At 37.9% G+C, this 71,815-nt stretch overlaps 5 protein-coding genes and 2 pseudogenes across 7 annotated transcripts in view; 5 read left to right on the forward strand and 2 right to left on the reverse strand.

Moving 5' to 3' along the window:
- Nucleotides 1-764, forward strand: part of LOC148872307 (pentatricopeptide repeat-containing protein At4g39530-like) — a 6,264-nt gene extending 5,500 nt beyond the window's left edge. For both annotated transcript variants that reach the window (XM_088972632.1, XM_088972634.1), the window contains one exon: nt 1-764. This exon is cut by the window's left edge and continues 161 nt beyond it. The gene's annotated coding sequence lies outside the window, so the exon portion shown is untranslated.
- Nucleotides 765-5,391: 4,627 nt separating this feature from the next.
- On the reverse strand, nt 5,392-9,271 carry LOC148872308 (uncharacterized). Its single transcript, XM_088972635.1, has 2 exons — nt 6,023-9,271; nt 5,392-5,696 (listed from the first exon to the last, which is right to left on the reverse strand). Exons 1-2 carry the CDS (start codon nt 6,609-6,611, stop codon nt 5,659-5,661), a joined length of 627 nt encoding a protein of 208 aa, XP_088828761.1. The 5' UTR covers nt 6,612-9,271; the 3' UTR covers nt 5,392-5,658.
- A 352-nt stretch (nt 9,272-9,623) lies between these two features.
- Nucleotides 9,624-11,042, forward strand: LOC148872309 (uncharacterized). Its single transcript, XM_088972636.1, has one exon. The coding sequence runs from the start codon at nt 10,482-10,484 to the stop codon at nt 10,809-10,811; it is 330 nt and encodes a 109-aa protein (XP_088828762.1). The 5' UTR covers nt 9,624-10,481; the 3' UTR covers nt 10,812-11,042.
- A 7,176-nt stretch (nt 11,043-18,218) lies between these two features.
- LOC148872310 (UDP-glucose 4-epimerase GEPI48) lies at nt 18,219-40,810 on the forward strand. Of its 2 annotated transcripts, XM_088969045.1 has the most exons (10): nt 18,219-18,553; nt 18,666-18,913; nt 20,595-20,644; nt 30,208-30,343; nt 30,723-30,824; nt 31,895-32,122; nt 32,384-32,462; nt 39,222-39,304; nt 39,715-39,806; nt 40,410-40,810. In XM_088969045.1, exons 2-10 carry the CDS (start codon nt 18,731-18,733, stop codon nt 40,501-40,503), a joined length of 1,047 nt encoding a protein of 348 aa, XP_088825171.1. In that variant the 5' UTR covers nt 18,219-18,553; nt 18,666-18,730; the 3' UTR covers nt 40,504-40,810. The 2 variants fall into 2 exon arrangements, with proteins under 2 accessions (XP_088825171.1, XP_088825170.1); XM_088969044.1 differs by lacking the exon at nt 18,219-18,553 and having other exon boundaries at nt 18,571-18,913.
- A 2,606-nt stretch (nt 40,811-43,416) lies between these two features.
- On the reverse strand, nt 43,417-56,540 carry LOC148872311 (Mitochondrial glycoprotein family protein). Its single transcript, XM_088969046.1, has 3 exons — nt 56,302-56,540; nt 55,799-56,130; nt 43,417-43,793 (listed from the first exon to the last, which is right to left on the reverse strand). The coding sequence occupies exons 1-3, from the start codon at nt 56,413-56,415 to the stop codon at nt 43,628-43,630; spliced, it is 612 nt and encodes a 203-aa protein (XP_088825172.1). The 5' UTR covers nt 56,416-56,540; the 3' UTR covers nt 43,417-43,627.
- Nucleotides 50,289-51,972, forward strand: LOC148872312 (uncharacterized; annotated as a pseudogene).
- Nucleotides 56,541-65,760: 9,220 nt separating the features above from the next.
- On the forward strand, nt 65,761-66,232 carry LOC148872313 (late embryogenesis abundant protein 31 pseudogene; annotated as a pseudogene).
- The last annotated feature ends 5,583 nt before the right edge of the window (nt 66,233-71,815 follow it).

Raw genomic sequence — 71,815 nt, forward strand, 5'->3', positions numbered from 1 at the left:
GTAGAAGTAGTGAAGCACAAAGAGAAATAAGACATGAATCTTTCGGCATTAATCTCTCTCTCTCTCTTTCCTTCCAACGAGTTCAGGAGGTTGGCTCCCTCGAAGAGCCCTGAGTTAGGCAGGTTCCTAACAAGTTGGCATCAGAGCAAGCATGACCAACACAAGAACCATGTTTGTAGACATCCGAGTGAATTAGATGGAGGTAGAGATCCATCGAATGTCACCAGATCTTAAAGAAATGAAGGAAAGTTTCACTGCTCTCCTCAATCGACTGGAGCAATTGGCAGCGAACAACGACAGAGGAAGCCAAGAAGAGCGCAACAATGAAAACAACCGCAGAATAGGGCCGGCGGCAACGGGAGTAGCCAAAACCGACTTCCCCATCTTCTTAGGTGGCAACCCAACTCCCTGGATTCTCAGAGCTGAGCGGTACTTTGATTACCATGAAACACCTCGACAAGATAGGGTGGCTCTGGCTTCTGCGCATCTTGAAGGGGAAGCTATCCTCTGGTTTCAATTGTTGGATTGAAGTCTTTGTATGTACGAGTATTCGGCTGATAAGAGTTCTTATTATCCTATACTTAAGTTTTAGTTGTCATGTACTGGGCCTATGTTAATGGGCCTAATCCTGTTTAATGTTTTAAGTTGTCTGGGTGTCCCATCACTAATCAGGGGCATTCCAGTAACTTCCTGTATCATTGTACTATATCATAATATAAATAATAGTACTGTCGACTGAGCAGTTCAGTTCGACATTCACTGTATTTCAGAGGTTCTCTTCTCTTCTTTGCTCCTTCGAGTACAATTCCTAAGATTACATCAATGGTACCGACGGGGGCACCCTCGTCAAACTTGGGCAGACTTCACCGACGCCATGACTATCCGTTTTGGATCGTCTAGGTTCGAAGATCACGATGAGAGTTTGGCAAAGCTGCGGCAGGTGGAATCGGTTAAAGACTACTAGATGGAGTTCGAGAAGCTGGCCATGAGAGTCCAAGGGTGGATGGAGAAGTTGGTTGGAAGCTTCATTGGCAGCCTAAAAGAAGAACTGCGATTGGAAGTGAAGGCGATGCAGCCCACTTTGGTCATAAATGCGGCAGCACTAGCAAGACTCTATGAAGATAAGTTCGCTCGAGCAAGAAAGGTGTAGCGGCCATGGGGTTCAGCAACCAGGACGGCAGCACCAGACAAGGAGGAAGGAATACTAGGCCCAGGCCCATCAATTCCCTTCAAACGGCTGACCTGGGCAGAGATGCAAGCCCATAGAGACAAAGGACTCAGCTACAACTACGAAGAGAAATTCGGGCTGGGCCATCGGTGCAAGAAACAACAAAAAGTATTTCTCCTTCAAATGGATGCCAAAGAGGAAGACGACCTCACCGGTTGCGGGGAATCTGACCCAAGGTGGGAAATACAACCCAATGGGACACCTGAAATATCTCTACAATCCCTTACAGGACTTGCGTCCCCTCAAACAATGAGAGTTGTCGGGCTAATCCAAGGACGCCGAGTGTTAATCCTCATAGACAGTGGCAGTTCCCTTAACTTCATAACTCAAGTCTTGGTGGATAAAATGGGACTCCCGGTTCAACCAACAATGGCTTTTATGATTCATGTGGCCAACGGTAATAGCCTATCTTGCAATAGCATATGCATGGGCTTACCACTAAAGGTTCAGGGTCACCAGTTTTTGGTGGACCTATATCCTCTTCATCTCAATGGAGCGGATGTGGTGCTAGGCATTCAATGATTAAGACAGGTAGGCCCCGTGATCTGTGACTGGGTCCGTCTCACCATGGACTTCACATCAGGGAACCCTACAATCCATCTACAAGGGCAAACATGCAAGGGTCCAAGGCCCATCTGTCTTGCAACATTAACAAAGCAAATGGGAGATCCGGATTAGCTCATATTCATGCACATGGACTCAAATTGGACCAGCCCATCTTTAGCTAACAGCAGCCCAAATGGGTCTGGAGACTTCCAAAGTCGCCTACAACAACTCCTTCAGCAATATGGTAGCATGTTCAAAGAACCCAAGAACTTCCACCACGTCGGGAGCATGACCATTGCATCCCTCTCATGCCAAGAGCCGCCCCAACCAATGTAAGTCCTTACCGATACCCTTTCAAAAATTTGAAATCGAGAAGCAAGTTCAAGATATGCTTAAGCAAGGAATAATACAACCCAGCCACAACCCGTTCGCTTCACCGGTATTATTAGTCAAAAAGAAGGATAGGAGGTGGCGATTTTGTATTGATTACAGGGCCCTTATCACCATTAAGGACGGATTTCCAATACCAGTCATTGATGAGCTGCTTGATGAACTCAGTCAAGCCACCATATTATCAAAATTAGATTTACGAGCTAGGTATCATCAAATAAGGGTACATAGGGAGAGATGTAAATCAGTCCTCTAAAATCAAGATTAAACTTAGTGATTAGCAGAATAGAACAAATCTGAATAACTGTATAAGAGAGGAAGATGGCGAAGAGAAGAGGTAAGAGAAGAAGAAGTCGAGTTAATCACCCTTCTCCTCTAACCCTATTTTATTAATCTCTAAAAAATTGATGATGACAAGTATACCCTTAAGTGGGTGGCCAGCTTGGCAGTTACATAAAGAAAATAAAATAAGAACAAATAATAGGCCCATTAAGTGAGGCCCATCAACATAAAATAAAGGATATCACACGAAAGGCTGTTAGGGCCCATTCGGCCCAGTCTCTTTACACTCCCCCTCAAGCTAAGCATAGATGTCAATCATGCCCAGCTTGCTTATATAGTGTGTCAATTTCCCCCTGGGAACTCCCTTGGTCAAGATATCAGCCAATTGCTCTTCTGATGTGATAAATGGTAAACAAACTTCTCCTGAAGAGACTCTTTCCCTTATGAAATGCCTATCAACCTCAATGTGCTTAGTTCTGTCATGTTGAACAGGATTATGTACAATGTTGATAGCAACTTGGTTGTCACAATAGAGCGTCATTGGTTTCTCATAATCCACCCCCAATTCCTCTAGAAGGGATCGTAGCCATAGTAATTCTGATACACCATGAGCCATTGCCCTATATTCTGCTTTAGCTGAGGATCTAGCAATTACTGATTGTTTCCTACTCCTCCAAGACACAATATTCCCAGCAACCGGAGTACAATAACCTGAGGTGGATCTCCTGTCATCAATACATCCTGCCCAATCTGCATCAGTAAAGGCTTCCAGCTTCATGTGACCATGCTTAGCAAATAGAATACCTTTCCCTGGAGTACCTTTCAAGTAGCACAAAACCCTTTTTGCAGCAACTAGATGAGTATCTCTGGGAGAATGCATAAACTGACTGATAACACTAACTGCATAGGAAATATCTGGCCGAGTCATGCAAAGGTATAGCAGCTTCCCAAGCAGTCTCTGAAACACTCCCTTACCAGACAAAAGTTCACCATCTGTGGCAGAAAGCTTATGATTAGGATCAATGGGAATGGAGATGGGTTTAGCTTCAAGTTTACCGGTTTCAGCAAAAAGATCAAGGACATATTTGCGCTGAGATATGAATATACCATCCTTAGATCGAGCAACTTCAATGCCCAGGAAATACCGAAGATCTCCCAAATCTTTGATTTCAAATTCAGATTTGAGAAATGCTTTTAGTTTACTGGCCTCTTCAATGTCATTACCCGTGACCACAATATCATCAACATAAACAATCAAGAAGGTCACCAGAGAGTCATTTCTCTTCAAGAACAGTGTATGATCAGATTGCATTTGAATGTAGCCAAAAGAGACAAGAGCAGCCCGAAATTTCTCAAACCAAGCCCGAGGAGATTGTTTGAAATCATAAATAGATTTGTGTAGTTTACACACCTTGCCTTTCATTTCTTTCCCATACACTCCTGGAGGTAGAGACATATAGACCTCTTCATGCAGTTTTCCATTCAAGAAGGCATTTTTAACATCGAATTGGTGTAAGGGCCAGTCAAAAGTAGCTGCTAGAGAAAGTAAAACCCTGACTGAAGTCATCTTAGCTACAGGAGCAAATGTCTCAAGATAGTCAATACTATACATTTGGGTGTAACCCTTAGCAACGAACTGAGCCTTAAACCTCTCAACAAAGCCATCAGAGTGATATTTAATAGTAAACACCCATTTACAACCCACTGGTTCCTTCCCTTCCGATAAGTCCACAATATCCTAGGTATGATTCTTATGCAATGCATCAAGTTCGGTCATCATAGCTTCCCTCCGTTCAGCTTGAGATAAAGCTTTCGGTACAGACCTGGGTATCACATGGGAAGAAACAGAGGCAAGAAAAGAGTAGTAGGAAGGGGAGAGAAGGTTGTAAGATAAGTGTCGATACAATGGGTTGTACACTTCCACTTGCCCTTGCGAAGAGCAATAGGAAGGTCAAGGTCTGGAACAGTCTGAGATGGGTCAGTAGAGGGCTGACTGTTTCCTCAGGAATGATGGGAGTGGCAAGATGCTCTTCTGAAGGAGTGGAAACAACCTGCACATGTCTGAATATCTGCCTTTGGTACCCACCTTTGGAGAGCAGGAGCAGAAGCAAGAGGGGGAGCAAAGACATCAGGGGTAGGTCCAGTGGAAGAGGTGGACACCTCATGATCGGACTCACAAGGGATGGGAAGAGGAATAGCTGGAGACATAGCAAAGTACTCATCAGATTTCTCCTCCTCAGGAGGAATACTAAAGAAGGGAGTCAACTCTGCAAAGATGACATCTCGAGATACAAAGCGGGTTCCACGAACTGGATCAAAACAACAATAACCCTCCTGTGTGGAAGCATATCCCAGAAACACGCACTTATGAGCCTTAGGTTCAAACTTGTGCCTTTGGTGACTATGAATATGCACATAGCAAGTACACCCAAACACACGGAGAAGAAGAGAAAAGAGATCCTCATCCGGGAAGAGAAGACTAAAAGGGGTTTTAAAGCCATGACCCGGGAGGGCATACGGTTGATCAGAAATGTAGCAGTAAGAACAACATCTCCCCAAAACTTTATAGGAACACGGGATGCAAATAAGAGGGATCTGGCAACCTCAACCACATGCCTGTTCTTTCTTTTTGCCACTCTGTTTTGTTGTGGAGTGTAGGAACAAGAACTTTGATGAATAATCCAAAAGTTTCAAGATAGGTGGAGAGGGTTATCTCAAAATACTCCTTAGCGTTGGCAGAGCGGAATATTTTGATACGGGTATTAAACTGGGTGAGGATGAGTTCATGAAAATTTTTCACAATAGCTGGTACTTCATCCCTGGATTTCATGAGATAAATCCAAGTGTAACGTGAATAATCATCAATAGAAAGGATAAAGTACCTGTAACCCCCCATGATTGGCATGTGATATGGCCCCCACACATCAGAGTGAACAATATGGAAAGGAGAAAATGATCTTGTATTGCTAATTGAATAGGAATCTCTACAATGCTTTGCCAGCTCACATGATTTACAATGAAGACTCGATAAAGACACTCCTTTAAACATATCTAGGAATAGATGACTCAAAGCAGAAAAGGACAAGTGACCAAACCGAAAATGGCATAATAAAATTTTGTTAACAGACTCTGACACGACTGACTCTAAGGCAACTCCATGAGGTGGTCCCAAAGCTTGATCTGGTGTGTCCAGCAAGTATATTCCGTTCGCCTCATGGCCACTCCCAATCATCCTCCAAGACTGCAGGTCCTGAAAAACACAATGAATGGGAAAGAAAGTTATGTTGCAATTCATTGACTTTGTTAAGCTACTTACAGATAAGAGGTTTGTGTTAAGCTTAGGGACATGAAGAACAGAAGATAAGAACAGGGTGTCAGAGGTCTTTATATCACCTTTACCAGAGATGGGGACAAGGGACCCATCAGCAAGGTATATTTTCTCCTTCCCAGAGAGGAGGTGATATGAGCAAAACAGGTTAGATGGGCTGGTCATATAGTCTGATGCACCGGAATCAATAATCCAAGGGATTTTATGATTACCTAAAGCTGAAGCATGATTCGCAGAAGCACAAGTACCTGAGTGAGCAAAAGCCGATGATGTACTGTTGGAAGGGTGAGTTGAAGAAACCGTAGCTTCCAGGTGATTTAGGAGCCTCCCATACTCCTCAAAATCCAGCTTTATTGCAGCCAACTGCTCAATAGTTGATTTTTCGTCGCCTTCCTTACTTCCCCCTTCAGGCACTGTAGCAGCATTAGCAGTCTTGGATTTTCCCACCTGACTGCCCTTCTTAGGGTTATTATTGTTCTTAAACCTATCAGGAAGAAGTTCAAGATGAAGCTTCCAACAGGTGTCCTTTGTATGCCGTGGTTTCTTGCAATATTCACACATCTGCTCTCTTTTCTCAATAGGGCCCTTCGGTTTCATTCTTGCATGTGCAAAATGTTCTGTAGATGGATTCTGCAACTGCACCTGCCGCCTACTCTCCTCACTATTTATCATAGCGTATGCCTGTGAAAGAGTAACCTCATCCCTGGCCAAAATGTTTTGTCTGATAATATCAAACTCAGGGTTGAGTCCAGTGAGAAACTCAAACACCCTATTTCTCTCCACTAGCTTTCTATACATTTCAGCATCCTTTTTACTCTCCCACACCACTGTCTCCATAACATCAATTTCCTGCCATAGGGATTTTAGTATAGAGTAGTAGATTGCCACACTCTTCTCCCCCTGTCTTAGCCGAAGACATCTAGAGATAGTGCTGGCTTATATGGGGTTGCATAGAGTTGACTAACCATCCTATAACAGTATAGTTCTCTTGCATCCATCTTTCAAATTTAGGGTCTGTCTCTTCGGGTTTCACCTTGTTGCCTGTGAGATACCTGAGTTTTCCTCTACTACAAACATAGATTTTTATAGACTGTGCCCGAGCAAGATAGTTCATCCCATCTAGTTTAATTGTGGTAACACCAGTCAAAACGGAATCTACTGAAGCAGGTCCAGAAACTGGCACCTACTTGAACTCACTTCCGTATGCCTCCATTAATCAAACGGAAATCAAAGAACAGAAAATTTTGACTATATAAACTTACTTGAAGTTAAAGCAGAACTTGGGTGCTTGAAAAATTAGGGTTTTGCTCCATCCAACAGATGGGAGGAAGAGAGAAGACACTGCCGCGCCCAGCAGACTAACCCAAACTCTTCCAAACCTGAACCACCCTCCTTTAGCAGTCACAAGACACCTTCCAAGCACAAAGCGCCACACCCAAGCTTCACCTTTCCTAGTAACCTCGAAAATCTCTAGTCGGCTAGGGTTTTGGGCAGCAGCAAAACAGCATCACTTCTTGGCAAAATCTGGCCAGAACTAAACTCTCCAAACCCTTCTACCAACTAGGCAAGTGATTCTCTATAGTATAGAGAACCTATCTCTCCATACACTCTTGATTTTAGAGTGTACAGGAACTACAAGTTGATAAAAGTCAAGGAATGAAAGCCACAAGGATCTATTGCTACCCCAAGCACTATGCTTAAATTTGATCCTCTCATACTTATCCATGGTTCAAAATGTCCAGAAATTTCCTAATATTTCCACAACATATTTCTATTTCCAGGGGTACCAACACAGAATAAAACTGGGATCAACATATTCCTCATTGAAAAGTACTGCACTATGTGATTACAAGAGATGGTAGCATAACATAAGTTGGTAATAATATTGTAGATATGTGGAGTAAAGGTACTATTCCCCACCAAATGGTCATGATTACCACTTTGAAGCAATCTTGAAAATTGATTTCTTTTCAAACATGAAGTGAAATCTTAGTTTTTGTTTGTGTAGTAGATTATTTGGTTGATCTATTAGAAACATTTGCATTTTCTATGAGTTTAAATTTTCTTGAACTCAATCATGTAGTTTACAAGACAACTTTGCAATGTATTGTTTTGTCTATTAACCTTAGTTTCTTAAATTTATTTAATAGTTGGGAACAAGAAAGTAATTTAAAAAGCTATACATGTGCTTCTTTTTGTTATTTCATGAAATATCATTCTATATTTTCACATATTTCACAATGTTTCCACCATATCAATGAATTTTACATTATTAAACCTTGCACTCATCCATGCTACTACTTTTTGAGGCCTTCTGTCACTTATAGACAGGCCATCAATAAATTCCTACTCTCTTCACTAGATCCCCTATCATTGCTTCCTAACAAGTGGCCTAAGCATTTGATTCAGCCCACCTTCCTTCAGTTTACATACTGAGTTTGCAAGTTCTACTCTAACAGAGGTAAAGATTGAGTTCAAAACCATTAGACCTTGAGTCCCTACAATAGGATCAAACTTGCCTAGCTGAAACGAAATTGAGTTTATTGGCCCTTCCAGATCCAAACACAATGTATTTATATCCTATGATGTTTACAAATTGAAACTAATATAGAGATGCACCCACATGGAGTAATGCACAAGATGGCACAACTTAATCAAATTTCATTTTCACTTTTCCTTTTCTGTTTGGGGGAGGGGATTGAAATAATGGATAAAGGCATTCTATCAAAATTAACAACATTTTCCTTAGGCTCAGTTTGGAAAGAGTACAAATACAAAAATGTACAGTACAAATACATAAAAAATAATACAAAACACAAGATTTTGCACTCTACATATTTGTATTTGTACTCTTTCCAAACTGAGCCTTAGTGTCAAAATTAAAGACTTTACCACCTTAGAAAGCTCTCAGATGCAGAAATTTCTCTTATACTTAAAACATAAGGAGACTTTTTTAAAAAATTAATTAATTAATGGTGACAGTGAAATTTTTCAGCTTGAAATTAGGTTCAACTACTTTCTAATGGCATACCAAATCGACCATTATAAAATTATGAGAATGATATGCATGTAGGGTTTTCTTCGGTTAATACGTTCTGTTGTCCCCTTAGGAACATAAAAAAAAGAAATCTCTCTCTCTATCAACACTAAGAGCTAATTAATACAAAGTACTGTTCTATTGATTGTATTCATTGATTACTTACAAAATGATAATTCTATGCATCTATACAACTACCTGACTTATGTAATTACAAACTAATTATGAAAAAAAGTGATGCAACTGTTTTTCTCCATCATCCGAAAGAACAAGAAAAGTATGCAGGAGTTTAAAAGAGTAATGTATGATGTATGGAATTTAATAAATATTATGAATGGCTAGTATAATCCTATTTCCAGAGTGTGGAAGAAGTTTTGATAGCATAGCTGCATAAAACAAGCCCAAAAAGGAACAAGAACCAAGTAGAAGAAAAATCCATCCCCAGCATACATTTTCTTTTGAACCAAAGGACTGAGATGAAGCTGAAACCCTGAAATGCCATTCTCCTTCACCATTGCTTTTTGATTCTCCATCTCCCCTTTTGGGTGATAAAGAGGTCATGATGCCACGAGGAGGACTTAGTACGGCAATATGGCCAAACTACAACAAGAAATATGAAAAAAAAAAAAAAAAGAGAAACAAGTAAAGGTAAATAAGAAAGAAGATTCTAAGGGAAACAGAAGCGCAGAGCAGAAGATTAATCCCGCATTGCTATTCTTTGCAATGGGATTATAGAAGCAGTAGCAGTTAGCTCCATCTCAAATTGGGGCAAAACATAAGCTAAGAAGCAAAGAAAAGGATAAAAAAAAAAAAAAGAAGCAAGAATCTCGCAATGACTTTTAAACTTTACGGGCATTCAAATGATTGAAACCCAGGTTTTCACCCAAAAAACTTGAAAAAAGGAAGAGAAACGAAAAGATAAACAAGGAAGAAAGAAACTTAAGCGCAAGATAAGAAACAAAATAAAATAAAGAGCAAATCCACCTCAGAATTCAGATTTGAACTGCATACCTACAACAATTCAAATTTATGAACAGCTACACCTATAACACCCATACCCGCCCGTGAATTGGCATCAATTCCGAGCTGGCACCTACCCCAACTGTACGGTGGAACTACGATTTCAGAGGTGAATTGAACGGTAAAAACCCCAAAATGATATTTCCTTCCTTATTTCTCAAAGCAGAAACTCGAGTAATCATTCAAGCAATGCCATGATTGCTTAATGTAAAGAACTCCTAAAAGTTCTTCTTCATCATCATCATCATCTTCTTCTTCTCTGTTTGTATTCTTTCTTCTTCGTGCTCTGTATTTTCCGTGCCTATATGTGCATGAAATGGCGCTGGACTCCGTTTTCCGGAGCCTGGTCTGTGATCTAGGCAGGCCGAAGGACGAGCTGAGATACGGAACCGGACCATTAGCGGTTCGCTCGATGAGTCGAGCTAAGGTTGGACCGAGCAGAAAAAGGTTCCATCTTCCATGTCACCTAACACGTGTGGAAGTGTAAAATTCATGTCCGAGATGGGGTTCTCGAGACTCATTTCTCCTCTCTCTCTTCCTTCCCCAAATCCCCGCTAAACCCTAGTGCGGCGGCATTTCATTCCGACACTCCGGCGAAAGAGATAACCTCCTACTCTATTACCTGAGCTGTAAGACACAGAAGTTGCGAAATGGCCACCGAACAAAAAGGCGAGGCGGAGGAGCAACAAACGACAAAGCTGCCACCGACGGATTGGAAGGGGAAGGTGGAAGAGCAGTATCGAAAGATCAGAGAGCACGCAGAGACGTACCCGTACGTATGGGCTTCGTATATTGTCGTATACGGTGGTCTCGCTGTTTGGACGACCTACAGATGGAGAAAGCTCCGCAAGACTGAGGACAGAGTTCGAACCCTTCAAGGGAGACTTCGAAAGCTCGTTGAAGCCGAAGAATCAGCAAATGCGTCTACTTCTGCGTCTGTGTCCGTCGAGAAGGAAACGCTCGGTAAAGCGCAGAAATAGTTGGAGGGTTTCTGCTCGAAGTCTGCTTTTATACTGCTTTTGATTATTTATTTTGATGTTTTTTTTTTGGCGGAATAGGTAGGAAAGATACGCAGTTTTTTTTCTTTCTTTCTTTCCAAGATTTTTTTAATGATTTTGTAAGATTCAGCTGGATTTTTTTCCATGGTTCTGCAACTTTTATTTATTTTATTTTTTTATAATTAATAATCAAAATATCAGATTTAGTGTAAAGGGTCATGGAAAACTTTGAGAGGCTGAAAAGAGGTGTAGCATAACATGTTTTTCTCTTGAAATAGTTAGAATTGAAATTGCAACTCATAATGGTAAGTTTAGAATTTGTTCCTTTTCTGATGTATTGAGCTAGTTTTAGAGGTTGACACCTACAATTCAATGGACTATTCTTCAATGAACTAGATGTTTTCGTATTCAATTAAGTGCACCAAGAAGGTAGTGATGTTAAACTTTCAATCGGTCCATGTTTGGTTCTTTAACTAGATATTTTAACTTTGGGTGATGAAGATTAATGACGTATTGCTCTAGATCTAATCCTCTAAAGAGTCTTTTTCATGTTTTTTTTTTTTTTTGTTTTCTTTTTTTTTTTTCAAATGGCCACACTGGCATATTGAGACTTATCACATTAGTTGAGAAGTTCTCATGTTGACAGGTCTACATTACTTTAGTTGCTTGTCAAGCTTAACATAGATAAATCTTTCAAACACCTCCCTCTCAAATGTACAAGAATCCCATTTGACAATTTCAAAGAAATAAATCTTTTCTCTGTTTAATTTACTTATTACCTTTGTGAAGCCTTGGTTTAAAATGTTATGTTATCTTGACTCTTACAGAAGTTCTGGTGATTGAGGAATCAAATACGCCTCTTTCTTCAGTTACATTTTTTAGTTATAAATGACTTGGTGAATGTGGATTTTGAGTATTCCTTTTCACATGTAGCATCTCAACTCTCAAGCTAGTATTTTGAACATGTTGGAGATGTCAAGATGTGCCTGAACACATTTGACAAATGAGAATGTGCCTGGCTTTATATGAAATGTACATAAAGACATGTTATGATACCCAGACATGGATATTAACACTAACACAGATATGAGAAATGGGGATACACCTCTCTATTTCCTAAAGTCCCGGACATGGATACGAGGTTATGGTATTCCATATGATATGGATCATGGTTGAAAGAATTGGGGATTTGCCTCTCCATTTCCTAAAATCTTGGACATGCTTTTGTATCTAGTTGTTCTGGCAAGACTTATGTCTTGCCAAATTAATTACACATGCAGATTTCCATCTTATGATTTGTCCAAACATATCAATTTATATAGCTTAAAAGTGTTAATACTATAGAGTATATCCAGTAGTGTTCAGGCAATATCTGATGTTGTATTAGGTACTTATCCCGTCTAACACTGGTATGCTAGGCATGTATAGGTAACCATGTATCATATTGTACACAGTTTAGTTGTGATCCACCATATTTATTCTTTTTTCTGCATTTGGTAGAATACAAGGTGCAGAAGCACATACATATACAAATGCCTGCTTACATAAATATATGTATGTGTCTGCATGTGCATATCGATAGCCTTATCTGGGTTTCTAGATTGGGGACTTGTCATGCCTAAAACCATGTCCATGTCAAAATTTAACACTAATGTCCATATGTATAGACCATATGTTTCAAGAAATTTCCTGAATGAGGGCTTGCTCAGGGTAGGTTTCCTGGAAGAAGCTTACCCACCAAGTATTTGATGTTCGTACAAAACCACATTTATATTACATTCTTGGGAACTAGTTAGGGAAATCTGCTTTAATGAAAACTTCAGTAAATTCCACATTTGATTCTGGCTGTTTCCACGGTAGGAGTGTTTTTGTTAAGCGACAGCTCTATACCCTTAGAAGTTTATTATCTATGGTGGATGGTGAGAAGCCTATTATTTTGTGCACTGGTAGAGATCCTCTCAAGTATTCTCTCTTTTTCTATTTAGTTCATACACATTCTCTTCTTCATTTTTTTTTTAATCTGTACCTTGTTTTCTATCATAATTTAAACGGCACCTTATCTCCTTAGAAAGTTGAATTGCCTAATTGAACAGGCAAAGATATTCTTTTTGCCTATGCTTGGTTAAAATTGAACACTACCAAGTGCAAACCCAACCACCATAATTAAAACCACACCTAAAAGCTCAATGTTTGAACCCAAAATAGCTCCTCAAAAAATCTTCCACTGTCACATGTCCCAAGCTTGACCTGCATATTCCCAAGCTGTGAAACAAACAATCTATTACCACCTCCACCACACTAGCATTCTCTGAAACCAGTCAATAAGTCTTTAATCATTTCCAAGAGATTAGTAAAGAGACGAGAGAGGATTTGTTGGAATGTATAGGCTGTGTTCTTGTGGGATTAGAAATCCTGAGAGAAGGCTCCGAATTGCATATAAAACTGAAACAATTATAGCAGCAATGCTCTTATTTAGAGTTTTCTGCCAGTCTGCCATGGTGATCGTCCCACAGAATGTAAAGTCTAATAACATCAAATGCTTAAAAGAAGAGGTGCCAAAATAACTGTTCCTCTAAAAGATTGGTTGTTCTATGGCCACAGTTGGCGGAACAGGTAAGGTGTTTATTACTCCAAGGAAGAGAATAATGATAATGATAAAGGTCTTGTGAGCCAGGAGGAGAGGTGCTTGGCTATTGAATCAAATATCTGCTCCTGATGAAAGGCTGAAACATGCACTTCTCTTTCAGCGTCAGTGGTGTTCTTCCATTTATGCACCTTGCAACAAACTGAACCGCAATGGCAACCTCTTTCTCGCTGTGCTTCTTTGAGATCCACACCAGGCAAACCAACCTATGATCAACGGTTCCTTCGGTAATCTCAATTCTACAAGTTCCATCACCTCTTCAATGAATATCTGTTAATCATTTGTCATTTTGATCAAGCATCAGCCTTTTGAATACTAGGACTAAAAATATGGCAAAAAGCAATAGGAACTCAAACCCACTGATGCTTATTAGTTATTATTGAAGAATTGACCTTATAAAACAACTTGGCTTCACCTATTATTTAGATCAACGGAGCATTAGTTCTCTTTTTTGTATTTTTAGCATTTCCTTTATAAAAAGTAATTCTCTTTTTTGTATTTTTTAGCATTTCCTTATTTAACTTATAACATCACAAGTCAACTTGTTTGATTGAGGAGTGCAATTCTAGTTGATTTTTAGAATGTTGGTTTTTATCTATATTTTTTATCCTGTGATCAAATGGATTAGTCAAACTAGCCGTCAATCAGGAATCTAGGTCCATTTACCACTAAATTGCTTGCATGTGTAAAACCATTGGCTTAAGCCAACAACATGGGGTCGGGAGAAAGATATTAATTCTCTCTTTTTTTTCTTCATTTTGGCATTCCACTTCTATCATTGATAAAAATAATTATTGTTTATCACATTTATTTTTAATTTGACAAATATATAATATTAGAGTTGTGTCTAATTTATCTAAAATAATTATATATTTTTTATAACTTTTTGTATTTCTATCTACTTTTTTAATAATATTTTTTACATTTACTTTTTATTTAATATTATTTAATTATGACGTTATATGTTGACTTATTTAACCTAGATAGTTGAATCATTGGCCCACCGTTGAGTTTAAATTTTATATTTCATTTCCATAATTAATCAAATAATTTTTAATTTTTATATTTTTTGTTTACTATGATAAATGTACAATATTAGAGATGTGCCTAATGTTTTTTTTTTTATTATTTTTTATGGGTTAACCCATGACCTAAAAAGTTGGACTCATGACCTGCCATGTAAACATGAAGATAATTTCAATATTTCATTGTTTCGATTGCTTTTAAATTTTATAATTTATTTGCATCGTTAATAAATAAATAAATAAATAAATAAATATATATATATATATATATATATATATAAATTATTTGTAAAAATTTTATTATTTAATTATGACATCATTGGATTATCCATTGGACTTGAAGGGTTGAAACTACTAACCCACCACCCATCTAGGAAAATGGTTTCACTTTAGGGTTGGTTTAAAAGCTTATATTCCATTTTCATTATAAACACAAATACTTCTTATTTATCATATTTGTTTTTGTTTGATATGAAAAACATATAATATTAGAGATGTGTTGAAATTTTTTTTGTAGACTTGTAGTAATTTCTTTTATATCTATTTTTTAGTTTTTATTTATTAACTCATGATAGCATAGGTTGACACATTTGACCCAAACAGTTGAACCGCTTTAGATTTTTAAAAACAAAATGGTTTTATTTCTAAGTTGGTTTTGAAAATATAGTTTTTTGTGTTATGATTTAATTAGTTGAATTTAAAAACGAGAAGCAAAAAGAGAACTTTTCCCATTTTAGGTTAGAATAAGGAGAAAAGTTCAATTGGATGCATTTGGTTAGCGTGTCAAATCTTCCTTTTAGAATGAATATATTGTCCAGCTTTTTTAATCTTCCTCTTTGTTCTGTTGTGTGCAATTGTCCAGCTTATCTGGACTTCAGCATTTAAGGTATTCTTTTTTTCGCTTTTTTATCCTCCTTTATTTTGGAAATGATAATTGATGAAAGTATTTTGTTGAGAGGAAAGTTCAAGGGCAAGGTTCAAAGTAAAATGATACATCTGATACTTATGAACGGGCATAATAACTCTTTTATCTTCTTTTCAAAATTAGGCATACTTATCCCTGAAAATGCCAAAACATCCCTTATCTTTGAGTATTGGAGAACTCCCAATGTGATATGATATGCTCTTATCAAAATTTTGAACCTTGTTTAAGGATAAGCCTTAGATAATTTAATCTCCTGCTGAAATTACCAATTGCATAATATCATAGCTTTGGTAGATGCATGATGCATCTCACCAAACTCCTTTACCCCCACTTTTTAAAATGAACGTTTTAAAAAGTCCAATTAATTATATGTCAAATATGGTTTAAATATGTGATTTGATGAAAGGGAACGTAATAGATTAAAAAATAATGTTTAAATTACATCTTGTTTCAAGAGATACCAAATTCAAGAGGAAAGATAAGGAAAGACATTTTAAATTTTTAATCAATAAGAAAATCCAGAAATTCAAAAATTCAAGAACTCATTCCCACTCTTATAATAATGTATGTATATATGTAAATATTAGTAATTAAGCACGTGCATTACACGTGAAAAAATTTTCTTCATATTAATTACTTGAACTTTATGCATATGGTAGTAAATGTGCACGTACATTTAAATTAACTTACATGTTTGTAGTAAATGTGCACGTACATTCCATGTGAAAATTTTAAATTATAATAACAAATTATTATTATTATAATTAAATGTTATATTAAATTTATGTCATAAATAAAAATAATTTTTATTTTAACAATAATTTTTATTTAATATGATGAATATATAAACATTAGAAATATTCCCAAATGTTTTTGAAAAATTTCTGTACTTTTTCATTTTTTGTGTTTCATATTTTTTTAAATATTTTTTATTCAATTATGACTTCATGAGTCTTTTGAAAAGTTGGATCATTGACCCACCATCTAAATAAGAAAATAGCTTCGCTTTTAAATCAATTTTAAATTATATATTTCATCTACATTATATAAATAATTTTTACTTATCACACTTAATTTTTGTTTGACATAATTACTATATATATATATATTCTTGTGATTATTTATATTTTTTTAATGATTTATTATTTAACTATCATATCATTGATTAATCCGTTTCACCCAAACCACTAACCCACCACTCAAAAAGGAAAATATTTTGATTTCTAGGTTGACATTAAATTTTGTATTATATTTTCAATATTGATAAAATTATTTCTGATGTGTAAAAATTATTTTTGTTCAATATAATGAATTTATAATATTAGAGATGTACACAATATTTTATTTTTATAAACATATAGCATTAGATATGTGTCCAAAATTTTCTCTATTTTTTATTTTTGTGATTCTTTGTATTTTCTATTTTTAAAATTTTATTATTTGACTATGACATCATTTCATTTCTAGTTTGACTTTAAATTTGGCATTCCATTTTCATGGTTAATAAAAGTACTTCTTGCATTACATACTTATTATTGTTTAGTATAATGAATATACAATATTAGAGATATCCCAATTCTTTTTTTTGTATTATATATTTTATTTATTTTAAATTTTTTATTATTTAATTATGGTATTGTTTATTAACCCATTTGAGCTCAAATGGTTGAATTGCTTATCCACCATTCAGAGGGAATAAAATGGTTTTGTTTTTAAAGTACTTTTCAAAATATTTATTTTTATATTATTAAAATTAATGTTATGGATTTAATTAATAGAATTTACTGATGAGAAAAATATATCTTAAATATAAGATTTAATGAAAGATTATATATGAGACTTAATGAGAAAGAATAAGAAAATAGTTTTATTTCCAATTGGTTTTAATTTTATATTCCATTTTCATCATTAATAAAAACATTTCTTATTTATCATACTCATTATTGTTTAATATGTCAAACATACGATGTTAAAAATGTTTCCATTTTTTTAAATTTCTATATTTTTTGCATTTTATCTATTTTAAATTTGAATTTTATTATTTAATTGTGACAACATGAATTGACTCATCTAGCCCATGGTTTAATTTCTTACTATCGCCTAGATGAAAACACTATTTTTTTCTAGGTAGATTTTCAAAATATAAGTTTTTATCTTATTGAAATTATTAATTTATTATGCATGGATTTAATTAATAGAATTTAATGATGAGAAGAAAAAAATGTTTTAGATTATATGATTTAATGAGGGTGAATGCAAGTTAATACCTTAAATGTTAAATTTAATGAGAGGGAATTGAATGCATTTAATATCTTAAAGTTAATTTTTAACTCATTTGATATCAATAACCAATTACCCTATTTGCCCTCATTTTATATCAGTAAATTTAAATATGAAGGAATAAATTTTGTCCTCAAAAAATTTCAAAAATATTCTAGAGGCTATTGGTGGATTTTAAAGTAGTATAGATGTATATATAGAGATGTAACTTGGGTGGGTTCAGGTTATGTTTTTGTATAATTTGAATGGCCCGGACCGAAGGCCCAAGCCCAAATAAATGTAGAAATTATAATGAACTTAGGCCAACCTGAGCTGCATCATATTATTATATTATATCTATCCTAAAGAATATATTAAATAACATATTTATTAAAAAAATATATAATTTATTAGAGATTCAAAAATTGGTAATTGGCATAGGCAAAGTGGGTGCAACTGGAGTTGGTCCGAGTTAGTATTCAACCCGGTCTAAGATGATTGGCCTTTTAAGAAAACACCCCAACTTTTCTCTTTCGTTTTTATTAAAAGCTCTGTCTGGGAGTGGTGGTAATTGGCCAAAAGAAAGGAGCTTTTTTCAACAAAAATCTGATGCAAGAAACGTCCCCCAAAACGTTTAAAAAGTGCTTAAGAAACACTTTTCCAAAAAGAGAAAAAAGCAGCTTTTTCATAACCTACACCGCTACACAAATACAACCGTCAACCGTGACATCCAGAAGAAAAGGTCTGATACAACACGTGGCGACTGAAAATTTCTACTCACTAACACCAAACAACCACGGATCAGGATTCCCTGCTTCTGATGCTTGATTCGTCCAGCAAACAAGTCCCCAAAAGCGGCAGCCCCAAAGAGGTTAAATTCGTGAAGGCCCCACTGTTCTAGATTATTTTGATGTTTCCGTCTTTGTTTTTTGTTTCGCTTCTTGGCTCTTTCGGTCTCATAATCTCTACTCGGCGTTACTCAGGTCTCATCAGTCTCTTTTGTCTCTCGCTCTCGCTCTCGCTCAACCTCTCGGTATCTCACGCGGCCATGGCGAAGAACATTCTAGTCACCGGCGGTGCCGGCTATATCGGAAGCCACACTGCACTTCAGCTACTGATGGGAGGATTCAAAGCTGTCGTCGTCGATAACCTCGACAACTCCTCTGATGTCGCCATTAAGAGAGTTACTGAACTCGCTGGCGAGTTTGGCAAGAATTTGGAGTTTCATCAGGTTCGATATGGATGGAATTCATTCATAAAATGAAGATGTTTCCTCTCTATCCTTGTTGATTTGTTCTACTGGTAGTGGAGTTTTTTTTTTTTTTTCTGAAATTTAAATAGGTTCTATCTTCTATGTGGTGGATTAATTTGAAATGCGTGTGCATAACTCGTTTATTGTTTAGGCGTGTGATCTTGTATTTCTGTATTGCATTCTGGATATCGTGTTTGCTAAATTACTGTAGCTAACGGTCTTCGTCTTGGTGTACTCAGAAAATATATTAATTGAAACGAGTGGGCTCGGTCTTCAGGGAATAGGAGAGTAGAGTGTGCAGATTTTTTAGCTTAAATTGGTATTGAATTTGGTGTTTTATCTGTATCTGCAGTTCGGTGGTTTATAGTTATAACGCTCTGGAAAGTTTGAGATTAACTTGTGAGCTTATTAGGCATTCGATGTGTCTATATAGTTTACATTCAATAGATAGGTAAATTGAACCGAAAACTTCGAGAGTAATCTCTCACTTAAATATATAATGCTAGATTCCAATAAGCAAATAGTTCAGGGTTGAATTTACTTGTAGGACCAGATTTTGCTTGGTTTTCTATTCTATGAATTTAACAGGAAAGTCCGCATCATTTTTACTGTCATTTTTTTGTTCTTGGAGTTACATCTGACTTGTCCTTATTACCAGTCCCCCACATGCTCTCCTTTTCTATTTAGAAATAGGAAAATGATTTCTGCCCCCTTACACTTTGTAATTTTATAAATGCAGCACTTGTGCATAATGGAAGGATAAAATACAATTGAATGATCGTATGATCAATGCAGCTAGAGCACTTATGTTTTTTACCTGTATGAGGGCTGGGCTTCTATCAGGCATAGAGACCTAAAATTATTTCTCTTAAGGCTCTATTTTGTTTCAGCATAATTTGGATGGAAAATTTTTCAGGTTGAAATATCTGTGTTATACTATTCCCCCTTTATGATGAAAACTTTGTTTTCCTTTCTATTTACATAGAAACAAATTAGAATGGGTGGAAAACAAAGCTTTTTTCTGTAAAGGGAGCAAAAGTAATGGCTAAAGTATTTCAGTCTGAAAAATATTTTCGTCCATTTTACAAAGAAACAAACACAGCCAAAGGTACAATTAAGAAATGCCCATGGAAGGTAAAAAATTTATGCTGTGTTGACTCTTGACAGATCCATGCCATTGAGCTCTGTTGTATGGAGAAGAGCTGTAAGGCCAGAGTGTTGATCAAACATGGCTAGCCTTACAACTGTATAGATTATTATTATTATTTTTTTTTTTATCAACACACTGCTCCATACAACATAGCTGACCTTACAACATGTTGTTTCCTGACAGAACCGTGTCATTCAGCTCTGGACCATTTTACCATTTGTTGACTCAAAATTTTCATGAAGTTCTGGATCTGTGTACAATATGTTCCGGTTTATACAGTCCAAAGTTTGATGGTGTACCTCTCATAACATGTTTGAGTTTTTGAATCATTTTCCTTTTAATTAGTGTTTCCAAGTTTTGACGTTGCCCATACTCTTTACATGGTAGAACTTTGTTTTGATGTCTAGTTTGGAAGTTTTACTAATTTCCAAAAACTACTTTCATTTATTCCTTTGTATTTAGGTTCATTATGTACAAACCTGAGATTCTAATATCTGTTCCTGTATGCAGATTGACCTTCGGGACAAACCAGCACTAGAAAAAATTTTTGCTTCAACAGAGTAAGTTATTATTTATTACTGATAAGATCCTTTATGTTTTACTCCTAATAATTTCTTTCGTAACATGTCTCCCTAAAATTGGATGGGTACCCACAGTTTTATGCTCTAATAGCATTATGATTTTAGTTCTGTTGAGTTACAATTTACGAGCTTCCATGAACTCCTTAGTTCACCCCTTTCACATAACAGTGCATTCACTTTATATATGCTGGATACAGAGCAGTGTCTATCAATGCTTCACTTTGTTCAGGTGTGCACCTCACTGTGTACCTCAAGCTTCGGTATCCTATTTGCGATTTAGTTCCTTTTTTCTCTTTTAAAAACTGTTCTCAGTTGACAAAGATGAAGGTAGTGGCATTCTATGCAAATGTAGGATGCTATTGTCAAAACTTCTGGGTTTTCCTCTGGCTGCCATCTACAGATCCAAAGCTATTTAGGATGCAATTGTTGAGAGGTTCCGGTGGAAACTGGTAGGCTGGAAAAAGAGGATATCTATGGAAGGGTAGGATTATCTAATACATAATGTTCTATAAAACCTCCAGCTGTATTATATTTTACTATTACTCAACCCTATGTTGGTGGTGGATACTTTGGTGAAGCTGAGGAGAGATTTTCTATGGGAAGGATTTAAGGAGGAGAAGTTTCATCTGGTTGCAAGGAATGAGGTATGCAAACCCTAAAGACAGTTTGGACAGTCATTTGGCCACTAATGAACAGTGTTTTGCTTGCTAAGTGGTTGTGGAGATATGGAACTAAGAAGTAGAGTTATGGAGGAAAATTACATGCAACAAATATGGGAGAGCTCCACTAATTGGGAGTCTAGGTTTACTCACAATTTGGCAAGGTGTTACAAGATTATGCAGGAGCTTTCAAGCCAGATTTAATTCAAACCTGGGGACTGGGGATTTCATCTATTTCTTGAATGACATGTTGTGATGATAGGCCTCTAAAATAATATTCCCTTGTTCAAAACACTGGCTTTTGAAAGTCTAAGGGTTTGGGGAAGGTGGATTGATGGGAGCAAAAGTCGGTGATGACGGTGGTGGAGGCCAAGGCTGTAAGCACAAGAAGAGGGAAGGAGGGAGGGAATGAACCCCCTATAGTTTTTGTAGCCAATGTGGTATAAGTTATTAGGTAAAACTGAGGGTCGTACAAGTATATGCAGTTTACTCTTTTATTAATTCAAATATCTTGAATGACCATCTCCAACTACTTAGTGTGGCACTCTTGATTTAACTGCTTAATGTTCCATAGTTTCAGTCAACTCTTATCATGCATGGTTTGTGATTGTAAGGTTGAAGATTTGAACACTAGGCTGAGATCATGTCAGATGTATATGGGAGATATGCAGCAATAATCTGGTATGTATAATGGCACGTTTCAAGATGGTGCTGAGGATGCTGAGAGGATTTGTTCTTCTAATCCAGATGGTATTTATTATCAGTCTGGAAGTCGTATCTGGTGATGCAAAATTTCTTAGAGCCAGTTCTGAAAATCAAGCAAAATGTGGCTGTCAGAAAGGAGAATAAAATCGAAGACATTGGTCATGGTGGGCAGTCCAGTTTAGAGGATTGTTCTGAAGTACCAGTTCATAGACCCGGGGTTGTTGACTTGGATTGTAGAAGGAATGCTGGTCAAGGGGATTCTGTACTGGATTTTTGTGTTGAAGAATGAGTTTGTGATGGGCAAGAGTATCATTGCAATAGACAATTTAAGTGGCAGAAAATTCAGAGATTGATCATATTACTAAAGGCGTTTCTTATCTAAGAGGTGATCTTTGTGGGTTTAGTCCTTGTAAGAAGTTTAAACAGACTGAGATTCGAAGAAGATCTCTAAGAGTGGAAGCAAAGCAGTTTCTATTTCAAAGTTACAGGGTGAAAGGGAAGGAAGCTTTAAAAATCAGAGAAATTAATATGGCCATGGTGTTGCTGGTAGGGGAAGAAGCATTGGTGTGGTTTCAGACTTTCATTGAAGTTGCTGTTCAGGTGAGTAGGAAGTCTGAATACAAAGATTCAATTGAGGTTAATGGCAGGAGGTATATAGCAGAAAGAAGGGAGAATCCTAAAGGAAGGTACGTGGTGCTTATGGAATTCTTTGGGGAAGGAAAAAAGCAGATGGTCTGCTTCCCTGAAGGTAAGAAGTGGAATGGCTGGGGAGAAGTCTCAGGGATTTTGAAGGACTTCATTACATGGGAAGAAGCTAGAGAAGAAAGTAGAAGGGAGCTAGTAGAAGAAACACAGGGGGTTTATGGAGACTCTACAGTGAGGGAGCAGAAGGAACTGCCAGAAGAAGTAACAGAAATGCAGCTCATGGCTCAAGGAGCAAAGGACTGTAGAATGGTTTGCAACATGCACAAGAATGACTGGGAGAAGAAATTTAGAAATTTATTGTTACCTTAACAGCCCCACCGAAGGACTTGAAGAGAATTGCTGAAGAGTTACTAAAGAAGCTGAAGTTAAACAGTACTAGTATTTTAACCCCCATTGAGAAGTGTGAGGCCCTTCTAGAGTTAGTAGAAGAGAAAATGGAACTCCAGGCTATGTGTTGTCAATTGCAGTCTGATGAGTTACCGCTCACCTCGGAAGCCCCTTTGAGGGTGGCTTAACCTCCTAAAACAGAAGATGAAGGGAGAGAAGAGAGGGGAAGGTAGGAAGAAGAATGTCTCAGAGAGAGAGAGAGAGAGAGAGGTAAAGAGATATTCATTCACACTGTTTATTACATGATCAGGGCCTTATATAGCTGGCCTACATGTGTGCAATCATGGAGAGAATATCTTCTGGTGGCAGTGTAACTAACTCTGGAGGCTCTGCTGCGTGTCACACTACCCTTTCTGTCTTCTAGTGAAATGCTGATTGGTGGTGGTCTGCCCCACTCCCATAGTTGGGTTCGGAGGGAGTGTTTGGGTTCCAACAATTCCTCCCCCCTTAGTATTGACCTTGGCCTCAAGGTCTAGATTCGGAAACCTCTCGTTCAGCCTTAGATAAGGTTCCCAAGTGGCATCATCTGGAGGAAGTCCAGCCCATTCTACCTTGGCTTCTAGCACAACCTGACCACCTTGTCGAACCCAACGGAAATCCACAATTCTGATAGGCTCTGTGTCAATGTCCCCTTCTTCAATGAATTTGGGTAAGTTGGATGAGACAGGAGTATGATTTCCCACCGCCTTCTTAAGAAGTGAGATGTGAAACACCGGATGAAGCTTTGAAGTTGCAGGGAGGTCCAATCGGTAAGCAACAAGGCCCACTCTCTCCAGAACCTTATAAGGCCCATAATACCTAGGCGCTAGCTTGTGCCAGGCCTGTCTTACCACTGAGATCTGGCGGTAAGGTTGGAGCTTAAGGTAAACAAAAGCACCCACCTGAAATTCTAATGGGCGGTGGTGAGAGTCATAGCGAGCCTTCATTCACTATTGGGCTTTTGTCAAGTTGGACTTAAGCAATTAATCTCGTCTCTTGCAAGTAGACGGGTCTCTACTTCTGCCACCTTGGATGACCCATATTCAAAAGGTAATATGGGAGGGGGTTCTCTGCCATATAGAGCTTTGAAGGGTGTCATTCCAGCAGTTGACTGATAAGTCGAATTGTACACTATCGAGGCTTCTCCCCTAAAAAGCATCTAAGGTAGGTTCCAAGCATCGATTAAGAACTTCAATCTGTCCATCAGTTTGCGGGTGATAACTTGTGGAGGGGTGCAGTTGGGTTCCTTGCAACCGAAAATATTCCTTCCAGAATGAACTCAGGAAGGCAGGGTCACGGTCTGAGACAATGGATCTTGGGGTTCCATGCAGCTTGGCGACGTCTCGTATGAAGATGTTAGCCACCATGGCTGCGGTGTAAGGGTGAGGTAATGCAGAGAAATGGCTGTACTTGGTGAGACAGTCAAGCACTACCATGATAACCTCCTTTCTTGCAGAACGAGGAAGACCCGTGACGAAGTCCATGGAGAGGTCTTCCCACCCTTGCTCTGGAATCTTGAGGGGTTGTAGAAGGCCAGCGGGAGACTGTGAGGAGTATTTCTGCTATTGGCAGGTTTGGCATTCGGGTACATAGTGCAATACATCCTTACGCATTCCTACCCAATGATAGTGGCTGCTGAGCCTCTTTAGGGTCCGTAGCACCCCTGAGTGTCCCCCCAACGCGGAGTCATGAAACAACCTTAGCAACTTTATGGGCTAAATTCTAGGCAACAACAAACCGGCCCCTAAAGAAAAGATCAGGCCCCACAATTTGGTAACCTGCAACTTGGGAAGGATCACGACTCCACTTATCTCTAATGTCCTGCAGCTGCGGATCAGACCTGGCTTCTTGCCGTATAGCTTCAAACAAGGGAAAACTGGGTTGAGAGCAAGTCAGATGGGCTAACTCTTCCACTCATGACAAGGCATCAACTACTCTGTTTGCGGGCCATTGTTGCTGCTCTGGGGTGTGCACCCTTTGCTCTGCTATGTACTTCAAACTTCGTTGGTCTATCCTTATAACAAATTGGCGTCCCAATAGGTATGCATGCCACTTTTGCACTGCCATCATTTCTTTAACATAAGTGGATTGACTTTGGTGAGCTGCTGAGAGAGCCTTGCTGAAATAAGCAATGGGCTGCCCTTTCTGCATTAAGACGGCCCCTACTCCTACACCCGATGCATCACATTCTATTTCAAATGGCTGAGAGAAGTTTGGAAGAGAGAGGACTGGAGGGCTAGAAACTGCTATCTTCAAGTCTTCAAAAGCCCGCTGGGCATCATCAGCTCAACCGAAGGAATCCTTCTTTAATAGACGCGTTAGAGGGGCGGCCATAAGCCCATACCCCTTAATGAAGCGCCTATAATATCTGGTAAGCCCAAGAAAGCCTCTTAGAGCCTTTATAGTAGTGGGCTTGGGTCACTTTTGGATGGCGTCTACCTTTTCTGGGTCTGCCATGACCCGCCTTGTTGCAACCACATGGCCTAAGTATTGAACTTGTCCTTGTCCAAAGGAACACTTTGTCATTTTGGCATGTAACTGGTGCCCCCTTAGAGTTGTGAGGGTGAGTTTCAGATGTTCCATATGTGTGTCCCAATCCCTGCTGTATACCAGAATGTCATCGATAAACACCAGAATAAATCGCCTTAGGAATGGCCTGAAAGGTGGAGGGGGCGTTGGTGAGTCCAAAAGGCATAATTAAAAACTCATAATGGCCATCGTGGGTCCTAAAGGCCGTCTTGTGGATGTCAGCCTGGTGGACCCGAATCTGATGATACTCGGACTGAAGGTCTAATTTGGAGAACACTCGTGCCTCTCCTAACTCGTCCAACAGTTCATCAATGAGGGGTATAGGAAACTTGTCTTTTACTGTAATCTGATTCAAGGCCCGGTAATCTACGCAAAAGCGCCAACTACCATCCTTCTTCACTAAGAGTACAGGGAATGAAAAAGGACTAGTGCTGGTTTGTATATGCCCTTTTTCCAATAGCTCTCTCACAGCCTTCTCAATTTTCAGCTTCTGGAAGTAAGGGTATCTATATGGCCTCACATTGGCCGGTTTAGAACCTGGTAAGAGAGGTATCTGATGATCATGAGCCCGGGGTGGAGGTAATTGGTTCGATTCCTTGAATACGTCACCAAACTGATCGAGTATCGATTGTAAGGCCTTGTTTTGGGCTCCTGTGGGGTGGACATAGCCCTGGTTGTCCAGAATTGGGACTGTGGGCCGAATGCCTAAGTGCATAAATATGGGTTGTCCAACATCCTTGGAGGCCCGTATCATGGAGGCTAAAGTGTCTCCTTGGGGACTAGGGGGCCGCACCCCTTGTAAATGACAAGTCTGGCCATCCTGGTGAAAATCCATTGTCATTTTGTTCCAATCACAAAGTGCAGGACCTAGGCCATGCAACCAATGAACGCCCAAAATAATATCAGCCCCCGAGAAATCCAATGGGTGGAGATCCACTACGAAATTATGGCCCTGTATGAGGATTTTTTCCTTCTTACATACACCATTACATGACATCTGACTCCCATTAGCCACATGGATCGAAAAGAGAGGAGTGGGTTGTATAGTCATACCTAGTTGCTTTGCCAAATGGCAAGTGATGAAATTCAGGGTAGAGCCACTGTCAATCAAAATCATCACGGTCCGACCATCCAATCTTCCCTTTACTCGCATGGACTGATGAGAGTTGAGGGCCATGAGAGCATGTAAGGAGATCTCGGCCCCGTCAGGTTCTGGTCCGTCTGGAATCAGTTCATAGTCATTTAAGTGCTCTAGTTCTGTCTCCTCCGGCTCTTCCTCTGTTTGTAGGAGAAACACCCGCTGGACCTGGCATTTATGGCCCGGTCCAAACTTGTCATCACAGTTATAACAAAGGCCTTTCTCGCGTCAGGCCTGCATCTCAGTCCATGAGAGACGTTTGAAGGGCATAGTGGGCATGGGCAAGATGGGCTTCTGATGATCCCCAACCTGTTTCATGGGCTGTTGATCGACCCGTGGAGGAGTGCTCACATTCAGGTAGGTTGGCTTGCTGGCTTTGCGTAGGTTGTCGATTTTTTCTTCTTGTAGGCGAGCGAATCCCACCGCAGCCATGACTGTCGCCGGGCGGAGAGCCCTCACCTCCAGGCGGATATCCTCTCTGAGGCCTCCCACAAAACATCCCACTAAGGTCTTCTCCGGCCAGCCATGTACCCTGGTCGCCATTCGCTTGAACTCGAGCTGGTACTCTGCTACCGTTCCAGTTTGCTTCAACCGAGTGATAAGCTCATCGTAGTCCACGAACGCCGTCGGTCCAAAACGGATGCACAGAGCTTCAGTGAACTCTGCCCAAGTTACCTGGGGATGATTTTGGCGATACCACTGGAGCCATAGAATCACGTCTCCTTCTAGATGAATGGAAGCGATGGAGACACGCTGGTGTGCGGGTGTTTCGTGGTATTCGAAAAGTCTTTCTGCTCTGAAGATCCAAGGAATGGGATCTCCACCGAAATAGTTGGGAAAGTTGATCTTAGTGACTTTTCCGGTGGGGTAATACCCTGTTTTTTGGCTGCTGGAAGCAGAGGCTTCCGCTCCTGCTGGGTGACTGGTCTTGCCGGATTGTTGCTGAGAGGCGAAGCTTGAGACGACCACTTTGAGTTCCCTGAGTTCGTTCAACACCTGGTGGAATCCAACCTCAAGTTGGTCGACCCTATCATCCATGGTAGAAGAATGTGTCTGTGGCATCATGAAGCCTGTGATCTGGATAGCCTGGCTCTGATACCAATTGATGAGTTACCGCTCACCTTGGAAGCCCCTTCGAGGGTGGCTTAACCTCCTGAAACAGAAGATGAAGGGAGAGAAGAGAGGGGAAGGTAGGAAGAAGAATGACTCAGAGAGAGAGAGGTAAAGAGAGATTCATTCACACTGTTTATTACATGATCAGGGCCTTATATAGCTGGCCTACATGTGTGCAATCATGGAGAGAATATCTTCTGGTGGCAGTGTAACTAACTCTGGAAGGTTCTGAGTGTAACTAACTCTGGAGGCTTTGTTGCGTGTCACACTACCCTTTCTGTCTTCTAGTGAAATGCTGATTGGTGGTGGTCTACTCCACTCCCATAGTTGGGTTCGGAGGGAGTGTTTGGGTTCCAACAGAGTCAGCCTCTGTGACTTTTTCAAAATGGACTCCTCATTCCAACTCTAAGGATCTCTATAAGAAAAATGCCAGAATCTTCTGAGAGAAAGAAAGGAGCAAACGACAAATTATGGAGTGTGTAATGACTAGGGTTATACACTGGCTACAAATGTTGGAACTATTCAAAATTTTCACATTTGATGATATTTGGAGGAATTGGCCTTTAGTGGCTTCTAGCTCAGTGCAGAAAGTTAAGGCAAGGCTTGGACACCTCCCATTGAAGGATTTCTGAAACTAAACTTAGATGGGAGTAGTCAAGGTAACCTAGGCCCAGCTGGAATAGGAGGGGTCATCAGAGACAAGGAAATTTAAGAGCACTCTTCTCAAAACCGGTGGGGAATGGAGACTCCTTAAAGGAAGAATTGTACGCAGCCCTACAAGGCGTAAAGATTGCAAGAGAGTTAGGATTGGAAAATTTGGTGATAGAAGGGGACTCCAAGGTGGTGGTGGGTTGGCTAAAAAACCCAGGTTCAGTGTTTTGAGCTTACAGAAATGAAATGAAGAAATTCAAATGGATAACTCAGCAGATTAACTATACAATGGGTGGGGAGGGAGGCAAATGCTTTTGTTGATTCTCTAGCTAAACAGGGAGTAACTAGGGATCAGTTGTACTGGGGTCACTTGTAACCTGATGTTTCTGTTTTAATGAGTGAGGCTGCACCTCACGCCTCATATCGGGATGCTTGTAAGAGACTCTTTATCATTTGTTTCTAATGAAATCAATTGAACTTTTATCTATAAAAAAAAGTTTTTATAGGAGAAAGCCATTGAATAATACTCCTTGACTAATTAAAATAGCTGAGAAAATTACCAAAGGTTAGAAAGATTAGATCATTTCTTCCTCTGTTATACCTTGAAATGGTACTGCTAATAGAGATACTTTGTTTAGCGAAGTATGTTAAAGGCTGGAGATGGTTGTCGAAATGGACAAGATATAGCAATGCATACTTCGTTTTCTCCTGCTAAAGATTTAAAGGTGGTCTCTCAGGAGTTCACTAGAAAGCTTCTCTCGTAAGTTGAAATGAAGAACTTGGCCTGTTGAGTGTTGACTTTGGTGATATACCAGTTTGAAATATAAAAAGATGTGTATGGTAAGGTGAGGGAGGCCATGGGAATTGAGGTGGATTCTGGAATTGATTTGGTATTAATTTATCAAGTGCATAAGGTAGACAGGAAAGTGCATCTTAATAGTATGATTGATATAGAAGTTGAGGTGGGAAAGAAATTAGGGCTAGTCTCCTTAGGAGGTGAGGAACGCACTAGAGAAGTGTCAATGGAATTAGAAGAGAGAATAGAAAGTGTTAAAACTGCTATAACAGCATAAACCAAGTAGGTTAGAGAGAGTCTTTTTAAGGAGATGGAAAGGAGAAAGGGTGGAGTTTGATGAAGTGTAAAGGGATGGTTTGAAGTTTTAATGCCATTAAATTGTAGAAAACGAATGTTGGGTGGTGTTTTGATTTGTCTCGGAGAAAAGTTATGGTTGTGATGGAGTTTGAGGGCTAATTTGTGCTTTTGGTTGAGGAGTAGGTCTGTGGGTGGTTATCTTTTGTTGGTATTAGTATATTGGCAGGGGAGAATTAGGGATTTCTTCTTTACCTTTTTATAATTTTTGTAGGTTCTTATTGTGTGGTTATTTGTTCATGTTACCTTTTCCATTTCTTCTTAATTCATTTTCTTTTTATTATAAGGAAATGGTGTACATGACGAGGAATTTATATTTCTGAAAGTTTGAGAACTTTCTTATCATATAGTTGGGACAAGGCTTGGATGATGATGATGAATACTTTCTTATAATGATTAAGCAATCAACTTCATGCTCTATCTGAAATTAGATTTGCTTCCTTTTTGTGTTATATGCTCTCTTGATAAACTTTGTACTATGTTAACTACTCTAAATTTTAGTTTTTCCATTCCTATATGTTTGCAGTTTTGATGCCGTTATTCATTTTGCTGGATTGAAAGCCGTTGGTGAAAGTGTGCAGAAACCTCTTCTTTATTATAATAACAACCTTATTGGCACAATAAATCTCTTAGAAGTCATGGCTGCCCATGGGTGTAGAAAGGTACACTCTTTCTCTCTCTCTCTCTCTCTCTCTCTCTTAACTATGAGAGATTTGAGAAGTTTAGCTAGGACTTATCCTAACTATAAAATCAATATTCAATCCTTAATAAATAATGCCTGGTTTTTAGAAGAAAGAAAATAGAATAAAAAAAGGTAAAGTGGGACTATCTCAGCTGTGAATTTTCTGAGCAGAATCCAAAGACACCATTTCTGCACCTGGCATCTCCTAGCCATAGGTTATGGCAGTCTGATATCTGAGAAAAATGATTTCTGTGAAATTGGATTTTAAGGAAATAATTGTCATGATATTGAGTTTAAATCTTGCTACACATGTAATGTACATTTGTCTTTGTACTGATATTCAATTTCATGAAATACAGCTTGTTTTTTCTTCATCAGCTACTGTTTATGGATGGCCAAAAGAGGTGCCATGTACAGAAGAGTTTCCCCTATGTGCAGTGAACCCATATGGACGAACCAAGGTATTTTTTGCAACAACTCATTTCCCAATTGTCTTTTTATCCATTCAATTGTGTCCAGTGCTTTCAGTGGCATTTTGATGTAGTCAAGCCCGCAAGCTATAAAGCCTACATATACAGGCCCAAATGCAAAGGTCCTTGCTAACTTGGTTTGTGAATCAGGCCACTGATTTCATAATAGCTGACCTTAGCCTCTTAAAAGTAATCTGGAAAACGAATATTATAAGGAATCATTTTATAGATGTTTTGCCTTCAAGCTAGGGTTTTGCCCCAAAACATTATCTACCCATACTCATTTTTGGAATTAATAAGTGCTTGCCAAATTCTTCCCCACAAAGGACTCCAATATTCAATCCTGGGTTTGGTTCAATATCATTTCCGAGGTGTTTTTGGGTAGTGCCATTGTATCCATTATTTTTCCTTATTTCTCTAGTTTTATCCTTTATTGTTCTCTGCTATTTGTTTTTCCGTCTTGGTGAAACCACCATTAAAGCTTATTTAGATTGAAAGTTTAGCAACATGAGGAGTGAATTCCTTGAAATTCATGTCCGTGTTGGGACCTTGCCTGAGGTTCTGTGCCAGCATCACATTCAAATCCTAAACCTTGAGTCTGGAAGGCACAAGCTTGAAGAATCAGATGCTGATGATGTGTGAAATGATCAATATCAAATGGCTTTAAATGAACAGGAATTCAGAAAAGTTAAAATTTGATAAATTTTCATTTTTCTGAAACTCAACCAGGATTGATGTTTGTTCAACTTATATTCCCAAGGAACACACAAATTTGGCATTATTGAAATAGATGAACAAAGAAAAATATAATTTTATTGTCTTTATGCATAAGAGAAAGGGTTTGCAGTTTGTTGGCGGGATTTATTGTTTCACTATTTGGGCAAATTTATTGTCTTAACTGATATCACTTATTGTTGTTTCGTATACTTGGACAGTGCCTTCCCTATGCAGCTATTCTTTTCTATCTTTTCCTTACAAACGTTTTCTGTACCTTGTGTTTGAACTTTGAACTTGATATCTTCCACTTATTATAACAAATCTGATGATTTTGATTCTTGCAGCTGTTCATTGAGGAGATTTGCCGTGACATCTACCGGTCTGACTCTGAGTGGAGCATTATATTGCTCAGATATTTCAATCCAGTTGGAGCTCATTCTAGTGGCTATATTGGTGAGGATCCACGTGGAATTCCAAACAATCTTATGCCTTTTGTACAGCAAGTTGCTGTAGGCAGGCGACCAGCACTAACAGTATTTGGAAATGACTACAAAACCAAGGATGGCACTGGGGTATGCTTTTTGTATTCAACATTTTCTTTTTTGGTTTATATATTCTTGTTTAATTGAATTTTACCAAAAAATAGTCTTCAAATGTGTAAGAACTGTTTCCTATGATCATCTCTTGCTACTTTGAAATTTATTTCTGTTCCCTGGCAGCCATGTTTAGAAACCAAGATAGCAATCAATAATTACTTTTAAATTTGTTTCTTTTTATTAGTTTTTTACTTTCAGTAGAAAGTATGTCATGTTGATATTCTTGTTTCCTTCCAGGTTCGTGATTATATTCATGTTGTTGACTTGGCTGATGGGCACATTGCTGCATTGCGCAAGTTATTTGACTCTAAATTAGGTGTGCTAATAATGACCTTTGTGCTTTCTTGATATTTCTTTTATATGGATGAATAATTCCTTATTGTTACATTAGTTAAACTCGCTTCATGGCCTCCATTTTACTGTAGTAAGAATTGAAACAAAATATGGTATAAATGTAATTATGTATTGTAAATTAGGCTTAAGAGGTAGTTTCATGAATAATTGCCATGGATGTGAGCCCTTCAAGGAATTCTGGAATGCAATACTTTTTTGTTTTATCAGTAACAAGAAGCTTTATTAAATAATAAAATTTGTGGAACTTAAAGTACAAGAAAGGGGAGGTAAACTATATTAACTCCTCCACATCAAGGAACAAAGAAGAAAGCTAAAAATTAGCCCAAAACATAGATTCCTTAAGAGCCCCTTGCTTGGCTAACCCATCAGCCATTGAGTTAGCGCTTCTCTTCACCCAAGTGTCCTTCACCTCAATATCCCTACTCAGCCATTTAAATTTTTTTCTTTTCATATTTGTAGCTCCACAAACCATTGTTGTCTTCCTTCAGCCACCTAATCACCACTTTCGAGTCCCCTTCAATGACCAAGCATCAAATGTTTAATTCTCTTGCTCTTTGGATTCCTTCCAGAACTGTTAGAATCTCAGCCCTAAGAGAGTCACCCTCTCCAATTGGGCCTGAGAAAATAGCATTAATAATCCCAACCTCATTCCTGAACACTCCCCCAATCCCAGAAGGCCCAGGATTCTTTAAGCTACTACAATCAAAAATCAGTTTTATGAAGGGGGGGGGGGGCAAGAAGGTCTAGAGGTCCTCTTACATTGGAGAGAGGTAGCTATTTCTTTCCACTTTGTCAATATGTCAGCCATAGAAAAATCTGCGAATAGCTCCATGGATTTCAACCAGTGAGCTACCCTTAAGTGTACCAATTCAATTAAGTTTTCCATGGTTCATTCCTTGTCTGAAAAAAGTTGTGAGTTTCTCTCTTCCCATATGGACCAACATGCTGCCGCCCTAATGCTTCTCCACATGACCTTCCCTCTTTTCTTAGGCGATCTTGAGAACGAATGAGAGAACGAGCTTTGCACACTTATGGGGGAATTCCAAGTACATCCAAAAAGGGAAAAAACCCACTCCCAAACAGTTTTAGTAACTGGACAAGTAATGATAAGGTGGTAACCCATTTCCCCATCATCTTTGCAAATAATACACCTATTGGGAAGTAAACAGTAATTGGGTCTCTTTCTTTGAAACAAGTCATTTATGTTTATTCTTAACATGAAAGTTTACCAACAAAAACTACCAACCCGAGGAGGAATAGGTTTGCTCCAAATCTCTTTAACTGGGAAGGACAACCCAAAGGGAGTAGGAGGTTGGACCAAAGTCTCAAAAAGCAACGCACAAGTAAAGGAACCAAAGGAGATGGGGATCCAAATTCTAGAGTCATCCTTACTCGGGTCTAGGAAAACATTTTCAATGATGTCTAGCAAAGACAAAATACAACCCATGTTTGTATCCCTGATTGTTCTTCTCAACCCTAGATTCCACCTTAAGCCGGTATTAGATTCAGAAGGAACTAAGAAAGAAGAAATTGGTTCATTTTTCAAATTTGACAAAGCATACGAGGGAAATTGGTCCATCAGGGATGAATCCCCAACCCAAGGCTGCTCCCAAAATTTTATAAGATTACCTGAGTTCAAATCATACCTTATCCAAGGGGAGAAAACCAAAAGCACATCATGAGTGGCTTTCCAAGGGGAAGCAGCTATAGCCCTTGCCAAGATTCTTGGATCCCGACCATTGTGTTCCAGCTGATGTATGCTAGCCACAATCTTCGTCCATAATTTGTCCCTTTACATTGGAAACCTCCACAACTATTTCCCCAACAATGCCATATTTCTTTTCCTAATATTCCCAATCCCAAGCCATCCTAGCTTCTTCTAGTTACCACCTCCCAATTCACCCTGTTATCTTTCTTCTCCTCTCCTGGTTCCCACAAGAAATCCCTCATTAACTTTTCCACCCTATTTGAGACCTTTGTGGGAATCTTAAACACCAACAAAAAGTAATCAGGAAGGTTAGCTAGGGTAGACCTAATCAAAGTGGTTCTCTCCCCTAATGAGAGAGAACTTTTCCTCCAAGAAGCAAGCCTTTTCTCAAATCTTCCAATACTGGGTTCCAAAAGCTGTCCTTCATGGGATTATCTCCTAAGGGGAGGCCCAAGTAAGTCAAAGGCCAATCCGAAATTGCACACCCTAACAAACCTGCATATTCACTTACTTCCCTCTCCTCCAAATTCACTCCTACCGTACAACTCTTTTCAAAGTTCACTTTGAGATTAGACATCTGCTCAAATAGTTGTATTGCCAATTTCAAATTCCCTATCCAATTTATGTCCCCACCTTTACAGAACAAAATTGTTTCATCTGCAAACTGTAAGTGTGCAAGTGGTACTTGCTCCCTTCCTACTCTCCATCCTTTTACTAAGTTCCTCAAGTCAGCTCTATGAATCAGTCTCCCTAAAACATCTGCAACTAGAGTGAATAGGAAGGGGGAAAGTGAATCTCCTTGTCTTATTCCTCTCAAGGAAGGAAAGAAATCCCTCACAGTTCCATTCACCAAGATAGAATAGTGGCATCTCCTAACACAACCCCAAATCCATTTACACTATCTGTTTCCAAAGCCAAAACTTCTCATCACCTCCATCAAGAAGGACCAATCAATTAGGTCGTAAGCCTTCTCTAAGTCTAATTTGCAAACCACACCCTTCTTCTTAGATTTCCTAAAACTTTCTAGACTCTCATTTGCAATCAAAATTTGATCAGTGATCTACTTCCCCTTCACAAAAGCTCATTGGTTGGGTGCAATAATGGTGGGAAGAACTTTCTTTATCCTTAGAGACAAGACTTTTGCAATTATCTTGTACAGACTATTCACCAAACTGATAGGTCTAAAATCCTTTAGTTGTGAAGCCACTTTCTTCTTTGGGATCAAAGCAATAAAAGTGGAGTTTAGACCCCAATTAATTATTCCCCTTCTGTGAAACTCCTCAAAGATCCGCACAATATCATGCTTCACAATATCCCAGCAATCCTAACAAAATGCCATTGTGAACCCATTTGGGCCTGGAGCTTTTGTCCTATCCATCAAAAACATTGTTTCCTTTATCTCCTCTAGATCAAAATTCTTCTCTAACCCCTCCCTGTCCACTCCACTTAGAGTGGGCCAATCCAGTCCCACTAGCCAAACCCTCTCATTTATCGGCCTTCTAAAAATAGCTTTAAAATGATTTACAAAGGCCTCTGCAATTTTTGACTGGTGGGAAATGACTGTGCCTTCAACTTTCAATTTTGAAATGAAATTATTCCTTCTCCTACCATTTGCCATAGAATGGAAAAACCTCGTGTTTCTATCTCCCTCTTTTAACCATTTACATCAGATTTCTGTCTTCAACTTATTTCCTCCTGAAACAAGAGATCTTCCATCTGCCTCCTCACGCTCCATCTCAGCTCCCTGTCTTCCTCTCCAAAAGATCCCCTTTCTTCCTTCAAATCCAATTCCTCTATCTACTCCATCAAAATCTGCTTTCTCTCCTCCAATCTTCCAAACTCCAGACGGTTCCACTTCTTTATCTGGGATTTTAGGAATTGAAGCTTCTTGTGGAATTTCATACCTTCCTACTTTATTGACGGATTACATTGCTCCCACCATTCTCTGATTTTCTCAATGAAGCCCGGATGGGCCAGCCACATATTCTCAAAACTAAAGGGGGTAGGTCCTTGTCCTCTTATTTCCTCCTTACATATCATTATGGGCCAATGGTCTGAAGTGAGTCTAGGTAGTGCCCTAGAAGTCAAATTCCCCCAATGCTCTTCCCAATCTGTTGAGAACAAAAATCTATCTAGCTTAGAGCATATCAGCCTTGACTGTAGGTTGGACCAGGTGAAATTATGACTTAGGAGTGGGGTTTCTTTAAGCTCAAAAGTGTCCACAAGCTGGTTGAAATTCCTCATACTTGTAGTCACTCTTTGTCTCGGCTGGTTTCCTCTTTGAACCTCACTAAGTTAAAGTCCCCTCCCACACACCAAGGTCCTTTCAAGAGGCCCCTAATATCACTCAACTCTTCCCACAATTTCTTCCTTTGCCTATAGTCGTTGGGGCCATATACATTTGTTAAAACCCATTCAAAACCATCTTCCACCTGCCTGAACTTCACAGAGATTGAATGATCTCTTGTTAATTTCTCCAACCCTATCATCCCATCTTCTTTCCATAAAGTGACAATCCCATCTAAGGCTCCCCATGATGGAGCAGTCGCCCATCTTATCCCCCTTGACCTCCAGATACCTCTTGCCCATCTACTGTCGAAATCAGATCTCTTGGATTCCTGAATTAACACCACATCCGGGTCGAACTTCTTAATCACCTCTTTGATAGTTGCTCTCTTCCTCACACTACCCAACCCCCACACATTCCAACTTAGGATTTTCATTTCAACTTTAGGAGTCAACCCTAACACCACCAGAGATTTATTTAATCCCTTTCCTTCTCTCCCCTCTCACCCCAAACTTCTTATCCCCCTCAATATCTCTTTTTAACCTCTCAACTTCACTCAGTTGGAATGCAATACTGCCTTAGCATTTCCTGCATAACAATTTTGTCAAGATAAATTAATTTTTTTTTTTGGAAAAAGGTAAAGTAATTTTATTCAGAGAGAAAGCAGATTACAACAAGACTCAGGCCAACTAGATCTTCCTGGGCCCAAAACAGATTACAAGAACATCCATGATTTAGTACAAAGTAGGAGAGAAACATTCTGACTTTTAAACTCCTCATTCACCGACACCCAGGAGCAAATATTCCCCACCACTTTCTGTACAATCTCATCTGGACTTTTTGATTGATTATAGAAAATTCTATTGTTTCTTTCCATCCAAATGGACCAAAGAACAGCCTGCGGACTAGTATTCCAAACAAGCCTGCCTTTCTTGCTAAGAGCCTCCAATCTCCAACTCAAAAACAGCTCCTTCACAGACTTAGGCATAGCCTAACACACCTCTAGTTTCTTGAAGAAACTAGATAAATTTGTTCTGAAGTATGTATATAGTTTGAGGGTCTTAAGCTTAAAAAAAGAAAAAAACTTCCAGGTAGAAAAAAACCTTGCATGACTAAGATAAGTCCAGAAACAGATGGGAAGAGCAAAGTCAAAATCCTAGACTGCGTATTTTTTTGCACATGATGCAACCTACAACATCTACCAATTAATTCCATGCAAATCTTCTTTTACCTAAGACCTTGGTTCCTTTGTACTGCTACTAGGGGTTCAACTTGGGCGGGCTCAGGTTGGGCTTTTGCCAAATTTTAAATGGGCCCAGCCCAATGGCCCAAAGCCAAAGCAGTGTAAAATGCTAACTTGGCCCAAGACTGCCTTTGGGATGGATTAACCTAGCCTTGTGATGAGAGAAGTATTGAAAGATACAATTACACTTAACTGTCTTTGTAGAAAGAATTCATATTAAACTTAGCCCAACTATGACCTAAAAAATTACAAATTATCTTGTCATTTTATTTGTGATAACTGAAACCTTTTAAAATTGAGGTTCCAACAGAGATAATGGCTGGATGCTGGAGTGTCCCAATTCCCCAAGGCTAGGAGTCTACATAGCCCTGCAAATATGTTTCTTCCAATTTAAACCCTTTAAACCAAACTACAACCCACTCAGTATCCCTTGTTCATACTTAGTTGACCACTGGAAATCATCTCACTAGATCCCTACATTACTGAAATCATTTTCTTCCTTTTTTCAGTTTTATCTGCTAGTTATCTTGTCTATTATCACCATAAATGGTTAGTTGAGGCATATCTTTATCATCCCTTTGTGGTTTTTTTTTTTTTTTTTGGATCAATCATCCCCTTATACTTTGTGCATAGGTATAGTATATATAAAATCTTGATCATTTTGCACTTCATGTTAAGTTTTTAAAGCAAATAGCCCTACTAAGTTATTATTATTTAGGATTATTAGAATATATATAGATACAAACAACTATTGCATTTTGCCTTGGGTCTTCCATACATATCCAACTATTCTTTTTGCCACCTGAAGCTTACGGGTGGTTTGGAACGAAAAACGACAACTTCCAAAACAGAAAAGATTGGATTTATTAAAGAAGATTTTGTGGTGGATTGTAAATCTCTGTAAATGTATCAATTAAAAGAGACTAGAGTACCTAGTTAGAAATCTAACTACTTCACAGCAGCTCTTACATGTCAAGTGCTAAACCTCTCATGTATCTTCTTTTTTTTTTCCGGATCAATAACTGTGAAATTTCATTAAAATGAAGCAATAAGGAATTAGTAACATTAATAACTACAACCAAAGAGAGATAAACTCTCCTATTTCTCCCCAAATAACACCACTAATTTTACAATTGTGCCCAAAATAATTCCCTCTTATCTCATGTATCTTCTAAAAATACTAGAAAATGGGAAGCAAGATATAATGCTGCTTCTTTTGCCACAAAATAATTCCCAAAACATGCAATACTTGTGGGTTTATCAATTACTTAGAAATCCTATCACATACAAAAGTTGCCATTTAATTTTATATTCCGTCTTGTTATTTAAGATCATTATTTCCTGAAGTTAATTAATCTTATATTTGAAGCTATACTTTCATTAAATTGTGATTCAAGTTGAATCAATATCTTGTATGAGCTTCCTATTAGTTGGTGGCTTGTATCAACAATGATTCTGATCAATTTTTTATTTGCATCTGCAGGCTGTGAAGTGTACAACTTAGGAACTGAAAAAGGAACCTCAGTCCTGGAAATGGTTGCTGCATTTGAGAAGGCTTCTGGAAAGGTAACTTCAAAAAGAAAGAAACTCCAAGTTTTTAATTACTCTGCTAGTTCTTGGTGGGATCTGCATTTTCTGAGATCACATCTGTTAGCTTAAAATATATATTAGTGATGTTGGATAAACATTTTGAAATAGAAAATTACATTGTGTTCCAATTAATTAGTTTGGAATATCTGTTTAGGGGCGAAAATAAAATAAAATAACTTGTGGATTTAATGGGCCTGCTGGCTTGGGTGGGTACATGTCTGAGGCCCTCCTTTTGTCATGCTATACTGCTGTGTTTTGTGTGATGCTGTACATTTCTCCCTCCTTGTTTGACTAACTTTACCCATAGATGAATAAGTTCCTGTCATGGAGATGACTTTAGTTTCTTTCTCCTTGGTTTCTAATGAAAGATGTTTTTCTTGTCTCAGAAAATCCCTCTGGTTATGGCTGGGCGGCGACCTGGTGATGCTGAGATTGTTTATGCGTCAACTGAAAAAGCAGAGCATGAACTTAACTGGAAGTAAGTGACCTAACATTCAGATAAACAATTTCCAATAAAAAAAACAAATATTCAGATAAACAAAATTGTCTTGACTTTGTGAAAAAACTGCAAAATACTGACATTGTAGATTTGAGGAACAGTTTATATTCAATTATTCTGAGTTTAAGTGATTCACAATCATCCTGAAGATTGTTGGACCTTTGATTGGATATTGCTAATTGTGGGGTCTATTTGATGGGGCATAGGCACACAGCCCCCTAATCAAGCTCTACAGTGAATCATATCCTATGAAAGGGTGAAAATTGGTGTGCTAAAGAAAAATGAATGGTTTATCAAAAATAAAGAAGCAAAATAAACGAGGAAAATACGTGCACTTGGCAGTTTAGCTTATGTAATTCTGGCTTTTCGGGTCAATGTTACATCAGGTCACACCCATTGGTTGAACAGTCCAGATTGGATTTTCTGGGGCACATGTACATGTTCCTTGTTCTTGTGGTTGGGGTTTGCGGACTTCAGGATGATATATTTCCTATTCCATTATACATGCAGATGTTTATTTCAGTGGAACATTTTTTCTTCCCGTTTCTGTATTCTAATTTTGATTAACCAATTGCCTTGCAGAGCAAAATATGGGATTGAAGAGATGTGTAGGGATCAATGGAACTGGGCGAGCAAGAATCCTTATGGCTACGGTTCACCTGATTCCACTAGTTGATCATAATCTGGGTATAATCTAGTTTCTTTTAATCTAGATCTTGTCCATATCCTGCTCTTTTCTATGCTCCTTTATTTGTGATTTTATAAGGAATGATATTACAGATGACCTCTGTTCCAGTGTGTGGTGGGAGTGAATGAATTTATCCACCCTCTTGTGTGCACCAAAGAGAGTTTGTAATGCAGAACTTTGAGGCTTTTCCTGAATGGCCTCTGTTCCAGTGATGGGGTGGGAGTAAATGAACTTGCCCACAGACATTATTATACGAGTTAAATGTTATGTGAAGGTTCATGAGATTTAGATGTCATGAAAACTGTCAGTGGTTAACATTGGAACCAATACGACACATAGAAGGCATAAAATTTAAGTAACAAGGTTTTAACGATTTATGCCTACTGTGTAATTCGTCAATTCGACAATATAACGGTATAACCTGCTTACCACAAAAAGTTTCTACAGTAGAACCCCAAGGCTTATGTTGGGTTTTGATAGAGATTAAGAGAGAAATGGAAAGTTAGGGGAAATTCTCAAGCAAAGTTGTAAAATTCCCCAGGAACATTCCCGCAACTTCTGTTTCTCTTTTCTTCCCCCCCCAATAAAAAAAAAAAGAGAAAAATCTGTAATTCATTTTCTAGCAAACCAAAAACAGCCTTAAATTCCAACTAATTTTATCACCAAAAATACTCCTATTTGGCTATATAGACGACCTACGGTTGTCAAGTTCGATAAAGTCTGGGCCAGTGCCCTGTGCCAGGGGTTCTGCTGACTTCTGCATCCAAACCCTCCGATGGTGTCTGTGTTCCCCACCCCAACCAACACCCCTTCTCCATCATTCTCATGCATCACTGTTGTGGCTAGATTTTGTTTTGCTTGGAAGTTGCAACAGGTCCTTTTGATTGCTAAACATTTATTCACCATTTATCAATGTTTTTGAACCGTCGTTGATCCGGACGGTTGGACCGTTTGGCTCAGAAACTGTTCAAGCAATCGGTTTCTGTTTCACCCGACTTGTTATTGGGTTAAAAGTCGTTGACCTTGTCAGAAAACTGCTCATTATTGGGTTAAAAATCGTTGACCTTGTCAGAAAACTGCTGACCCGGGTGATCGAACCATCGATTCGTTTGACCCGAACAATGGTTCATGGTTTGAGAAATTTCCGAGAGGAAGAAACTGAGTCTGAGACATGAAATCAGATCTGATATCCAGAGAGACAGAAAAGAATAAGTTGCAGTTTTCTCAGATCCAGATCTGAGAAAAAAACAAAAAATCAATCTCAGATCTGAAATCTGTCATCTGCTCTGTTACTGCCATCACCATCTCGTCGTCACTGTTACCATTTCCGGTGAGCATCGAATCTATTCTCCTCTTTTTTCTTTTTCCCTCCTTCCCTCTTTCTTTCCTTCCTTTTTTCTTCTTTTCATTTTTTTTCGTTTCTCTTTTTTTTTTCCTTCTCTTCTTTCTCTGCCGACAAAAGGCTCTCTTCTCCACTGTTCTCATATACTATTGTTATTTTGCCCTAATGCAAACTTCCCGAACCATTTGACCCAAACGGTTGAACCGTTGACCCGGGAACTGGTAGTAGTTAGAATGATTCTGTTTCCCGGTCAGTTTTTAAAACCTTGTTTATAAAATAACTGAAGAAGTAAGAACAGGTTCATGATTTGAATACGCATTAGTTCCTTTTTTTTTTTTGTTTTTCAGATATCATGACAATGGTGTAGGTAAATTGTAGGTTATCGTGTTCGGGTTATTTAACATCTTCTCAAATTTAGTGGAGTGCATTTGGACAATCACAGGCACGCATGTGCCAAGTCATGTTGGGCTGGGTTGGCGCGTACGTTCAGGGCCCTTGTCTTACTTTTATTTATTTTCTTTTTTCTTTTAAAGCCTTAACATTTTAACCAAGTGTATTTTCCTAAAATCTCGTGTTACCGCTCCACTCTCCTACCAATGTTAGTGGGAGATGTTGCTGTTTTTAAGTGCACCGAAAGTTATCTGAGTTTGGTTTTTGCTCTCTCCTACTAATAGTTTTTTCCCTCTCTTAAACATATTGAGCATACATAATAATCTGGTTCGCTGCTTTGGGCTACGAGTTCATATAACACCAAGATTAAGAGTTGTTATAACCTGGAGGCCAATCGTCGGAATCCTTCTGCATCAAAGGAAATATTTTGAGAGGCGATGAAATCGGTTTCATGGAAAACAGACACTTGCAACAATTCAACTATACTGATATTTTTCTTCATATAACACCAAGATTAAGAGTTGTTATAACCTGGAGGCCAATCGTCGGAATCCTTCTGCATCAAAGGAAATATTTTCAGAGGCGATGAAATCGGTTTTATGGAAAAGAGACACTCGCTACAATTCAACTATACTGATATTTTTCATCAGTTCTTTATCAGATTACTACTTTAATTTTCTACAATACGGATTTGTTAGATTTATGGTTTCGTTGCTGTTACAATCATATTATTTCATATTTTTCCAATACTTCATTGTCATGCAATTTTCCTTGTTGGATCAGCAACATAACGCTCACCGCATCGTTTTGCTATTTGTAAGACTAACAGTCCCTACAAAGCAGTTTTACAAAGAACATCTAAGCGCTAGGTGGGGTAAACTCAGAAATACCTGACCTGACAATTTAAATGAATAAATCCAGAGGCTGTCCACAACCCATCATTGAGACTGTCCATTTCCCTTTTTCCCTCGAAAATATGTTTCATTGAATAATGGTGCAAAAGCACTCAAACAGTTGTTTAGGCATTTCAATGGTGCCGGAAAAGTATGATATCGGAAGAACTTGGACGAATCAGAGCCACCACCCCCTGTTGAATTTTGATGAAATAGTAATACCAGCTAGTTTTATGATGCAAGTTGATTGGTAATAAGTTTCATAAGGTATCATGCTTTTCCGGCATATTGCTAATTGTCATATTAAACTTAGTTGTCATCCCAGAAATTAAAATGTACAGTATACACAAAATCCCACAATGATTACCTAAAAAATAAACCAGAAAAGCAATTTGAATTTGGGGGTTGTGATGGGGGTTGAACAAAACATTCCCCCAACTGAAAATGCACTAGCTAAACCAAAAGTTGATTTTTCTCAAGCAAAAACTCATGTTTCTTTTTCTACAATGGCTTCCAATTTACGCAACCAACTCACATATTGACCCTGTTCCTTCTTATGCAGGTGGGAGAGAAGGAAGGTTGTCAAATCTTCCCCAATTCCCCTTGAGATCAGATAGTTCTTTAATGATTCCCGTAAGTTGGGGTCCAAAGAGCTGCATGGATACGTATAATGCAGAATTAGAATGCTTTGTCATTACAATCTAGAGAAAAATCTTACGCATAATACAACTTGAATCAAAACTTTGGTCAAATTTATATCTACATGACGGACATGAGGGAGCAACAGTCTTTACCAATAAAAAAGGGAACAACAGTATCAGCATTCCTTAAAAGACTGAAGTTGGGAGGTTGTTCGAACTCTATGTAGATCTAAAATTGCAGAAAATGATATATTGGCATTTTATGATTTCAAGAGTATTTTCAGACCTATATCATATGTAAAATCAGAAAGTTTCACTGGATTAAGCAGTGATTAATTGTTCAACCAATTATTAGAAAAAGGAAAAAACAACCTATAAGGCTCAATGGTTCAACAACCCAATCTGATCCATGTTTGACAGCTGTTTCCAAACAAAGATAAATAAATAGCTTCGAAATGCAGAATTCTCCTACCATAGAAAACAGGTTTTTGATTTTCAACTAAAGTGAGAAGGAAGAAAGAAAAGACTTAGATCCTTTGCTTCACATCTTGGAAAGAGTATTTTTGGATCCCTCTTATCTAGATAGACAAATTTGGACCTTTTCTTCATTTGACCTGTATATCTGTGCTGCTTTCTTTAGGCCCTTAACTTACCCCATTGAAAGTGTTGGGCAACCTTTTCTAGTTAAGGGGGTTTGGAGCAAACCCATTCCTCCCAGGGTTGGATGTTATCGCTAGGAAGCTTTTATAAAAAGAATCAACACCTTTGTATTTTCCTCAGTTGGTATTTTCTGTGTAAATCTAATGGTGAGACTTGTTATCACTTATTAATCTCTTGTCCATTTGTAAGTTTTATTTGGTATTGGTTTCTCCCCCTGTTTGGGTGCAAGTGGGCTTCTCCACCGAATGCACAAAGCCTGTTCACCTCTACATTTTCTACTTGGTTAAAGAGGAGAATAATTCTATGGAAGAGCACAAGAGTTGTTCATTGGACAGTTTGGGAAGAGAGAAATTCGAGGATTTTTGCAGAAAAGGAAAGAAGCTATGCTGAAATCATTGATGTCATCATAACCAGATGAAGGGAATCATTGTCCTACAGGCATTGGAGGAGTATTCAAGAATGAAGAGGGCAAAATACTAGCTTTCTTTTCAGGTCCAATTGATATAGGTGATTCACTGAGAGATGAGGACTTGGCAGTTTTGCAAGGAGTGCAAAGAGCAAAGGAGTTGAACAATAGAAAGTTGATTGTTGGAGGTGACTCAAAGCTGGTCGTAGGTTGGTTGCAAAAGAAGGAAACTGGATTTGGCGCTACCTTAATGAAAGGAAGAAGTTTAAGTGGTTGACACAAAATATGGAAATAAAACTGCAATGGGTTACTTGATTAAAAAAACTGCCATGGGTTAAGAGGAATACTAATTCTTTTGCTGCTGCACTAGCAAAGCAATGGATGGGAAAAGATCAAATGTTTGGGATTTATCGTAATCCTTTTATATTGTCATGGAGATAGTTAAGAGAGCTTATCTCTCCCCTGTTCTACTTGTTCTTTGTTTTTAATATTTATAAAATGTTGCAGTGGACACTTGGACACTTAACAAAGAAACACCGAATTGGTTCTTATCCTCCTACTGGTGTTTTTTTATGTAAGTTGCATGGTGAGACTGCTTTCCTTAATCTCTTGTCCTTTTGTTGCTGTATTTGGGAGTGGTTCTTTTCTCTTTTTGGTTTTAAGTGGAATCCTTCAGCAAGCTTGGAAAGATTGTTTAACCCTTCTGTGTTGAGTTGCAAATCTAAGAGAGGCATGATTTTATGGAGGTGCACTTGGGCAGCAGTGATTTGGACAGTATGGGAAGAAAGAAATTCAAGAACTTTTGAGGATAAGGAGAGGAGCAAGGAGGTATTGTTAGAAATCATAATACTAAAAGTAACTTTTTGGGTGAAGAGTCTGAAGTAGTTTTCCGACTTTACGAAGGGGAACCTAACAGTTGGCATACATTTTATTTTGCAAGTTTGACTAAAACCTAATGTGATTATGTCATGTACAAATTATTGAATTTTAGGCAATCTACTTGTTAGGTTTTATTGGTAAACACACACGTGAATGCTTGCCCTTCGTAAATGTTTCACTCAAGGATTGAAATATCGATACGATACGGCCAATACAGGGCATACTGTATCGGTATCGTTAGTGTTCAGCACAGGATACACTACCATTGGAGATGTATCTTGCCAGTCGTGCGTATCGGGCCGATGCAGGTGTGTATCAGTCCGTATCACACTGTATCGGCCGATACATATCAATATGGACCAATATAGAACGATACACTACTCGCGATACGCGAATGTGCATACTCTTCTAAAAAAAGAAAGTTTGAAGGATTCGAACTCGCATCAATTGCTAGGAAGAGCTTAACATCCGCGCCTATAGGCCACTACGCCACTCCATCTTTTGTGTTTATAAGTAAATGAATATAACTTTTATTTCTTTATTACTTAAATGCAATTCAAATAAATAATACATATTACAGTTAACTCCAACTAAAAATAAAAAAATAATATTTAAATCAGTATTTTATAAAATAATAGAAATAAATAATATATCAAATCCACATTTATACCAAAATATTATTTGGATCTCAAAAAATTTATAAAATTACAACATTAATAAGGGAATAATTATTTTAATACTTAAAATTTATAAATTTGAACATATATATATAATTTACATTACATAAAATCATATTTATTATTTAGAAAATAAAGAAATTGTTTACAAAATATTCAAGAATATAATCTTAAATTGAACCTATCAAATCTACTAATTTACATTTGTACCAAAAAAAGAGTTTTAATTAGAAAATTATAGGAATAAAAATATAATAATAGAATAATCATTTAAAAGTAAAAAATTATGAATTTTCATATGATATGTATCTTAGAAATTTTAATAGATTTGATATATTTTAAGTTGAGATTATACATTTTATAAATTATTAAAGGATATTTTAATTTACATAAAGAATTTAATATTTGATTGACCCCTTTGTTAATGTAAAAAAGTAAAATAGTAAAACTGAAAATAATTGATATAATAATTACAATATAATAGGAAAATATGTTTTGCATTTTGGACTCTTGATTTATAAATTATCAATAAAATTATATGATATCTATGCATCATATTATATTAATTGTAATATATTTTTTTTCATATACACCATTAAAATATACATTTTCTATGTATTTATACATTATTTATGATTATTTGACCTTAAATTTAATATTATTAATGTATTATGAAATTTTTATGTGTTACCCTAGCATATCCATATTTTTTCATCCATATCCATGCGTTTCCAAAGCGTCTCCATATCCAAGTCCGATACGATACCCAATACCGATACTTTAATCCTTGGTTTCACTCTATGTTCAGAGGATGTGATCAGATTTCAAGGCTTAAGGTGCAAGGCAATCTACTTGTTAGGTGATCATCAGACATATAGATGCACTAGAATCACCAACTATTACCCAATAATGGATCCGCATACCCTTCTTTGATCCTTAACCCTTTTTTCTTTGAAAAAAAAAAGCAAGGTAATTTTATTCATCAAGTATTAATTACACAACAAAAGCCTGCTGGGTATAACCAACACAGGAAACACCCAAGCAACTAGACAACCATCAAATATTCCATAGATATACGTCTTTCAATAACCAACCCATGGATTGGACATGAAACTCCTTGGAGACTAAAACCCAAGACACAATTTTACCCACAGATAGACTGAATGGCTCGTCCTCAGTTATGCTTTTATTAAAGAAAAGCCTTCTACTTCTCTTGGACCACAAGGTCCAAAAAATAGCAGATGGAACCAACTTCCAGATCCGTGTGCTCTTCCCACTCAAGCCTTGAAGAGGCAACAGGCAAGGGAAGCAGCACCTCACCAAAAGCTCTAGGCATCACTCAATTCAGACTAGATGCCCTTGGAAAATGCAGCCATAGGCCCTAAGCCACCTGGCAGTGGACAAACAAATAATCTGCACTCTCCAATAATAGTCCACACAGCCACACAAACTATTTTGAATCTGCAGGCCAGACTATCCCTGGTTAGACACCTACCACTTACAGCAGACCACAATAGGACCTACATATTAACTTGCATGGGAACATGGTGTCCCTTGGGGTTCTTAGGCTTGTCTAATCTAATAGGATCTAACAGCAAACAACCAAGTGCTCTCCCATTTTCCATCTTAATTCATTATTCTTCCCAGGCCTTGCATTTTGAACTCTCAACAGTTGCTATAGTACTAGTACACCCTGCATTTCCCAGTCCTGAAAATTTCTTTGGGAGAGACTTTTAGTGGTCGAAGCAAAGGAGAGAGTAGAGGACTGGCGTTCAGTGGGTGAGACTATTAGTTCTGTGTGGAAACTGAATGGTTTGCTAATGTTAACCCCTTTTGATGAAAGCAGAGCGGTGCTAGATATTCTAGAAGAGGAAGTGGACATTGTAGCATACTCCTTATAGACGAAGGAAGGTCAGATTTTAAATTCAAGATGGTGCCCAAGCTCAAACTTGAAGGTTCTGAATTTTTTCATGTGTTACAGTAAGAAGTCGGGGCTTGCCTTCTCGCTTGTGGCAGCGATCAACTTTTGAATCCATTTGCTTCTGCCTGTGGAGGCACCATTGGAGATTTTTTCTGTCGGTGATTTGTTTTCAGGGGGGTGAGATTGAAAGGAGTGAAACCAGAATCAATTCCGAGGAAGATTGATGTGTTTTCTGATGGTTTAATCCATCGTGTCTGGCTTGCAACTTACTGTGAAGCAGTTTTGTGGAAAGGATGCAGATTGGAACATGAACAGTTTGAAGAAGAGGACCTACGTGGCATGAATGCATTGGTTGGTTCAAATTGCTTCAGGAGTTCTTGAAAAATTGGGTTGGAAAGCTTGGAGATAAATGCGCTTCAAATTCCTATTAACAGCTCGAGTTTGAAATTGGGAGATGGGATTTTGGGAATTGGGGCAGGCCCTTTAAGCAGGTGGAGACAATTGGACGAGTGCTTAAGAATGGTTCGCATTGCTAAACCGGTGAAATAAATGGTGGGGACTGGGGACATTGTAGTGGGGCGAGCTGGTTCAAGGGTGCTTAGTCCTAACTTTCAATTGACCAGGTCAGACCAGAGGGCACGTGGACACTTAAATTGCCACATGAGTTTCAACAAAAAGGCCATAGTTGGTTCAAGTGATCTGTCATCATCACAAATTGAGTGCTCTGAAATCAGTAAGGCTTGTAAAAACTCCACTGTACAGTGGCAGTCTTCCCCAAACTTTAAGTTGGTAAACCCTGAGAGTGCTTGCCCAGTGGATGATCCAAGAAGCCATGTTGATGATGTTGGTGTCTTAGTAAAAAGGCTTGGAGTCTTGGACATCTTGAAGTTCAGAATAGCTGGATAAGTAAAAAATCTAGGAAAGTCAATGGCCTCTTTTGAAGATCATGATAAAGGAAAGAGGATTAGATTCTAAGAAACAACACAAAAAGAAAACCATTAGATTTGGTAAAAGGAAGGAAAAAGTTGGGAATTTGGGCAATCACAAGACTCAATAGATGTGAGAATTTGAAGTGCCCTTTAGTTTGTGGGGATGTTTGATTGTCAAAGGATGAAGGATCTCTAGGGAAAAGAAGGAAATGAGGAGTTTGGCTCCAGATCTCACATTGGAAAAACTTTTACAAGTACGTGCAGAGGTGAACACAACTATGGTTGAAGTTGGTGAGCTTGTAAAGGACTTTTCAGGAATGACTGGTGTGGACGCTTGTATTGGGAAGACATATCGCCGCCGGAAGCAGCAGTAAAGAGAGCAAGATTTGCTGATTCTCATCTTATCTAATTCTAGCTAGATACAGCTCTTATCTTATCTGTTCAGTATTGTTTTCAGTAGTATGGATTAGTAGGGAGTCTTATCTTATCTTATCAGTTCAGTAGTATGGATTAGTAGGGAGTCTTATCTTATCTTATCAGTTCAGTAGGATAGATTAGTAGAGAGTCTTCCTAATTAGCAAGGAGTCTTCCTAAAAGTATGACTCTTATCTCTTGTAATCTCCTATTTAAGGAGCTGAGAATATTGAATAAAAATCATCAAAAATTTCAGTCAAGAAAGAGAGCAGAGGAGAGTTAGGTGATCTCTTGGACAAATCACCATTAAGGCGCCAAGATAGGTTCATCAAGAAAAGGGAGGAACAAGGGAAAATAAGAGGTTTTTCCCGTGGACCGACTTGTGACGAGATCCTATTCCCGGGCTCATAACAATTTGGTATCAGAGCCAAACGTCATGGGCGATCTGGAGCAGTTGACGTCCAGGGTCCACGAACTGGAGCACAGGCTCGTGGAGAACAGCACAGAGGTACGCAAAATCAAGGACGATGTCCGAGAGTTATGGCGCTTGATGGAGTTGTACTTCTCTAACAAGGACAGGAATCCAGAAGGGCTGCAACCACAATCGGCCACCGACCAAACATGGCAGAATCGTCCGACGATCAGTTGGTCGTTGCCCTAGCGCAGGCTAGCAACACCCAGAATGTCCTGATTAAGCAGGAATCCGGTGTCGTCGAGGATGCCATCGACGAGAGTTCAAAGAAGAATAAGAGCAACTACTCCAAGGTCGTTATCGCTGACCTCAACATCGAACCTCTCGAAAGCGACGGCGATGACTGTGCCTCCATCACTCCTCCTGATTCCACCAGGAGCATTAAGGAAGAAAATTGTGGGGAGAAAAGTACCTCAGTATGTAAAGACGTTGTGGTTGATGCCACAGAAGGAGAAGCTAAACGGTTAAATAAACTGGGGAAGTGTCGTTCAAGAATTAACAAGGGCGGATTTTCTCTTGAATGTGGACCTGATACGGATGCTGATCAACACTGTCAAGGGGCTTTAGCATCCCGTGAGGAAAAAGTCAGCAGCCTTAAAACTGGTTTGGTTCATGTTGCAAGGAAGATGCCTAAAAATGCCCATGCACATTTTATACTTGGCCTAATGTATCAGAGGTTGGGTTAACCATAGAAGGCAGTGCCAGCATATGAAAAGGCAGTAGAAATATTACTTCGGAGTGAGGAAGCGATTGACAGGCCTGAGTAACTTTCTTTGGTTCAAATTCATCATGCACAGCGCCTCCTGCTAGGAAGTACAATTGATCATTGTGCAGATAAAGAACTCACGCATGAAGAACTTGGAGAAATTATTTCTAAGTTGAAGGAGTCAGTGCAGCCAAATATTAGACAAGCATTTGTCTGGAATACACTTGGTTTATTACTTATTAGAACCGGCCGTCTACAGAGTGCTATATCGGTTTTATCCTCTTTGTTGTCTATTGCTATTGACCACTTGGACTCCCTTGCAAATCTTGGGATTGCATATCTTCAAAGTGGTAGCTTGGAGCTATCAATGAAATGTTTTCAAGATTTGATTCTAAAAGATCAAAACCATCCTGCGGCCCTAATCAATTATCCATCTCTTCTTTTGTGTAAATATGGTTCAGTTGTTGCAAGTGTTGGGGCAAGTGCTGGTGAAGGAGCTTGTATGCCTCATGTTGCGGCTGCAAATGTTGCAAAAGAGTGTTTGTTAGCTGCAGTCAGATCAGATCCTAGGGCTGCACATATCTGGGTGAATCTTGCTAATGCATACTATTTGGTCGGTGATCATAGAAGTGCTGGAAAGTGCCTGAAGAAGGCAGCAAACTGGAGCCTGATTGCATGTCAACTCGATATGTTGTTGCACTTCATGGACTGCGAATGAAATGGCTTCAATACTCAGAGAAGGGGACTCTGCAACAATTGAGCTTCGGATAGCATGGGCAGGACTTGCCATGGTTCATAAGGCTCAGCATGAAATTGTAGCAACGTTTGAAACTGGACATAATGATCTGACGAAAGTGGAAGAGTGAGCTCTGTGCACACTAAAGCAAGCAATAGAAGAGGATCCAGATGATGCAGTTCAGTGGCACCAGCTTGGCCTTCACAATCTTTGTACTCTACAGTTCAAGACATCTCAGAAGTACCTTAAGGCTGCAGTTGCCCATGACAAAGAATGCAGCTACGCATGGTTAAATCTTGGTATCTCACCGCAGTTGTCTGAGGATGAACCCTCTTCATTGGAACCCGATCCAGGAGGGCAATATCATTCCACCTATCCGGGATTCTTTTGACTGTGTTTCAAGACACCCATCCTGAATTCGAACTTGAGGACAAGCTCTTAGTCCAGGAGGGGAGTAATGATGTGACGCTTGTATTGGGAAGACATATTGTCGCCGGCAGCAGCAGTAAAGGGAGCAAGATTTGTTGATTCTCATCTTATCTAATTCTAGCTAGATACAATTCTTATCTTATCTATTCAGTATTGTTTTCAGTAGTATGGATTAGTAGGGAGTCTTATCTTATCTTATCAATTCAGTAGTATGGATTAGTAGGGAGTCTTATCTTATCTTATCAGTTCAATAGGATTGATTAGTAGGGAGTCTTCCTAATTAGCAAGGAGTCTTCCTAGAAGTAGGACTCTTATCTCTTGTAATCTCCTATTTAAGGAGCTGAGAATATTGAATAAAAATCATCGAAAATTTCAGTCAAGAAAGAGAGCAGAGGAGAGTTAGGTGATCTCTTGGACAAATATCACCATTAAGGCGCCAAGATAGGTTCATCAAGAAAAGGGAGGAACAAGGGAAAACAGGAAGTTTTCCCCGTGGACCAACCTGTGACGAGATCCTATTCCCGGGCTCATAACAATGACATGTGCATTGGAGCCTGAGACCTCCTCTATGGAAGTTGCATAGAATGACTTTGTGGAGAAGGAAGATGTAGAGAGGTTGGACTGAATGGGCCTTAGTTTTTCTTTTATTTAAGTAGCTTTATTTCTGCTTGTAGTGGGCCTTCTTTCAATACTCACACACAACATCTCTCTTCCCAGTATTGACCTTCGGATTCATCCTGACATTAGCATAGTGATCAATTTGAGGCTCTACAAGCTGGACCTGTCTCCTGCTCTCCTCACTACTCATCATAGCATAGGCTTGAGACAAGGTCACCTCATCATTTGCTAAAAGCCTAAAACATTTTGTCTCACAATATCATACTCTGGATTGAGTCTGGGGAGGAACTCAAAAACCCAATTTCTCTCCACTAACTTTCTATGCGCCTTAGCATCTTTTGTGCACCCCCATACAATAGTCTCCAAATCAATTTCTTGCCAAAGAGATCTCAACATGAAGAAGTAGACGGCTAAGGGCTTCTCCTCTGCCTTAGATTATTCACATCATTCTTCAGCTTGTAGGCCTGAGCAACATTCAACTTTTGGGAATAGGTCTTTGTAGCATTATCCCATACTTCCTTTACAGTCTCCATCCGCAGGTAGTGTTGGCTAATATGTGGTTGCATGGAATTTACTAACCAGTCCACTACTGTGTAATTCTCCTGCATCCACCTCTCATAGGTAAGGTCATCCTCCGTAGGTTTCTTCTTTCTCTTGGTGATGTACCCCCATTTCCCTCTATTACACACATGAATCTTTATAGACTAAGACCAGGCCAAATGTTGGCTCCATCTAGCTTTACGGTGGTTACTACCCCTAATTGAGTCTCCACAGACTCTTTGGTCTTTTTCTTTGAAGCAAGTCACAAGAGTTGATTCATTCCAGGTATGCTTCCTAGTAAAAACAACCAATACTAGGTGGAATAGGTTTGCTCCACACCTCTTTAACAAGAAAAGGTAGACCCCCACTAGCTACCAGTTGAGTTAGGGTGTTGATTGATGGTTGTTTTTAGGACCGTTTTTCTTTTTTCTTTTTCCTTATGAGGTTGCATTTATTTTTGGTGTGGGTCGTGCATCTTGTTTGGGGTTTTGGATGGTTTGCATAGACAAGGGTCTACTAGTGCTCTTTTTTCTTTCAGTTTGTGGGTGTTGTCTGTGGGCGATTTCTTATCACTGTTGTTAGTATTCCTTTTTTCTTCTTCTCTGTTAATAACTTTTCATTTTACTTGTTACCTAAAAATAGGAGACCAACCACAATGCCACCCAGAATTTGATAATAGCCTACCTCAGATGCATCCCTATTCTCAACTGGCTGACAAAGTTAAGGGAACAACTTAGCTAGAGGCCTATCATTGCTCCATTTATCCAACCAAAATCTCAACCAGCGAGCAAGGCTCATTTTAGGGTAGGCACCTCGCCCAAGTCCTAGGCGCAGCCCATTCAAAAGGCGCACGCATGGTGTGTCTTTTGAAAATTTGCCGCTTTTTCCTTTTTTTTTTGAGTCTGGCAGCTGGTAGGACCAAAATAAATCCCCGACGGAATTGCCACCTAGCCCAATCTCTCTACTAGTTTGGCGGTTGGTAGCCCAAAATTTGTCGCCTTAGCCGAGGCGTTCACTCGCTCACCGAAGCTTCGAGAACCCCCTATTTGGTAATGTTGTCCATTCATTCATCCTAATAAAATATCTTCTTAAAAGAAATTAAAACTATAAAATCATTATTTTTTGTGTGAAAACTAAGAATTTAAGACCTTAACATGGACTTGTTTGGGCTTGCCTCGAGGGGCGTGGCACAAAGGCGGCTCACAGAATTAGGAATGTAATATGTCACATTAGCTACTTGATGCAATTGAGAAAAAAAGAGATTGTGGGTTTTATATGCTTGAAAATGGTTTATATGTTTGATTTCATTTTTAAATTCTCATTTGAATATGCTTTACATATTATGTTTATGTATTTTAATTTTAGATAATAGGTATTTTAAAACATTTATTTTAAAACTTAAGTTTATTTTTTTTATATTATGTTTTATAATTTTTTTTGAATTTTTTTATTTTTTAGCTTTTTTTTAAATTGTGTGCCTTGCCTCAAAAAGGCATGTGCCTCACCTTGCGCCTTTCGCTTTTAAAACACTGATCTCAACCACCCCCCCCCCCCAACTTGTAAGAGCCATAAAATTTCATAACCCCCTTCCAAACAAAGCAACCATTGGAAGAGAGGGAGTCTTCTGAAGTCCAACTCCTCTAGAGACACCAAATTTGGCAGCAAACAACCGCCTCTACCACATTCTCTCTATCCATCCAAAACATCTTGATCTGCTTCCCAAGCAGAGCTATATTGACATCTTTGATCTTTTGGATTCTCAGGCCTCCTTCCTTAGGAGGAAGGCAGAACTGATTCATTTTTTCAGAGAAGATAACTATATCATTAAAAAGTGAAATAGTACATGAGAAGATGTACATCAGGAAGCAGCTCTAAACAAAACAACAAGCATTACATAGGTAAAGTTGCTTTTAATAGCAGAAATAAGAAACCTCCGGAGTACAAGAACATTCCATCTATATAGGTGAAAGGAAGGGCCAGAATATAAAGAAAACATCAAACAATCATAAAGACTATTGATCAAAAAACAACCAAGACTGGTCCAAGAAGCAGATGAAACAAAACCTTAGATAACGTATCTGCCAGGTAGTTGACTACATCGAGACCCAAATGAACTAGATCTTTATCCTATTTTCCAAATATTTTACCCCCTTCTTTTTTGTTCTTCTCTTATTTCCTTAATACTAACAAAAAAACTAAAATAAATAAATAACTCCACTTCATTAACCCAGCTTCTTCAATCTTTGCTTCTTTAAGGGAAACTGTCTGAGAAAGCAATTACGAGTATCCCTGGTCATATTAATTACAATCATGTTTTACTTACATATTTACCGAAATCTAATTGAAAGTTAAGAAGAAGCATCCCAAGATGAAATTCATGCAATAGAAGCCACCACCATTTAGAAGTTTGGAACCATTTTAATTCCTCCTTAGAGGTCCATTATGTTGTGGTTTTTCATTCTTTTTTTGCTCCAAGGGGCCAAGAATTGCATGTTCCCAGAAGAAGCTCCTAAAGGAACTCATGTAAAACATATAAATTTCAGAATGAAACAAAAGTTCAGTAAACAATTTCATCTTAATACTTCTTCTCCAATAGATGCAAGAAAAGGAACCGATAACCAAAATCTGACCTGAATAAGGGGCCTCTGTAGTCCGAATCTCTAAAGCAATTCGAAGATGGATGGTAATAGGCATTGTATATGGAAAACTCAGATCCATCATCACCTTTCCTTGAAATACGACAATCAAACTGCAGAACAGAGTTCAGTCCCTGCTTTTTCACGCAAACTTTCATCAAAGCTTGCCTTGGCAGCAAACCCTCTCCTTCAAGAGCATTAGGACCCAGCAAAGCTGAAATGGCGATCTCTTCTCCCCAATCATATCTCCTCCTCAGAACCACGTCTTGGGACTGAGGTGCGTCCCAGTCCAATACGAAATCCCCCAAAGAACCGGCCTGACGCCTCTGCCGAAGATATCAAGGTTACCACATACAAAAGAGCAAAACAACTTAAATGTGTTCTTAAGAGATCATTGTTATGGTCGCTACGGTAACTTTAACTAGCTATGAACAGCTAGGGTTTTACAGACGGGATTCTTAATTTTTACGTCTGTGGATTCATGGAGCTTGAATCACCTGAAACGTGCTCGAAGATTGCTCGTATTTGAGCTCCGATTGCAAGACTTGAAGCAACTCTGCGTCTCGAACAGCTCTGTAATTCCGGCGCACGAAATTGATCAACTTCGTCATCTTTAAAGGTCAAGTGGCGTGCGTTTAGAGACGGTGAAACTACCGTTCTTGAGCCTGTTAAGAACTTGGATTTTAGACGCAGTTCAGCAGTTTCAAGTTTCAAGGTGACGGATTCGGGTGAATTCGTGATCGTCTTCATTCGGACCAGGCCGGACTGGACGGTTGAACCGGTGAACCAAGTGACCTGGTTACCTTTCTGGGTCCCGGTTAATTGACGGTATATGATCCAAGGCTGTAATTGGCGAGACCAGATCTGCGCCTCGCATCGACCTCGTATATCTCCCATACTTGTATATTATTATTTATGGGAGATATTCCCAATGCACGGTGGGTAGACCTGTTCATGGGCTGAGTAGTCCGATGGCCCGGCCCGGCCCGCACCCTGGTCGGGCTTGGTCATGTAATTAGGCCCGCAAGCCTGACCTCGGGCCTAACACAATAAGTCCAACTGTGTTACGAGCCGGGCTCGGGATTTGTCAAAAAAATCCAGCTTAAGTCCGGCCTGGCCCGACTCATCATTATATATTTTATAAAATACATAATATGTATTTTATATATTATATAAAATATATAAATAATATAATATTTATTGAAATATATATATTTATAATTTAATATATACATTTTTTTATTTTTTTCTTTATAATTTCTCTCACTCTCTCTCTCTCTATTTAGTCGCTTCAGCAATAGTAACAACATGGGATAAATTTCGGGCTCGGGCCCAGGTCTAGGCTTCGGGCTTTTTATGAGGGTCGGGCTCGGGCTTGGGCCTTAGAAAAATCTGTTAATACAGAGTGAAAGCCCGGCCCGAGCCCGACCCATGAATAGGTCTAACAATGGGGTGTGCCTGTGAGATCGTAGTGAGGCGCACTATGTGAGGAGCAAATCTCACGCATTCTTTATTTTAAGGACTTATCTCCCTTTTTTAATTAAAATGCTTCTATGAACAATGAATTTTTAATTACAAAAAATGAGACAAATCCTTAAAACTGAGACCAGTTGGTAATTTGATTTTCTCTCCTATTCAAGTCTGACAAAACTAAGTCCAAATGAGGACCATGGTTGATTGTGTAGGTGTCATACAAAGTTATATAAAGGGAAAATTCGCATTTTGGGCCTAGTGTTACTTTGGTCCTCTAAACTTTAAAATGCGACAATTCAGCACCCAAACTTTTAAAATGTGTCAATCTAATATATGACGTTAACCAACCGTTAAGTGGCAAACAAAAATACACAAATGTCCTTCGGATGTCATCTAATTTTCTTCTTGAATCATTACTGCAAAAAGGATCAAATGTAATGGCAGAGCATGCAGCTTGATCAAGGACCCTTTGGTTGACCCACCTAAAGTATGTTCTTGTTGTCTCCATTGCACCATCGAGCCTCTGATGCTTGTGGAATGGAAGAATCACTATTGCCACTTTTTTTCTTTCTATACTGGTGTAGATGTCTTCATGTATGTTGGACAATGCTGAGATAGCTGTCATTGGTCGCACAAAGACATGATTCAATTGTTGGAAAGTTTCAAATGCAACCCGGGTTTGGGGTTGTTCACTGTTGCTTTGGTTCAATCTTAATTCATGAGGAAGAAGATGATGAACAATGTTTTGAAGGGTAATTTTAACATTTTCAAAAATTTTAAATTACATGTCATCATGTGATACACATAACTAATGATTGGTCAACGATAGATACTGGATTGAGTTTTGAAAGTTCAAGTATTGAATTGTTGCATTTTAAAGTTTAGGGACTAACATTACATTACACCCAAAGTACATGGTACTAATCGGGAATTTTCCTTATAGAAAATGGCATATTAAACTAAGTTTGTGTTTATTTACAATGTAAACCTTATCGATGTAAAACTCCATCAATGGAGTTTCACACCGAATCATTTGAAAATTTCTAAATTATTGAAAAAGTGAATACCGAAAAAGGTGATTATTGATGTAATACTACATCGATAGTCGATGTAAAACATCATTTACATTGGTTTATGATATAAACATCATCTCCATCCAAAGGCGGACAAAACCAAACTGGAAGTGACATTTTACATTGATGACATTTTACACTCCATCCAAATGTAGACAAAATTGAATCGGTAGTGACAATGACATTTTGCACCACAAATAAACCCAACCTAATGTGTATTGGATTATCGTGCAGATGAATAGTTCAAGATTCCTTACTTTAGTAGATGGCTTGATTTGCCCACATGAGAAAGTAGCTGAAATTATTGACCCCAAACAATCAATTTATTTTTTTTATAAGTAACAACCAAAGTTTTCCCTGCCCATACTATTCCAGTTTTTTTTTTCCTTTTCACAACGGGTAGCAAATTCCCAAACCCATAACCTACTCTGGTGCAGGCAGGATTCTATCCCAAGTCTCCATTACAACAAGCAGGTCTTACCAACTAGGCCAAGTTTGTTTTTTTGGCATTTGTTTTTCTTCACGGGGTTATACAACAAGGTAGTCCATCCCCTAAACCCATAACACTCCCAAACCCTAGTGCATGTAAGATTTATCCCCACCTTATCAACCAACTGTTGGCACCTTGAAAAGGTTGAAAGAAGGTGGTGATGCTACCATGGAAGATGATTGGGAAGGGCTAGAGAAGAATGGAACTTGGGAAAACAACCTGAATAGTGAAGTTAATGGTAAACAAATGCTAGTTGAGTATGACAAGAGTTCAAAACTTCATGAAACAATAAACAATATGGATATAGTTGCAAATTTGATTAGAGATATGGATTGTGAGTTGGAACGTTAGAGGGGCTAGTCGGCCTTGTCCTAGACGTCATGTGCTTGAAATATCTATATCTCATAAAATATTGTTTGTTTTCTTATGGAAACTAGAGACAATCCTAACTATGCAAAAAAAAAAGAAAAGAAAAAGAAAATATCGAGTCTCTTCCTTTTGATAGTTCCTTTGTTGAGTCTGGGTATTTCTAAGGGTCTTTGGATATCATGGGACTCAAGCCAATGTATTGTAAATGTCATTTTATCTAATGACAGGTTTGTTCATTTTATCATTAATGGCCACTAAATGATACATTTGTTTATGCTCCTCCCAATAAATAAGAACCGTTGGTGAATTGTATAAAAGAAATTGCTATTACTTTAGAGAGAGTGTGCCTTATTGGTGATTTTAATTCAATTAGAGATAGCTCAAACAAATGTCGGGGAGGGGAGAGGGGGGAGTGTCTTCCCAAGTTAAACATGTGAGTTAAATAATCTTATTAATGATTATAATCTATTTGATTTGGATACGAGGGAAATGTAGTTTACTTGGAAAAACTCTTTTATTAAGGGAAGACTGGATTGGATTTTAATCAATGATATTTGGAGGTGTGAATTTCTTAATGGTTACCTTTCTCATCAACCTTTTTCTTGCATCGGATCACACACCGCTCCTCCTTGGTACTTGTGTTCATCAAATGTCGAGTCCTAAGCCTTTTAGATTTAAGGCTATGTGGCGTAATGAGCCTAAACTTGTAGACATTGTGAAATGTGCTTAGGATAGTCAAATTAATGGTTCCAGACATGGTTTTTTAACCGTCATTAATCCAGACGATCATTGTTTGGCTCGAGAACTGTCCAGGCAATCGGTTCCATTTTACTTTAAACCCAATCATTGGCCAAAAATCATTGAAAAAGTCAACGACCCATTGATCCAGACGGTCGAATAGTCGATCCATTCAACAGTTTTGACCGTTTTTTATTTTTAATTTTTTTTTTAATTTTTTGGCTGAACTAGTCGTCTGTTCGAATTGAACGGTTGGACCATCGACTTGGAAACCGGCGGCCAAAACGGTTCCATTTCCGGGTTATTTTTTTAAACCATGGTTCTAATTCGACTTATAAAGAAAACAAATATTCCTTTCCAGAAATCAAAGAAATGGAATGCAAAATCATTTTGAAAATATTCATCATTCAAAATTTATTATTAAATGATCCTTCTTATCATTCTCTAATTCATTAGGATTGTGCTCTCCAAAAACAATTAGATAGTATTTTGTCTCATGAGAAAGTGTTTTGGGAGCAAAAATCTAGAATTAATTTGTTAAAATTGGGTGACAAGAACAATAAATTTTTTCATATTGTGACTGCCATTAGAAAAAAATGAAACAAAATCACTAGAATTAAGAATGAAGAAGGTGAGTGGATCTACGAGGATAATGATATTCAAAGCCATTTTGTTTCAATATTTAGAATAGATTTAAAGCTAAGGGCACTTATGGTATTGATGAGGCTATTATTGATATCAATTATTGTATCTTTGTTCTTTGATGATATCAATCAAAATCTAATTAAAAGTGTAACTAATTAATAGATCCTTAATACTCTTCTTACCATTCGGGATCTAAAGGATCTTGGTCCTTATGGTTTAAATGCACTTTTCTTTTAAAGTTTTGGTTTTTACTCTATGGTTTAAAATTTTGGTCTATACTCATGGTGAATCATCGCAAACCTTAAGCAAAGCACTAACAATATTCTCACTGCTCATGAAATGTTTCATTACATGAAGTTTGTAAAATTGATATAGAGAAGGTTTATGATAAGTTTTAATGGGATTCTATTGAGAGGGTATTGTTCAAATTTAGGTTTCATGCCTAATGGATTAAATGGGTTCTAAAGTGTAGAGAAGATGGAGGGTACTTATGTAATTTTACTCTTTTTATTATAAACTAGTAGGCGTGTATATTAGTGTTCTATCTTGTACAACATTGTACCTTTATTTTTTTTTTGTAAGGATAATCCTATTCATTCTCTTATTAATATAAATTTTGTTTTTTGAGTTGGTTCGATTATACTAATCAATCCTAATAGATCTAAGTCTCTTGGCTCTCTCTCTCTCTCTCTCTCTCTCTCTCTCACACACACACACACACACACAAACTAACATGGTATCAAAGTAGGTTGTTCTTTGATCTTTTTCCACTTTATTTTGGACTATTTGAGGTTTCTTCACTTCTGCAATTGGTTCTAGATTGTTTTGATCAATCTAAGAACCAGTCTTCCCTGTTCTACGCAACTAGCAAGAGAAATCTCATTGGATCTCTCTTAAAAGACCTTAGTTTGTGATAAAAATTGAAAGGAAGTGTTTCATGGCCTTGTTTTGTGTATTTTGAAAGTTACATTAAGTTTGGATAAGAAATAAAGAGATCTATAGATCTCTTCTAAGTGGCAACAATCAGTCTTTTCTTTTTGGACTGTGATTTTAGATCTCAGTCTTGTTGTGCTTTAGACACCTTTACTCGATTGTAAGAGGTTTCTTCTCTTCTTTTTTGACTCTCTAGGATTGGTTCTCGATTTATATTGCTTGCTTTAGCTATTTTATTTGGGTTTTATTTGATATAGGTCTTGAAAAAAATAAAATCATCTCACTCAGATTTGATGAAAGTTACTAGGCCCTTTGGAAGTTTCACTTCTAATATTTTGTTGAAGGGAAGGGTATGTGGGGCTATATTGATGGCTCTACATCCATACCCGATGCTAGTGATGTAAAAGGATTGAAACAATGGAAAACTAAGAATGCACTGATTGTGTCCTAGATTCTTGGTTCTGTAATAATGGATGTTAGTATTCCAATAAAGTGTCTCAAATCTTCCCATGACATGTTTGAATATCTTGAAAATTTTATTAGTAATCAAATATGTCTAGACAATATTATATTGAAGTTGATATCTTTTCATATGCTCAATGAGAGAAATGGATTCAAGAGTATTATGCCAGCTTTGTGAACCTCTAGAATGAATATGAATTCGTTCACTTTGGAGATCTTTCTATAGATTGTTGTGTGAAAACTATGAAGAAATGCCTTAATAAGAGAAAGATTATGCATTTTCTGATGCACCTCAGATCTGATTATGAAACAATGTGATCAAACATACTCAATAGAGAGCATGTATCTGATCTTGACATACTACTTGGAGAGTTATTACAAGAGAAAACATGGCTTCTTATTCAGTCTTCTCTTGATTAGAAGAAAGAGCATGGAATAGATACTATTTTCTTGGATACCAAATAGAAAGGGAAGGACTTTTCAAAACTACAATACTATGAATACAAGGAATTTGGGCATGAGCATCTCATTGTAAGAAGAAAAATTTTTGCACCTACTGTAAATAGCAGGGACACATTATAATGGAATGCTCAACTAGGCCTTCCAAGAAAGGACAACATAAGGCCTACCAAGCCTCAGCTGAACCAACTCCAATTGATATTGCTTCTTCCTCATTAGCTCACAAAACTGATTCATAAAGAAAGTTAACTGAAGATAAGATTCATGATCTTATGTCCTTGGCTATTTCCTCTGCCTTTTCTATTATTGGAATGACTAGTAAGTATGCTTACTTGTTCTTCTTATTCAGACATGTGGATTATTAACTTTAGGGCCTCAAATCACATGACTAGAGCTTCCTTTACTCATTCTTCTAAACCCTGCACCTCTGTTAATCACATTATTACTATTAATGGTGATTCTCTTCCTATATGTGTTTGTGATGATTTATTTCATTCAACTTCTGAGTCTACACCCTTACATCTCCCAAAACCTTTTTTGTGATTAAGTTGACTACTAGTCTTATTTCTATTGGACAAGTTGTTGATGATCGCAATAATTTTCTATTTACTTGTGATTGTTTTTTTTTATCCTAGACCAATACACTGGAGAACTGAAGGGGAAGGGACGTAAGCTTGAGAGGTTGTTTTCCCTGGAATTTGAAAATAAGAGAACTACATTAGACTCTTATTTTTTATTTACTACTTCTAGTTTTTCTTCTATTTCTTGTAATAACGTGTGGCACTTATGGCATAGACGTTTGGGCCATATTCATGCTAAAAACTTGGACTATTTGTTTTCTTTTGGTTGTTTGCCTATGATTGTTTCTTCATTTAAGAATGTTGATAAATCTTGCTTAACTTGTTGCTATAGTAAAAGTCAGGTTTTGCCTTTTTCATCTTCTACTGAACATGCTTCTACACATTTTTACCTTATTCACAGTGATGTTTGGTCGTCTTCTACCCTTGGGTTACAAATATATAATATTCTTTATTGATAATTGTACTAGATACACATGTGTTTACTTTCTTCGAAATAAATCAGAAGTTTTTCCTACATTTAAGAACTTTCATGCTATGGTTATGACCCAATTTAAAAGTACTATAAGCATCATGAGGTCAGATTCAAGGAGAGAGTACTTTAATGGTGAGAATGGTGAGTTTCAAACCTATCTTAAAAACATGGCATTCAGCCCCAAAGGTCTTGTCCAAGTACATCTCAACAAAATTGGGTATTTAAGCACAATAATCGTCACATTGCTAGCATGGTGAGATCCTTGTTACAAGACTTCCATGTTCCCATTACCTTATGGGTGGAAGCGACCTGCACTATTGTACACCTCATTAATATTCTTTCCACTTCTGTCCTTGGAAATTCCTCTCCCTATCAATCATTGTTTTATTGTCTACTAAATTTATCCACTCTTTGTGTCTTTGGTTGTGTCTGCTTTGTTCATCTCCCTTTCCATGAACGCATAAATCTAACATCCTAAAGTTCATAGGCTGCCTCCATCATTGGTAGCCGATAGATTTACTTAGTGAAACTCAAATCAAATGGTACTCTAGACAGATATAAGGCCCACTTGGTTGCTCAAGGCTACAAGTAAGAATATGGTATTGAATATGATAAAACTTTTGCTCTAGTGGCTAAAATGACAATTGCCCATTTATTTTTGGCTATCATTGCTCTTTAATAATGGACAATTCATTAGATGGATGTCAAGAATGCCTTCTTCCATGGGCATTTACAAGAGACAATCTACATAAAACCATCTCTTAGATACTGTGATAATCATCTTCTAGTGTGTAAATTGAAGAAACCATTATACGGTCTTAAACAAACTCCACGATCTTGGTTTGACCTCTTTCGTACAATGGTGTTGGAGGTTAATTTTCAATAAAGTGCTTCAGATTACTCTCTTTTTTACCCTCAAGCCAGCACAAGGGTTGACTCCTAGTATATTTTCATGATATCCTCATCACCGGAGATGATATGGATAGTATTAATAACTTGAAGCTTCTTCTTAGCAACTCTTTCAAAATGAAATATCTTGGGTCGATTACCTATTTCTTGGTCTTGCTATTCAACGATGTCCTCAAGATTATTTTGTCAACTAATAGAAATATGCCTTTGATTTAGTTGCACTAGCTTAGTTGAATAATTCCAAATAAGTGGATACACCGTTAGAGCTTAACCATAAGTTGAGTAAGGATGAGGGTGAACTCCTTCTTGATGCTACTTTATATTGACAGTTTGTAGGTAGTCTTATTTACCTGACTATGACTAGACTGGATATTTCATACATTGTTCAGCTCATGAGTCAGTTTATATATACTCCACACTAGTCCCATTTATTAGCAATTTTCTGGATCATTCATTATGTCAAGGGAACGGTGTCCCATGGCTAATTTTTCTCATCTTCTTCTCTACTTAGCTCTGAGAGCTTATGCAGATGTTGATTGGGAAGGTTTCCCTAACACTCATCGTTCTACTACTGCTTTGTGTATATTTCTTAGTGATTCTTTGATTTCTTGGAAATGCAAGAAACAACAAATGATTTCCAAGTCATTTAGAAGTAGAGTATAGAGTAACGCCCTCTGTATGCAGTGAAATAGTTTGGTTCAAGGCTCTATTTCATGATATGACATTGATCACTCAACTACTATCCCTCTATTTGCTAACAACATGAGTGCTATCAAGATTGCATCCAACCCGGTATTTCATGAGCGTACTAAGCATATTGAGGTAGATTGTCACTTTATTCATGACCTTCTTCTTGCAAGTCACATTTCTTTCCCACATGTGTCATTAGGCTTGCAGCTTGTAGATCTCTTCACCAAAGCTATGACCAAAGCCCAGAATAATTTTTTTATGGACAAACTAGCATCAATTTGATGGGGAGAGTAGAGAAGATGGAGGGCATTTCTATAATTTTACTCTCTTTATTGTAAACTAATGGGCATGTATATTAATATTCTGTCTTGTATAGCATTGTATCTTTATTTCTCTTATAGGTAAATTAACTCTTGCTAATTTTAGGGTTTCTAGCAGATAAGGGCAACTTTTTGCCCTAAATATCAATAAAAGATAATATTTTTATAAAATAACCAAAATAAGGCAACTTTTTTTTTGAAAAATATCAAGGAAGGGCAGTGACACTATTCATCATCTTCCTCTTCCTTTGCCTCTGTGTTTGTTTCTAATAGGTGGTTGACAATACACCCTACTAGGTGCACCGATGACAACTGTGGCAAGGGGTACTGGTGACGGACCTCATGCAATTACAATTGGGGAAGCCAGTTGATCAGAGTGATGTAGCTGTGATACAAGCAGTGAAGGTGAGAGTTACAGGTCTGAACATTAACATGCCGAGAGGTGTTAGCGCAAAAGCTCAACTTGCAGCAAATGTCAATGAATGGGCCATGCGTGATGAAGACAAGGTTACTCTGGGTGATGTTCTCACGATATAATTCAGTCCTTGCTAGAGGCATTATATATATATAAATGTCTCTATGCAGTTTCTTTGTTCACTAGTATCATGGTTTGATGAATGATGAGAGACTGATGTCACCATTTCCTTTGTCGATTGCCTAGGATGTGACGGCGAAGCTAGTGCGTGATAAATCGGCAACGAGCCAGGACGCTGAAAGGGTGGTTGGTGTGGAGCTTCGGAATAATTCTAATGTGAGCACTCATCCTAGGGGTGTGGCAACAGTTGTTACAAAGGCCGCCAGGCTTGCTCACTAAGATGGGCGGATAAGAGAAGGAAGAGGAATGAAAGGAACAACGGATTCACCCATGACAGTAGATATTGTTCCTCTTCCTTCTCTTATCAGTGCAAAACAGAGGAAGACAAGGAACAATGCGCAACTGTGGCTTTATAAAATGGATTCACCAGGCCTCAAATCCAATGTATTTGAATGAATATAGAGGTAGAGGAAGATGATGAACAATGTTATTGCCCTTTCTTGATATTTTTTCAAAAAAGTTATCCTATTTTAGTTATTTTATAAAAATATTATTTTTTATTGATATTTAGGGCAAAAAGTTGCCCTTACATGCTAGAAACCCTTAATTTTACAACCTACATGAATGCCTAATTCAATATGAAATCATTCAAAATTTCTAGTAATGTGGTTAAGGAGCTTAATAAGATCCAAAAAAAAATTATTTAGTATAAATCAAACAATAGAAAACCAATTCACCTTACAATCTAGAAACATGTTTGTATATATATATATGTCTCTATGCAATTTCTTTGTTCACTAATTTCATGGTTTGATGAGTGATGAGAGACTGATGTCGCCATTTTCTTTGTCGATTGCCTAGGATGTGATGGTGAAGCTAGTGCGTGATAAATCGGCAACGAGCCAAGACGCTGAAAGGGTGGTTGGTGTGGAGCTTCGGATTAATTCTAATGTGAGCACTCATCCTAGGGGCATGGAAGCAACTGTTACAAAGGCCACCAAATCTGCTCACTAAGATGGACAGATAAGAGAAGGAAGAGGAATGAAAGGAACAATGGATTCACCCATGTCAGTAGATATTGTTCCTCTTCCTTCTCTTATTCGTGCAAAATAGAGGAAGACAATGAACAGTGCGCAACTATGGCTTTATAAAATGGATTCACCGAGGCCTCAAATCCAATGTATTTGGATGAATATAGAGGCAGAGGAAGATGATGAACAATGCCATTGCCCTTTCTTGATATTTTTCAAAAAAGTTATCCTATTTTAGTTATTTTATAAAAATATTAATTTTTATTGATATTTAGGGCAAAAAGTTGCCCTTACATGCTAGAAACCCTTAATTTTACCACCTACATGATGCCCTAATTCATTATAAAATCATTCAAAATTCCTAGTAATGTGATTGAGGAGCTTAATAAGATCCAAAAAAAATTATTTAGTATAAATCAAACAATAGAAAACCAATTCACCTTACAAATTGGAAACATGTTTGTACTCTCAAATTTTGGGTGGTCTTGGGATCAAAAATCTCAGATGGATGAACAATGTCTGTCTGAAAATTTTGGTTCTCGTATTTTGACAAATCAAGAAAGCTTGTGGATGAGGGTGGTATCAAATAAAAACCTTAAAAGACAAAATTTTTGGGATGCCAATGCTAAAAAGGGTATTTATTGGGCTTAGAGAAATATCCTTTCTTTGAGAGATGTGATTAAGAGAGGTATTGGCTAGACCATTGGTGATTGTAAAAAGGTTAAATTTTGGACTGGTGTTTGGGTTAATAACACCCCTCTTGTCAATGAGGTGGACTAAGATCACATTGACAATTTGAATCTTCTAATCAATTATGGTATTGTTAATGAGAGAAATGGTTGAAATGAACAACCAATTCATTCTTTGTTGTCGGGGTCAACAGGTGGAGGATCAAGCCTATTATTCTTCCTTCTATTCCTATGGAAGACAAAATGATTAGGAGGCGTACTTATAATGGTAAGTACATAGTGAAATCTGTGTGTGTTTAGCAAATCAGGAAAATCATGTGCTAGATAATTATCTCTAAAGCATTTGGAGAATCCTTTGTCCCCCTAAGATTAAGGTATTCATGTTTCTTGTTCTTAATAATAAAGTTCCCATTAAAAATCTTCTTATTCATAGCAATTGTAACATTGATGGTGCTTGTTCCATTTGTGGCACATTTTTCTTAAATGTTCATAGCCAAGCAAGTGTGCCTGACCATCAGCGAAAATGGTGGTTGTCCTTATGATGATGATAACTCAATTCGTGATTGGTGGACAAAAATTTCTAACACTTCTATTGATTATGGTGAGTGATAAATTAAAGAGAAACATGTGGTTATCTTGTGGTTCCTTTACAAAACAAAAATGAAAAAGTTTTTAATAATAATCTAATGCTCCTTACCCTAATCGATAGAGATCTTAATTTCCTTATGGATATAAAATCTTGTTTGGGTGGAAATCATGTTTCTGTAAATAGGGGTGTAAATGGATCGGATGCGAATCAGATCAGGCAATATCTAAATTCGAATCCGATATTCAAATTTGATTTGATATCCGACGGATATTGAAAATTAATATCCAAATTTGAATCCGATTAAATATTTGAATATTCTATTCAATTCGAATTCGATTAATTAATTATTTTAGATAATTAATAAATATATAAAATAAATATTTTATTGATATAAAGTATATAAATATATAAATTATTTATATAACTTAATCATTATATATATAAATTATATAAAATATTTTATATATTATATATAAGAATTAAATAATCGATTGAATTTGGATATTTATCGAATCGAATTAGGTCATATCTGAATTCGACCGATTAGATATTCAAATTATTGAAATTCAATTTGATTATGTCGAATATTGAATTCAAAATCGAATTTTTGAATACCGTTGACACCCCTATCTATAAATATTCATAAGGAATGGTCGCCTATTCGATGAAAAATTCCTCATGAGGATACCACTCATGCAAGCTAAATGGATTTTGCTGTGTGGTGCACATTACTAGGGGACTATTTTGGTAGGGTCCTGAATGTGAAAGCATACTCTATTAGTGTAACTTCTATTAACCTTTCTGAAGCCTAGGCTGCTTGGGAAAACCACAACGTTGCTCTCTCATCTTTTGTGGTCAGCGGCGTCTGCCTATTATTATTAAGGGTGATTCCAATTTCATCATCAACTGCCTTCTTCAAAAGGTGAACCCCTGTAGAGATTAAGGAATATCATTGAGGAGTGTCATCATCTTGGTGTGCAGATGGATCACAATATTAACTACTGTCATGTCTATCATGAAGCTAATCAAGTGACAAATTGGTTAATTCATCAAGTGGATAGTGTTCCCTCTTCTTCCACTTTTCATTTGTTTTTGTGATGTTTAGGGACGTGCTACCCCCATCTTGTGTAACACCTTTCAATTTACCAAAAAAAGAAAACATCAAAGTTATATTTTGCCTATTTAAAAATGTATAATACATAAAGTAGCCAACTAAGCATTGGCATGCCTCCCACATACCTCATCTCCTATGAAGTGAGATAGAGGCTAAGGTTTTCCAATTACCATAAAGGCACCACACCTTACTATGGCTTTCTTTGGTATGATAAGAGGGGGTGAAGATACATAATCTACCTTTTGAGCAAATTACTCTTGATAGAATGCGACAGATTGGTTATTATTTTCTAATGTATAAGGTGGTGGAATCCTACGAAAACTTAGGATAAAGGTAGTCAGTCATAGATGTGGAGAGACCGCTAAAGGTGGAAGCTTTCGTAAGTCCTTCAGTTTGGACAATTTATAGATATGACAATTTGCTAGGTGTTTATTTTTTATGCAGTTCTTCTTCCCTGAGACTAAACTAGAGCAACAGTGGGCAGAGTTCTAAATTCACCACCGATCCACCTCCTCTCAAAGATGCCTCGATGTCATCTCGAAGTAATCCCTTGAAGTCATAGTCAAGAATTCCCTGACCCGGCCCGGTGCTTAACAGTCTTGGACAAATGGAGCGAATCCCCTCAATATAGGCGGTATATGGAAGATACCAAGTTGACAACCTGCCAAGTACAAGGGTACTCTGTGCTCCTCTTTGCCACCATCTTGAAGAGAACCTTTTTGCATTTTATGTTGGTTAGGGGCTTTATTGCTTGCCCGTTTTCTCTACCAATGCTCTTATGCTAAAGTGTATGGTTCTCTTCTCCTTGGGGTTAAAGAGCATCTTTGACTCTTACCCAAACTTGTCTCAAGTTACTTTGTATTACTATCATGACTTAAAAATTTTGGTATGGAAATGTATTTCCTTGATTTGTTGGCTGTTTCTGTTTATTACATTTGGACAGCTTATAATGACTTTATATTTTTCAAGGAGAATGTAATTCAGTGTTTTGGACTAACCAGATAATTTCTGTTTATAGAATCTTATTTCTGTTCTGGATGACTTAGTGGACCCTTCCTCTCTGTCTTTATCTCAAAGTGATAGTACTAGAGAAAGGAAAAATGTTTTGTTCATAATCCAGTGTGATGGCACATTGTTTCAAACCAGAAAAGGAACCTATGGTTTCATTTGTTTTTCTAATTCAGGTCAATTCCTTCATGCTGCATGAGATGGCTTTTGGTCTCCCTAGGAAGCAGTGGAGGCTGAGCTTCGTGCTTTACTATCTGCTTTTGTGTTTGCTAAAAAGTATAACTGTGATCATATACATTTTGAATCTGACTCCATGTTATCTATAAATGCAGTCAATAGATTATCTTCTATCTCCTGGGTTGTTACTATATTTTGGACCAAATCTGGACTCTTTCAGCCAGCTTCTCTTCTGTTACATTTGTTTATATTAATAGATCTCTTAATAGGGCTGTGCATGCTATTGGCAACATGTGAAAGCTTATGATAGGGAAGTTTACTGGACTGCTCTTCCCTCCTCGCTTGTGACTCTTGTATCCTTGTTTGGTTTTAACTAAGTTTTATTTTCATATAAAAAAACAGCATTTAGCATGGCACTATAACCAGGAATGTGAAGATTGAACTAATGATTTTATAGATCCCAATTAGTTTCCGTTAGAAGAAAACTAAGTAGTTCACTTTCTTACACTTTATGACTAAATAAGAATAATTCTTAGTTAATAGGAATGAAGGATGTTTGGGAAATTATAGGAATTCCAGATTTCATGAGTCACAGGTGGACGCCATTTTCCAATAGTAGGAATCTCTTCATGACTAAATGCACATAATTTGTAGAATAATGGGATGAATTGGATGGTGATTGCTGGTAGCAGAATGCTCAGCCAGGTGAACAATCCTTTAAGGTCTATTAGGACAACTGAGTTCTGACAGTAGTGTAATTCTTTTCATTAGTTACTTGACAATATTTTATTAATAATAGAGAGAACAAACACTTTATGTGCAGTATTACATCATGTCTAACTATTTTACAATTTTAACAACAATATTTTATTGAGTTACTCACAACACCTAAGAGATCAAGGAGTAGAAATTTAATCAAATGGATATCTAATTCCACCCCACTTGTAAGCAGTATCTCATTACCCCTTCATGGGCTAGTGAATTTGCATGAGTTAGCAGACTGAGGGACCCAAAAAAAAAAGTCTTTGATCTATTTCTGAAGTTCCATGATCCAGCCATTTCACCCCTCAGCCAAGCTATTATGGTTTTAGAGCCCCTTTCTGTCAAATCACAAGAATCAAAAATTTGTTAGTCTCAATCCTTGAAGTGGAGTTTCTAGTTCTGCTCTCCCAATTCAGTTAATCCTGATAACGGTATCTTTAGAGATAATGACAACTGAAATTAGTTATTCTGACTTCTGAGCTTCTAGAAAGC

The sequence above is a fragment of the Nelumbo lutea genome, chromosome 2 (genome assembly GCF_056320005.1).
Source record: "Nelumbo lutea isolate HS-2025 chromosome 2, American lotus-T2T, whole genome shotgun sequence".
Taxonomy (NCBI): Eukaryota; Viridiplantae; Streptophyta; class Magnoliopsida; order Proteales; family Nelumbonaceae; genus Nelumbo; species Nelumbo lutea.

Bases quoted from the DNA above. Each gene is read 5' to 3' on its own strand.
- LOC148872308 (XM_088972635.1), bottom strand. From the start codon at position 6,611: ATGGAGACAGTGGTGTGGGAGAGTAAAAAGGATGCTGAAATGTATAGA. The intron at 5,697-6,022 runs GTACTTGTGCTT...TGTGTTTTTCAG, and splicing joins ATCGGCTTTTGCTCACTCAG to GACCTGCAGTCTTGGAGGAT.
- LOC148872309 (XM_088972636.1), top strand. From the start codon at position 10,482: ATGGCCACCGAACAAAAAGGCGAGGCGGAGGAGCAACAAACGACAAAG.
- LOC148872310 (XM_088969044.1), top strand. From the start codon at position 18,593: ATGTTTCCGTCTTTGTTTTTTGTTTCGCTTCTTGGCTCTTTCGGTCTC. The intron at 32,123-32,383 runs GTATGCTTTTTG...GTTTCCTTCCAG, and splicing joins AAACCAAGGATGGCACTGGG to GTTCGTGATTATATTCATGT. The intron at 39,807-40,409 runs GTAAGTGACCTA...ATTGCCTTGCAG, and splicing joins GAGCATGAACTTAACTGGAA to AGCAAAATATGGGATTGAAG.
- LOC148872311 (XM_088969046.1), bottom strand. From the start codon at position 56,415: ATGACGAAGTTGATCAATTTCGTGCGCCGGAATTACAGAGCTGTTCGA. The intron at 56,131-56,301 runs GTGATTCAAGCT...TATCTTCGGCAG, and splicing joins AATCTTCGAGCACGTTTCAG to AGGCGTCAGGCCGGTTCTTT. The intron at 43,794-55,798 runs GTCAGATTTTGG...GTATCCATGCAG, and splicing joins TACAGAGGCCCCTTATTCAG to CTCTTTGGACCCCAACTTAC.